Source organism: Aptenodytes patagonicus, chromosome 4, assembly GCF_965638725.1.
Source record: "Aptenodytes patagonicus chromosome 4, bAptPat1.pri.cur, whole genome shotgun sequence".
NCBI lineage: Eukaryota > Metazoa > Chordata > Aves > Sphenisciformes > Spheniscidae > Aptenodytes > Aptenodytes patagonicus.
Window position 1 is genome coordinate 52,573,306 of NC_134952.1, and position 72,089 is coordinate 52,645,394.

Below are 72,089 nucleotides of genomic sequence, written 5' to 3' on the forward strand. Positions count from 1 at the left end.
CTAAAATCCCAGCCTTTGGTCAGCTTACTCAGGCTTCAGTAAAGTACTTGCCTTATCTGGAAAGCCACAGCTGTGACCCTGAAAATAAATACTGTTCTTTCTTCCACAGTACCAAACAGGGGTAACTCTTTTGTGAGCAGGAGGGTACTGTTCTTTTATGTAATGTAGCCGGGTGATTTAAATGCCCCCCAGGAGTGCAGTTGCACCTTCAGACTCCATTTCCACCTCCCAGGAAACCGCTTCTTTTACCATCCTGTGCTCTCATGGGAGATGAGAGACTCTCCATCCCTCCTGCTGAATGTGCCAATATATATAAAAGTTAAGACTCATTGGGTGAAAGAATATGTGTACAACAGCAAGCATGAGTGTCGACTCCGGGATGGGCACTTAATATAGACTGGGAACTTGAGATCCAGCTGCTGCTCCAAGGTCAACTTTTAAATTTTACAATAAAAGCCCATGAGGCCAGCCCAACATGCAGGGATTTCAGTAACACTGATACACAACTAATACAAAAAATGCGGCACCTATAGATTTATGCATAAGGGAGCAAGCAGCATGTTGAGTGGGAGTTTTCAGGATAATTTTGAACCTATTTCTACCTAAGTTTCACCAAATGCATCCAAGTGTTTATCTTTTCCTAGGTTCAATTTGCACTGAGATGAGCGGCACTTGGATTTGAACTAATGCTGAAATACGATCTATAATGAGCCTGGGATTCAGATCCAGCATGCAGCAATCTGAAAATGGATGTCCTGAGTTTCTTACAGTCCCGAGATTGTTTTGCTAAATAAAAACAGCTTCAAACAATTTTATCTTTTAATCAACAGCCCAGACATGTACTAATAAAATCATAGTAACAATAAATTTTCATTTTGGAGTATTCCGACAGGGAAATAAACACTGTTGTAATGAAATCTACCAACCACCAAAAGCCAGACTCTTCTACACTGTTATTCTCTGCACTGGTGGAAATCTGCAGTTGCTTCCCTGACTTTAGAGGCAGAATTAACACTTGCAGTGGAGTAACTCAAAGCAGAATCCAAGCTTTGTTTGTTATTAGGCACTCTGACTGTATAAATAAACACAGTATGCAGCTGCTGTGATTTTTCTTTTTTAAAGCCAGCTTGCATTCAATTTGCAAATATGGTCAATACTAATTTACCCCTCATTTTGTCTTGGGATTTCTAAAAATATGGGATGACAAATGCTAATTCAGGTAATGGTATTATTTCAAAATCTCAAATATAGAGCTCAAAAAGAGAAGCGCTCACATGAAATAGCTTATGTTAGCCTTTAAATGAGATTGTTCATCAGACTGTCTCCTGTGCCCTACAATCAAAGGGCATTTGCAGATTTTTGCTATGAATAAGAAAAAGAGAGGGGAAATAAAGCCTCCAAAGGGGAGCACAACTGCATTTCTTTTCTAACATGTTGTATCACAAAATTGCATCTGTTTTACTTGCACAGTAGAAGCCTACACTTCACCGAGACAATAAAACAGAAAAATAAAATCATAGCAAATGGAAAACCCAACCCTTTAGCACACCTAAAAGGCCAGACTGTCACATGGAAACTGAAAGCAAGGCACTGTTATCCAAATCTTTCAAAGCAGGAACAGCCATCACAGAGGTTTATTTGACTGCAATAAGAGCTAGTGGTTTATCCTCCATGGTGTTTTGGTTTTTTTTAAAGTATCTTCTGAAAGGAACTGGAAGTCATTTACCAGCTTTTCCATGGTGTCACTGTTAATCATCAAGCTTCCACGGAATGGGGATTTTGCTTCTGTTTTTGAGAAAAGGTGATCCTCAAATAATATGAAGCATGCCCAGGAGATGCTGTTCTGTTTCCAGGTTTTAAGGTTGCTTTCATAGATGCATTGTCCATAGTCCTTAGTGCAGCAGTTGTGTTGGTGGCTAGGGGGTTTTTGAACAGGTTGACAATAGCCTCTCAGATCTATTTGGTTTCTGAAAGGTCTATTCTGTTACTGCTTTGTCCCTAATTTAAAATTTCGTGTTACATTCCTCTATGCAATTTCTTCAGCAATTACCTTTTCCCTTTCTTTTCCTTCAACAAGAAACTAACTCTCCTTAGTCTCAGAGAGCTGGAGAATGGCAGTAGAGGAGGAAAGATTCCTTCTCCTCTTCCCTGACTGCAATATTCAACCTTGCAGCCACTAAGCATAATTTCATAGAGTAATATAGATTGGAAAGGACATCCAAAGGTCATCTCGTCCAAAACCCAACTCAAAGCAGGGCTTAGATCACGTTGCTCAGGTTCTTGTCTCATTGAGTTTTGAATATCTCTAGGCACGGAGATCCCACAACCTCTCTGGGTAACCTGCTCCAGTATTCATCCACCCTTCTGGTGTAAAAAATTATCTTTACTCTTTATACTGAATATCCATCTCCCCAGATCTTTTCTGCATGTAAAGTTACCAATATTATGTTTAGGCTGCAATTAATATTGTTTTAGATTAATATTAATTGTAATTAATTAATTGTAAAAGTATGCATAAAAGGGAAGGAATGGACTCAGTGATTCAGGATATCCCTTTCAGTCTTGTCTACGGGTGGAATTCAGCTAGTAGATTTAGAGATATGCATTTAGAGGTTCATAAATATGGATCTGCATGTGAACTAGGTGTCTAAACTCCAGTTACAGTCAATGGGGATCTAGGATGGGATTCAGTTGCCCCTATGTAAGCTTTTAACACCATTTGAAATGCCCTCAAGTATCCTGCCCCAGAAGGGCACGTCTCCCATAGATAATATGCCACCTCTGCCAGGCCCACGTAGGTATTTCTCATGCCCTAGCGAATCTGAAGTTACACCAGACACCTGTGGGCAATGCTGCAGAAATAGTTCATAGACATCGTTGTATGAACTATAGAAATAGGATGCGGCATAAATGGCCAATGACCTACAGGTAAATGATTACATTCGAAGGCTTGTGGTACAATGATGAATACAGTGTGAACCTCTTCCTTATCATCTCCCCACTTTTGGCAGCAGTGTGCTTAACCATTCAAACAAAAAGAGAAGACACAGCAAACTTTCAGCTTTACGTAGCACACCAGTTTGGCCAACTCTTTTTTCAATAACAAGGTCACAAGTACGAACCATCCAAAGGGCACGTGACAAGTCATTTCTGTTCTCTGTACACGTACATGTGAAAGGAAAATTACCTAATAATTTCATTTTTTATCTCTTAGGATTACTTCACAGTACATATTTTTCCACATTTCTATTGTGCCATTAATCTTTATCCTGTGCCTTCTGCAGAAACTTCTTTTTTCCTCCCACAAAGGCTGCCAGGCTCCCGCTCTCCAAGGGGTCACAGGTTGCAGAGGAATCCACAGAAACAGGAAACCAGGCTTCCTCAGTCAGTTTTGAAACACCAAAACCTGTTTCCTTTCTACAAAAATAAAGCCTGTCAGGGCATCCTCTGGGTAGGCTCACTGTATGACCAGCAGCTCAGAAGGAAGGAGAAGCTACAGGATTTCTTGCTTGGGAAATAAATGTGAGATAACTTGTAGCATTTACAAACCAGCAGAATGAAGGAGATAATCTTCTTGCTGCTCCTATTGCATTTACAGAGTGGCAGCATTGGATTTAATACTCCAGGAAAGCTCTGGACCACAGGCCAGGGTGGTGAAACCCGGACAAGTCACTCAGACTTGACTCCATCTCCGACCACAGTTGTGGGGTCACCCCATTCTGAGATCCAAGCCGACGAAGTGAGTGCCTCGCAGGGACCTCCTTTTGCATCTTCAGGCAAGACTCTGGGAATGAAAGCAGTGAAGAAAACCTCCAATCCTACAACCTCTACCCCTGCAAGCCAGTCAAATGGACACAGTGGTGGTGACTCTGACAAAGATAAGATGGGAAGCTCATCTAGCAGCAAAGGGACATCTCTACAGAGCAATGCTGGAGAGGTCCCTCTCCAGCAAGAGGTCACTACAAGCCGGGACACAGCTACAGGGAACAGATCTCTCAAGCAGTCATCCCACAGCACTGGTATCACCAGCACCCAGCAGGATGCCAACTCCAAAGCATCCGGCTTTGAAACTACCAGGGGAAAGTAAGGAAAGTTACCTATTTTTTTCTTGTCTCCTATGTACTGCTTAGGAATGGTTATTTTCCTGTTCCCAGTGAAATAATTGGCAAAAGTTCTAGTAATTTCAGTAAAATTGTTTTCTGAGCTTAAAGAAGACCATCTAAAACAAGCAAGGGACCAAACCTGCAGTATTTACTCAGTCAAAACCATACATTTGTAACAGAGTAAATGCTGCAATATTTTATTCCTCAGAGTAGTTACCTCAAAACCGACAGGAAAGTGATTACCACATATGGGTAGGAAAGGACTGCAATAGATGCCTCCCTGTTTTATACACAGTAAACTTTTGTTGGTTTTTTTCTTTCTTTTCTTAGGGGTAAAAGAAATCACAAATGCACCTTTTCATTTGGAATCTATTAAAAACGATTGTATTTGTAAACTTCTCCCCTAAATTGAAAATACAAGCAATTAAGTGTACAAAATGCATCAATGTCTGACAATTCAAAACACCTTATTCTGTGATAAAAACTTATGGAAAGTGGCATTGCAGGTGAATGTGCATTCAGAACTGCGTAACTTCATACATAATAGCTATGCATAACAGAGTGTATCAAATTGTACTGTCTAGTTTTATAGCTCTGGAACACTCAATTATTTTCTTTGTACCCCAAAGTCTTCAATTCTCAATGGGGATGTTAATACCGACTTTGGAGATGTTGCAAGGTTCACTTAATTGCTGATATAAATTCAGATACTGGTAGAAAATGGAAGACAGAAAGGATTGGATGTTTTCCATAGTATTTATGGAGAGTGGGCTTTCAGAATATAGATTTCTTCTTTTGATAGTACTTGCCCAAATGTTAGCATCCAAAAGGAGGAAAAACTCTTGTTCCTTCAACTCAAAAGCTAATGTTCCTTCAACTCAAAAAGATTCCCATTGACCTGAGCATGTTTTGGATCATGCATAAGTGAAACAATGCACAAAGACCCAAAGGAAAGGAGTCCTTCGCCTCCACTTGGAAGAGGTACCCCAGGAGCTGTGCTTCCCAGATAGCTTTCCTAGCATACTCCTTCAGCTGTGAATGTCATCCGTTACACCACCTTACTGTGCTGTTTGGCAGAGTGTCTGAGTTAACCTGAGTTAAATGGGTTCTCTTTACACGTGAGAGCTGATAACTGCGCCTCCATTAAAATAGGTCTTGATATATGCTAACCTTAGAGTCTTTAGCTTTCTCAGCTTTTTTCAAGAATAGTATTCCAGTGAAATTAATCTTAGAAAAACTCTGTGAATCGGCAGGTATTGTTTCTACCTTTTACATAAGATATAAATATCGAAAGCAAAAAATCAGTCTCCGGTGAACAAGGTCTCATATTTCATTTATCATAATGGGATGTGATTGCAACTGCAGAGAGGCAAAATAAGCAAATCTTGTATTGGCTAGCACTTTATTTCAGGAGTGGTCAAGGAGCAACCTGCTGTGCAACATGCATAAAGGTCTTTTTTTTTTTTCTTGAGTCCATTGAGCAGGTTAGCGATAAAGCTAGGATTGCCTATCAAAGTCACAGGAATGTGTAGCAGCATGAAACCCCAATATAAAACAGAATGCTGAATCCCCACTCTCTTTCTCAAACTGCTGGGCTACATAGCCTCTCCCTAGCAAATGTCTACAGTTCTAGGTGTGGCTCAATCCTTTTTACATTAAGATTCTTGTGTTAGAAGCCTTGTCCTCCTACCACGTACAAGTGTTTTTACAATCAGCTAAGGTGTTTTGAGCTTTTCTTCCGGTTTTGCCACTGACCTGGACTGTGACTTAAGTAAGTCACTTCACTATTCTGTCTCCCTTTCCCTATGAATTCGACCTGGATGAGTAATAAAGTCACTAGTGACTCATTTTTTTTCAGTAAAGTCATGAAAATATGCCAAGTCTAGTGTGCTCAATGTTACTGATCACTGCTGTGAAACACCTGGAAGCTGCTGCTGAGAAACTATGCATAAGAACGCAAGCATTTTTATTTATTATGTGCAGGTGTTATCCATTTCTAGCATATGTTTTCTTTTTAAAAAAAATTTTGCATCTTTATTGCAAATAAAATGAAAGAGATGTTGTAAATCTTCCAATAAAGACATACAGCTTTCTTCGAGCTTTACTCATTTAACGCCTGAGCACAGCATGAATGAGTCAATAGCAGATTTCATAGTTGTAAAGTGTACTACCTCTGAGGAAATTTGGAAGCACAGTTTGCTTTTTGGTTTTACTTTGAATTAAAGCAACTCTTCGGTTATAGTCTGTATTCCAACCGGAATTTTTGAGTGACCTTGTAGGAACTGCATGACTCTCTAATTCTTTATGGCAACCCATTGTGCTAACATATGTGCAGAGATACTGATGTTAAGAGGCTCCACAGAGGAGGAACAATAGAGAGAGGTCAGTGAGAGACAAGAGGAAGGAAAACAAAACAAGAATGAGCATTTGTTTTTTAATATATTTATAATTAAAAAAATAGCGATACATATACTTTGTTGAGGAGTCTCCAGGGATGTCAGATTACCCACAAGGTACAATATGCGCCCCTTGTACAAGCTTAATTACCCAAATACCCCTTTCTGAAGGAGGTCATGTGACTTACTGGCTTAATTACAAACATAATTCCCTCGCTATCTCTACCCTAGGTTATCTGAAGACAGTATTATGTACACATACCACATGCATACTAGAATTAGATTAGAAAAAAGTTCTTTTCGTTCATTCTGTTTTTGCAAAATTCCCATTAAAATGTCAGAGGAGCATGATTTGGAAATATTTCATGGATTTTCAAAGTCTGTACCTGAAGAATATGTCTGACAACCACCAAGTGTGGCAGGCAGGACACAGCCAGATATAGAAGCTAGCATCACCGCAGAGCTCAAATTGTCAGGCGCAGCTGTGGTGCTGCTGCAGTGCTAAGATCAAGCTGGGAAGGCAAATCAGTGAGTCAGGATCAGGCCTGGTGATGGTGACCAGGGTAAGACACAGCCCAGTGATCACTGGGCAAGTCCACAGTGATGGGGCAAGGTCAAAGTTAGGCCAGGATGTCAGCTTGCAGGTCAGGACTGCCACAGGCGCAATCTAGCCCTGGGCTGAACTTTACTGCGGCTCCTGAGCCCGTGGGCAGTGGAGACCCCAGGTCAAGCTGGTCAGAGTGAATAAGACCCACAAGTGCCATCAGGGTTCTGACAAGTTTCCATTTCATTTTATTGAAGGAAACGTGCTATTAGAACTGTCAGAATAAATTTATATTTTTTTTTCCTACTGAAACAGAACCATATTTGCCATAGACCATGACTTTATTTTACAAACTCATCTCAGGTTGACTTTTCAGGTTCCGGCAGAACTTCTGAGGGCAGAGACGTATGGCAACAGGCAGTCACTTGATGAGGAGTACAGTCAGTAGGGCTAAAGGTTCCAGATTCAAGATTCTGCTGTTAATAAGGCAAAGCTTGGCTTTGAGCCCCTCTATATCACACCCCGATGTGGTATTTTAAGTGCTAAATATTGGGCATATCCTTATCTCTACAACGACTAAACTCTTCCTTATTCTTCACTGGAATGAAAATGCAATGACATCCTGTTCTTTTGCAGTGAAGTGGAACAATTTTATAGTTAACCTTAGAATAGGTACAGGAGGACGTAATTTATAGATTCTGTAGCTACCTGCTCTCACACCATTTCAGAAGAGTGGTTTCTCTGGTGAGGTATCCCCCATTCTGGGAGGACCTGCATCCAAGCTTTCAGAAGGATAAGGAAACTTCACAGGAAGCACATCTGGAATAGCCTGAGCTGAAGGAAAATTCCTTTCTTCACTCCTCATATGAATTTGACTTAAGCGCTGAAATGTGAGGCTTATGTCTCTACGAAAAAATATGCATCTTTTTATTATTTCTACCTATCCTCAAATTTTCATGCTATCCATATCAATGAATAAAGACATGCTGGAAAACTAGAGCTGTGCTTCAGCAGCAGAGAAAGAGTTTTTCCAAAGTTCAGTGACATTAAATGTGAGCACCAATTTGGTGTCAAAAAAGAAAATTGATGATACATTCTTTTCGATTGAGTTCATGTGAGATACATCTTTTTTAGCCCATGGAGAGAATTGCAGTATTTCACTGTATAAAGCCGCTTAAATAACAGTGGTGCTATGGAGCAAGTCTGAGGCTGAGTCCTGAGACTAGCACACTCATCCTTCCATTCTGAACCCAATTTTGTTAATTACTGTTCAAGGCAGCTCCTGAATACATGAGACATTCATTCAGGCTGTAAATTAACCACACTATCTCCACATTGTTGGATGGCTCTACATTACTGTTTTCTCTTAGTATGTGTATATTACACATTTTCCAATTATCATGAATCCACTGAGGGTCTTCGTAGACTTCCCCTGCCATTACCTTGGGTAGTGGTGAGGTGACAGTATTTTATTACTAAGCACAGAAGTGTTTAATAAAGTCAGTACCAGGGACAGATTTGCTTAGCTGTCACATGTGGTAGGAGTGCTGAAATATTTCATTCTCATGACCAGACCTCTGCATTTCTCCCCGGAAATTGCTTTTGCCTGTATCAGCTTGGTAGAATTTCTAGTGTACTGACAAATTAAAATGAATGGTTAAGCTCAGCAGATGGTTCAAATACACAAGACGTAGAAACCTGATTTAACTGCCTAGTTAGTGCAAGGTTCACAGTCTCTTTTGATCATGTCACTTTTTAATGGAGCAGAGAGAACAATTCTTGAATCGATTTCTTAAGATTTTGCATCAGTGTGCATTTACAATAAATAAAGTCACGCATGGCTTAGGTTTCTGCCTCACTAGGTATATTCACTATGACCTAGAAGGAGGAACCTCTTACACTGGTACTTAGGTTGCCTTGGTGGCTAAGTGTCAGAGGATGTTTGACATGCAGTGCTTGCTTTGCCCTCACGATGTTGTATTCCAGCCATGCAGAAGACCTTTGCAATGAGCCCCTCTTCTGCAGCAGCATCTTGAATGTACTTCTGACGCTTGGCTGTAAGCCCACAGTCTAATTTTCCTACACATGCCGAACGCAGTGTTACTCCCATTGCAGTCCTAAAGACCAAAGCAAATCGTTCACCCAAGTGCTGGAATCCACTACTTTATTGCTATTTCAGCCACAGAATAAATGGGGCAAAGGACATAATTATGCAGTTCCATAATGAAGCCTGTGGCATAGTACCAAGAAAATGTAACTGTCCAAAGAGAATTTTAACGCAAGTATTTAGAGATTAGTGCTGCCGTCTGCTGAGCACAGAAGTAAAACAAATGACTGAGACTGCTGGTGTGAAGTAGCAAAACACCTTACCGCATCGTGCAGATGAGGTACTACTGCACACTGTACAGCAGTACTGGTATAGGGCAAGAGCTGCACAAAGGCCATGTGCTTCATAGACTTTTTGTTTCTATCAGTGCTATTGTACCCCATGCATTGAGGAAATCTTTTCCACTGCTGATGTCCCATGCACGGAATGAATTACAGGGTCTGTTTGCTCCATTGTGGTGGTCACCTTTCAAGTGGTTCCAGTACCTGGGTGGGAAGGAGCCATTGTGGGACATGGTTTACCCAGCTTGCACTACCTCCCAGAGACCCTGTAGGATGTTTTGTCTTTCAGGGAGAGAAGAAATGGTAAACACGTGTCCATACCATTCTGAACTGTAGGTGATGAAATAGTTTCGGAAAACTAGACAAAAATTCAGGAAATAACAAAATCCAAAGTTCTGGTTTTCTGAGACAGCCTTTCAGCAATGATGGCAAGGCAGAGACATGACAGACTGTTTTCAGTAGCACAGGAAACATAGCACTGGGGAAAAAAAATCACATCTCCACCATCTCCAACACTCAAAAGTGTTGCTTTTGAGACACTCACAAGGTACTTATAAAAGACAAAAAGCCCCAGCAACTTTTTCTCTTAGCCTCCTCAGAGTCTGGTTATTTAGTTTTTCTGCGATCAGAATCAGATAAGGTGCTACTATACAGATGACTTCCGAAATTTTTTAATGAATATAATAAAGGTTTCCGCTCATCTCATTACACTAACTACTGCATTAATGCTCATGCTTATCTTTGCTCTTGCTCTTTGTTTCATCTGCCATGGGAACAGCGAGGATTAGGAACAGACTGTTTTCCATCCCTACTAACGTCTCTTCACCCCACTGCATAGATTAGGAGCACTGTAACAAACTGGACACAGTGTTGGGATTTACCTCCCAGCCACAGCAAACATTCGACTCTGCAGCATTTCATTTAAGGTACACCAGAAGCATCTGCTCAAGTCTGCACAGAAAATATGCATTCTTACAAATCTGAATATAATTAACATTTTAGAAAACTGACACTAATTCCTAGAATAGATGGGGCAAGGAAAAGAACAGCAGCAAGGTGTTCCCATATGTTTTCCAAAGGCATTATCTGTGTTGCCAGTTAGAGAATGCAAGTGTTTCAAAACACAATTTTTCTGCCACATCCATAAGCATCTATTCTGTATTACACTCCTGGTAAGTAACACCATAGGTCATGTGGAAAAGCCCGGGAAAAAAATGACCTTGAATTTCATGGACTTTGGCTCAGATTCTTTTTGTTCAAGAGCCCCCTAAGAAATCAGTCAGTGACAGATAAAGATACAGCTCTGCATGAGTAAGTGGCAAATCAGGTACAAAGCAACTGGCAAGGCATTTAACCATTTAATGAAGCTAAATAAGAAAAGAGAAGCTGTCCAAAACAACATTATAAACGGATTAAAGAACAACATTCACCCCCGAAATTGGGATGGATCTTCTTTTTTAACATTTTCATTTTGTCACCTATAAAGGGGTTGGGGTTTTTTTTGGTCAGTATTTCTCAAAGTGGAGAAGCCATTACTGACATACGGCAATCTCCTTTTCTGTAGATTAGAAAAGGACTAACAAACCAGTTAAAACCAGTACCACTAAAGGTCATCTGAGAAGCAGTGACAGTAAACTAGACCAGAACTAGCTTAATGAATTTTGTACTCTGGGTCAATTAGATGATGGAAAATAAATTTATATTCCAGAGGGAAAAATGCAGAATTAAGACCCTTCTAAAGAGCAGTTTGGGGTTTTGAATGTGTTTTACTGGATGATTCTCAAAGCAGATTAATGGATATCTTCTCAAAAGTCTAAATTCTATCTTTAGGAAAGTTTGATTATTTTGAAGGGCTCTGAACACAGAGAGGGAGATAAGGTCTAAAAGAGCTGATCTGGTTCACAACAAGACAACTTTTTAAATGCTAAAATAGATCAGTGAAGCACTAGATAAGTGGAAATTGCAAATTAATTTTTGCAGCACAAGGTAGGACACACAATTGGTCACAACAGTAAATAAAAACTTAGATGAGACAGAGGCTATTCACAGTCCAAGGCTTCAGCACTGTACATACAAAAAAAGGAAATGAATGATGAGAGTAGAATTTGTGTTTTGTAATAGGCAGGACAAAATGTCAGGACCCTGAATCCTGAAAAAAAACCATTAAATAAATGGTATGACTCCCCCCACCTGATACTTCGGTGTCAACAAGTCAGCTGTTTCTCAGGCTTAAAAACCTATCCTATGACATATTTTACCATCACATATTATATCATATTGCATATCAAATGCACTTTTCAGAGGCTGTCCAGGTTTTCCATTCCAATCAGCATGTAAAAAAGATTTCCGAATTTGATTTGTTTGTGGTTAGTCCCTAGTGAGTACTGAAATTTTGTGGCAGCTGCGATTAGTAGATTCATACATTTCAGAACAAAGAAAACTGAGCAGTGAACCTAAAAATATTAAACAATTTTTATTCAGGTTTATAATTTCTGTTTGAACTAGATCTTATAATTTCAAAAGATGTCTGATGTTCATATAAAGGTACAGAATTTATCACTAGTATCAAAAAGGTGAGAGGTCTCTGTAGTCCCCTAGTGGAGTTCAAAGGAAGTTGCCAAAACCAAAACTTGGTCTCCCATGCAATAGCAAAAAAACCCTGTCAGGGTTCTTTCTATCCCTATAATCTGAGTGTTTTCATTATGTCAGCCAACATTATCTCTCCTCAACCAAACTTGGCAGGATGTTTAAAGCAAACTGAAAATATATCGCAGCAACATACTTTTATACAACCTAAATTTAGGGTCTGTACTCTGATCCTTGTATAAAAGTCTTTTAGACTGGGAAAGATCCTAGCTTAAAAAAGAAATAGAAAAAATGGTTTTCTTCCACACCGTGTCATTATATGTTTTTATATATGAATGCACTTAACCTACTGTATTCAGAAGAACAATCAGATCACCCAAAGGAGATAGGTATATAAGCAAAGATCAGAGGTTCACAGAATCATTCACAGATCATTCAGGTTGGAAGGGACCTCGGGAGGTCTCTAGTCTGACCTCCTGCTCACAGCAGGGCCAGGTGTGAGATCAGACCAGGTTGCTCAGGGCTTGATGCAGTCAGGTACTGAGCTCCATGCTCTGGGCTGGTGACTGCACAACCTCTCTGGGCCCGCTCCAGTGCCTTGGTGTCCTCATGAGGAACAAGTTTCTCATACCCAGTCTGACCCTCTCGTTTCAATTTGGACATGTTGTCTCTTGTCCTCCTGCCATGTACTGCTGGGAAGAGCCTAGATCCAGCTTCTAAACGCCCTCCCTGTAGGGGCTGGGGGGGGCTGCTGTTAGGTGCCCTCAAAGGCCTCCCTTCCCCAGCCTGAACAAGGGAAGGGCTTCCACCGCCTCAGCCTCTCCTCACAAAGCATCTAGCGGCTACAGATGCTTGCAGCATCTTTCTACATCCCCTTTGCTGAGGTGTAAAGGACAATATAAAGTGAAAACAGGTGTAGAATTGAGATTAGTATTTCATAAACTATTCTGTGAAATACCAATAAACTGCATACAATCTGAATTGTATGGTGCACAGCCACCAAGCTGTGCACGGACTTTAACAACGGCTCCAGCTCTGGGTCCTTTTGTATTCCTTCAGCAACACAATAATCTCATTTTCATGATTCAGTGATGTTCAGCTGTGCTGATTCAATAGCATTTCTATTAAAAGCCAGGTAATCTAATTTACTCACAGATAAAAATAACTCATTTTCAGATATAATATGAAAGGGGCAAAACAAAATCTACACCCTTTTTGGCACGGCTGCCACCCGTGTTCCTGTTGTGTGGCTTTAGGATCACTTACAAGGACCTGTGCTTACAAGCAAATGGAAGTGATCGCGTACAGATATACCTGATACCCTGTAGCTGGCAGTTTTTGTGAAGGTTTGTTTGGATTTTTGTCTTGGCAGTGTACCCAAAGAACAGTTTACAGTGGAAATGTGCTGTGGAAGGGCAGTCTCATAAACTTCCACTCACCCTCACACCCTAAGGAAATTATAATTTTTCGATGTTAGTGTAAATTGCACTTCGCTTTTCAGCAACATGGGGTATCACAGCATCAAGGGGACTTGTTCGAAGCCTGCTGAAGTGAAATGGAAACATTTCCATTGACTGCGAATTTATTCAGAACAATCCTGTCATAGAGCAGATAATTTTACAAGCAAGCAGTCACAGCACTCCTTCTCTGGAGATAAATTTATTTTCTTCTTTTGCTGCCCTCCTTCCTGCAGGCCCTCTGCTTTCCCTAATCATCCCTGGGGAGCTCAGCAGAAGGCGGCCGGGCTCTCCCTCGCCGTTGGTGCCGGTGAGCCGTACGAAGCCATGAAGCTCCGCTCTGGGCTGTTTACAGGGCCACAACACCCACCCGGCCCGGGCCCCTCAGCAGGCGTGAGCGGGGTGGCGGCGGCGGACAGACGCGCCCGCAGGGCCCCACGCGTCCCCAGCGCCGCGGAGCGACAGGCGCCTTAGCCGTCACCGGCAGCTTCCCGCCTCTGCGGGCAACGGCCGCCACCTGCCGGCCCTGCCCGGCAGCGCCTCACACCGCCCCGCCTCACACCGCCCCGCCTCGCCTCACAGCGCCTCACGCCCACCGCCCCCCCCTCTCCCCGCCGTCTCCTCAGGGCGCCTGGCGCTGCCCCACGGCAGAGCCGGTAGCCGGCTGCGCTTTAGGGCGTGGGGAGCTCTCAGCCAGGCGCCAGCTTGCTGGGCAGCAGCAGGCAGACGGCGGTGGCTCCCGCACGGTGGTGGCAGCCCGCGGGGGGCGACGGGGTGAGCCTCCCGCCCCTTCTCCGGGTGGGGGCGGGCAGCTCAGACGGGGCACCCAGGCTGCCACCAAAGAGGTGGTAAAGCAGAGCATAAGCTCTGCTAATTGCGAATGAGACGAGCCTTTTAAGAGTGCTGGCAACACGCCAGCGAAGCAATGATGAGTTTAAGGGCTCTCGAGTGTTCTCAGGCACGTGTCCCCTGAATCAGGAGCCAGGGATATACGTAAGAGCACGTGCTTATACAGCTACTTCAAACCAAGTGGGGTATTTTTCATCATATAAAGTCAAGTCCAGCTTCAGGAATCTGCACAGTAAATTAAGAAACCATATTTGCTGCTTATGAAAGCTTAAACAAGAATAGCTAAATAACTACTGCTGAGACATTACCTACTGTTCATCTCCTAGCTGTGCATCTCAGGGCAGGTTTCCCTAGGCCACATGGTTTCATTATGCAGACAGGGAAGTTGCTTTTTGCTGGGCATCACATCCCTTTGAAGTTGCAAGATGTTGCCCAGTAATTCACACCATATGTATACCTTCATAGCATGAGGTTGATGTAAAAGGCTGAGTCAGCTGAACACAGGGAAACACTGTGGTAATCTGTCTTACACGCTCAGAAATAAGCTTTTTTTCCAGCTGAGGAAAATACCTGCATTATTGGTACATACTCATGTAGACTGGGCTCTGGGCTTCTTGCCATGGACACAGTGTGGGCAGCCCTTGCTTACAGTTGCCCTGAAACTACTTCTGTTTCACAGTTATCTCCAGGCTGCATCCTTTCTCTTTTTGGGCCAATTGTGGAAATGAAGAAATGCTTCACGGGAATGTTTTCTCTGTGGAAAAAGAAACAGGACTGGTATAAGCAGAAGAGAAGAAAACTTTTCTGAGAGGGTATGAAACGCAAGATCTGAATAAGCTGTATGGGATGGTAGGATCCCAAAAGCTAAAGACAGGCTTAAAGGCACCATCTGGGTCCCACTGATGCCCTGCCGGTTGTAGGTGCTTTGCTCCAGCGGCACAGGCAGGCTCCACGGCGCGTTAGCTATTCAGGACTTGGAATTCGCAATGGCCATAAAACCCAGAGGACTGAGGCCTGCCAAGGCTGCAGTGTAGACATGCTTATTGGTTGCAAAAGAAACAAATGCTGCTCTTTGTATTATGCCCTACTTCTCAGATACGGTCAAACCGCACTTGATGCAGGGTTGGGGTAGTAGTATTTTGATTTGAGCTGGAAATACTGCTGCAAATGTCACAAGCAAAGAGGCTATTTCAAAGGCCTGAGGACTCAGAGGTACTCTCCCACACCTTGCTACCAGTGAGTTTTCCTGGCCAATACGTGCAAGAGGAGGATGAAATCTGTCACATGGGCCTTACGCCAGTTGGGGCTTGCACTGCTGTCTCCAGGCTGGAGTTCTGTTGTACATTGCGAGGATTTTGTTTTGTTTTTAAATACAGCTTTCCTGATTGAAATCAGGCTCACTGCAAAAGAAACGCCAGGCTCCTGCAGCTCCCAACAAAATCTGCATGTTAGAAGCCTGTGTTGCTGATCTGGAATATATTATTCCATGGAGGGTAAAGAGGATTTTCAGGTTTAAAGTCCTGTTATGCAAATCAGTTGTCTTCTGTTCTGCCTTTGCATTAACACAGCCTGTCATAGTTCTTCCGCCACGCTTCATCTTCTATTTCCAAATCTACATTTTTTCAGACAATTTGATTTCAAAATTATATTTACATTCTTAACATCTCTTAATGAGCTTATTTCATTGGTAGCGTAAACCTAATTATGAGTCACACCAGGGGCTCTTTTGCTGTGAATATTTCCTCCAATTTAGCCTGATCAAAGATTGCTGGGCCATGTGAGAACCAAAGCTTTCGCATTGCACTCATGTAGCTTAAGAATGAGTTAAATATTTTAAATAGAAACAATCTGCTCAAGTTGAGTTAAATTTTTGGTAGAGACCAGAGACTGAGTTCAGACTATCTTTAAAAACCAAGAGCAGTCCTTAACTGATACATTTGTGATGTATTGTACCGTGTTTTCCTTTGGAGGGCATCTCCAAATGGGCAAGTTTGAATAGCTGTTACCTTGAAGCTAGCCACCCTCAATAATAATGATAATTAGTGGATTTACATTATGAATTTTAAAAAGTAGATTTTTTTTTTTTTTAAACTGAACTCTCTGTATGCCAGGGCTTTCATGTATTTTACAACTGCTTTTTATGCCTGTTTTCATTGTTTTATCTTTTCATTGATCACACTTGCTCAGATGTAAAATGGAATCCAATTACCAAAAATTATACCCCAACAGTATGCACTGCAGAAAATGTCAGCACTGAGAACACCGCTATATGTCTTCTGCTTAATCCCTTTCTCTGGTGAGCCATCGGGTCTGCATGCAAGGGTAGAGCACAGGCTGGGGAGCCACAAGCTCAAGGCCTATCCTCACCGCTGGCTCATTGTAGCTCAGATGTTAAAATCTGACCCCTATATTTGGGTTCTTGATTTGCAGAGGTGGCAAGCTTAGCACCCAGCTGCCCAAGGTGTTAGCTCTTAGTTCCTCACTTTCCAGACAGCTAACTTGCAAGGGTAACAGAGGTCTGGTACTGCATAGCTGCTTGAGGTAGTGTTGCCACTTCAGAGGTCTTCTGATCAGACGATATGTCACCAGTTAATTGCTGAGAGTTATTCACGAATTTAGATGTTTACATTCTCCATACCAAGTTTAAATCATAAGCAAACCACCATGCTTAGTCAGAGCTCCTCCTGAATAGACCACTGTCAGTCTGGCCCAGTATCACTTTCTGCATCTGTTAAGAAATGTTTAGTATCCCATTCATATGCTGAGATTTTTTTTTTTTTTCATCTCTGTGCTGCGCTTCAAAGAAAAACACAGTTTTTAATCTCAGGTATGAATACGCAGAACCCTCACTACAGCTGTGAAATAGAAGAGACCTCATGCCTGTAATGAGAAAGGAGCTCAGCGGTAGTGCCCTGGACAAACTAACAGACCCCAATGGCGCTGGGCAGCCTCACCTGAAACCTCTGGCCACTCATGGGCCAGGGGCTCCATTTAAGCCTAGACTTGAGCCTGTTCTCCTCATAAAGGTGCTTGTCCCTAGCAGTCCTCTTGGACTTGTTACCTAGTCTCTGCTTGATACTTGCTGGGCTGCTAATTGACCTGTTTCTGTCACCCTAGTGCTGCTTGCCTGTCTCTGGTGCTGTTGTACTGCATGCTGCCAGTGAGGTCAGTGCCTAGCTTCTCCGGTTGCCCCTCCCCTCCTGGCTCACCTTCTGTCAGGGAGAAACCCTGCTCTTGCTGCTCCCCGATGCTCAGCAAGGAAGCCCCATGGAAGAGCTGTCTTCCTCGTCGTGCCCTGCCATGTCCTGCTCCTACCGAACAATTGGCAAGAGGGGGTGCCTATTCTCCCTTGCTGCTGCAGAGGTGTGCTGGAAGGGATGGAGCTACAAGCTCGCTCTCTGGCTAACTGTTGGCAATGTTTAACTGCAAATATCATTATTATTTAGTTACTACTGCTAGCCTCTGAGTGATACAGGAGACTGTAAAGGACCCATATGCCTCAACCAGAGGGGTGGTGTAAGTAACTTCATGATTCCTCTGCAAAACTCAAAAGACTTAAGTCTTCTTCTGATTCTGCCAATTTTACGTGTCTCACTTGCATAGAGTTGCTCCTGGCTTCCACAGAGGCAGTGAGAAGAGTACCTAATCTTTAAGCTTATGCTTGAGAGCTGCATTTAATTTTTAGTAAATATTTATTCATGGAGTCTCTAATTTATACCCACAGAAAAAAGGCTATAGCTAGAGGAGACAGAACATAAAGGAAGCATCAAACAAAAGCACAGCCTTTTTACACCCAATTAAAAAGAAATATTATCCTAATGAAAACACTCAAGGAAGTAGAGAGTGAGTGAGCAAAATCAGATCAAAGAGACTCAATAGAAACCCATTTTATATGAAACACATTATTCATCAATTAAACAATATGTGTTGTGTGAGGGAGCACCACAATACTGGCAGCAGAAATACTGAGAGGTTCAGTCTGTTGGCCTTACTTAGCATCTTACTTCCTAGCTTATCCTGCTGTTTTCTCAGGAATCATTTTCCAAGGAAAGCACTACTGAATTTAATGCAAGTGCACTGGTAGGATCTCAGTAGACAAAAGCAATCACTTAAGGATAGGTGCTGATACTATTTTGTGTTTTGTGCTGTTGTTCCTGTTTGAAGCAGTGTAAATCTGTACTAATGCCACTTAAGTAAATGGAACTAATCTGGTCTTAATTGTATTTTGATTTCCACTGTAAGGAGCCCATAGCAAGATACTGATTTCAGAGGTAAATACATATTTCCTTACTGGATTATGAAACACTAACAGAACTACTACAACCGGAAGCAAAGGTTAGCTGCAAAACATGACACAGGAAGACAAACTCATACGCAAGTTCTCATACACAAATATTGGTATGGAAATACTTGCAAGTTCACCAGCCCTACAACTGTCTTGTCACTAATTTTAAAGTAAAAAATGAAATATGTTTCAGCATGGACAAGGGAATAATGTATGACCCTGAGAAAGGCTGTACTAAGTTAGAGGGGGCGGGGGGAAATCATTACTAGACCAAACAGACATTTGTTCTACCGGCAAAAATGCAACAATACTTTCTTCAGGATGCCTTCCAATCTGCAGCTGGGGGACTTTCTGAGACAGAGGTTATAGCTACAACTTAATGTTTAAAAAAAAAACCCAAACCAACAACACCCTAATGGCATGTTCTTTCATGAAATCATTTAACTGCTTTTTAAAATCCTTTTTGGCTTCCCAAATTTCCAAATCTGGCACAGTCTATGTTTGTGGAAACACCACCCTGACCCTTTTTTTTTTGAAGTTTAAACCTGTTTTGTTTTGATGCCTCTTTGTCATAACAAGACCAACTGAATAATGAACGCCACGACTTCCCATCCCTCCCGCTCTTCATCTTCTATTTGTATCTTTCTTTTCACCTCTGTTTAGGATGTAGGAACAAACCTGAGTTCTGTATTCAAACTGTGGGCTAACCATAAACTCATATACAGCAACAAGGAGTTGATGTACTGAAACAGTGGTGATTTCTGTTTGTCGTCTAGTACTTCCCTAATAATTTCATGTATTTGATTTGCTAGTTTAGTTAATGCAAAATACTAAATTGGCATATTCAAAGAGCTAATCACAATGACTCCAAGACCTTTTTCCTGATTATAGTTAATTTAGGTAGTCATACTGTCCGTATAAGGCTGTCTGTATTTGTGCTTGACTCTGCATTACAAGACCCTTTTCTGACACTTAATTAGTTGGAAATTCAGTATCATGAGATTTCCGCAATTCTTCAAGATCAGCTTTAGGTTTACTACACAAAATGATTTTGTTTAGCTTTGTATAACTCTGTCATCTCCCTATTCATCTACTTTCCCCCTCATTAATTAATATAATGTCTATTACAGATTCATGTGGGATTCTGCTGATAAACTGTTTCTTGAGAAAGCTAACTAGTCTTTCACCTCTCTGATTTAGTACCTTATTATACCTTATTAATCTATAATAGGATCTATCCTCTTACTATGTGACAGATTCCTTTCCCCCCCCATCTAATAGCTTTTGGTGAGTAATCTTGCCAAAAGCTTCTGAAAATCACCTCTTTATCTACCTGCTTCTGATTAAAAGAATGCCAATAGATTTCTGAGGCATGATTTCCCTGTACAAATCTGTCCCAAGCCATTATACAGTTTATAATTTCTACTTAATTCTGTTCTCTACTGTAGCTTTTACCAAGTCACCTGGTTTCAAAATCTGATTTAACAGTTTGTGGTTTCTTGCAACATCCTTAGAATCCTTTTGTAAAAAACCAAACCTGGCCTTGCACTCAGCAGCTCCTACGTCCTGTACTGCAGTGATCAAGAGTTTGATCATTTTGTATGTGACTTCTTCCTCTGGGTGGGTAGCCAGTGGCACAGGCAAGCGTGGAGCTATGGCACGTTATTGCTGTGTGTGGCTTTGACCTCAAAGTGCACTGCAAAACGCAGTCTATGTGTACTCACAATATTGCTGGGGAAAGGGAGGAAGAGTAGAAATCTCTATCCATGAAGTGAAAGATATGGGTGGTTAAAAACCTTACTAAACAATCCTTTGAATTCTGGATAAACAGTTTCTATAATCTGAAATACAGGTGTATTTTAAGACCTGTGATTACTGCAGTCTAGAAGAGCTTCTTTGTACTTGGTGCTCCACAAACTTTTACAAAGAAAAATTTAGATTTGCAATATAAATATATGTAGAGATGGAGAAATGATTGTCTGTTTTCTTTGTTGTTAATGGGTAGCTGAAGCACAAAGACTAAGTGATTGCCCAAGACTACACTGGCAGTCTGAGAGAAACCAAACTTAATTTTCGTAACTTAGTCCTATCCCTAAATTATGGGTTTAACTTTCCCCTTTAAGTACCATATATCATCATATTGTGGAAAATGTTCTTTGTACTTTTAATTATATTTACCTTCTGTCTCTTACAGGAACTGGTGTGCTTATGTTCATACCAGACTCTTACCTACCGTGGTAATGGACAACCTGGAAACCTTCTCATCAGGCAGAGCGAAGCCTTGCACTTGGCCTGTTGGATCCTGTGCGCAGAGGTGTGTAGAACTAGGAAGAAAGAGTACTTGCAAGTACTTTAATTATCACCAGCTGCATAATTCATACAACCATGACTTTAGAAATGAAAATTAAAACAGGAGGGAGCAGATTAGCATGTTTCCAGGTCTCATCTTAACATGTCTCTATAGCAAGTGTAAAACCTCATGACTTGGCACACCTTCACTCTGGCACCCTCTGATCAGTTCAAAGTCTTCAAGTAAGCCCACTGCCTGCTCCCCTCTTCTGGAGTACTGCAAGGAAAGGTGCACATGTACAAAGCTTTAAAGCACATGTGGGGAAGAAAATCCTTTCCATGCAGTTTTCCAAGCATGTGCTTTGTTGGAGCAAAAAGCTTCCCCTGAGAGGCATCAATATTTTTGTTATTATCTCTCTGCTGGGTGCTTATTTCTGGCACAGCTTTGGTCAGGCAGTGAACATAGAAAAGTAATTGGCCTAGATACAACTTTAAATAAGGACTCTGTTAAACATATTCAGATTGTCCTCTGTGCTTTGGGTCTCTCACTGTATTCTCCAAACATTAGATTTCAGTAGTCAATGAAATTGAGTTTTAATGCATGGGCCTGGAAAATGGCAAACTGAAACAGCACCAACAAAGCAGAGGTTGTAGCATATTTTTCCCTTGAAAAATTTCAAAAGCCTCTTACAAGGCAGTTTGACTGTTCCGAGAATTGTCCTCTAGGTCGTATGGCAGAACATGCCTAAAGCTTTGAGGTGAAACCGGGAATAGAGTATCCTTAGGATTTGGTGACTCTGAAATATAGTCGATTGTGTTGCAAAACTGTGGAATGGACCCTGTGATTGAAATGTTGCCTTTTTTTTCTAATTCAATCTAGAAGATTCACAATAACTCTAATTTATTTTTTTGTAGGAAAATTAGCTCCTTGTGCTGCTCCTGTAAATAAGTCTTTACTATATACATTTCTGAGGCTTGTCTACGTGGAGAGTTATTCTTGAAATAGCTATTCCTGATTAACTCCTGTCATGGAGTGCTTTCAGGAATTGTCGTGGTTTAATCTCAGTCGGCAACTGAGCACCACACAGCCGCTCGCTCACTCCCCCCAGTGGGATGGGGGAGAGAATCGGAAGGGTAAAAGTGAGAAAACTCATGGGTTGAGATAAAGACAGTTTAATAGGTAAAGCAAAAGCCGCGCACGCAAGCAAAGCAAAACAAGGAATTCATTCACTCCTTCCCATCGGCAGGCAGGTGTTCAGCCATCTCCAGGAAAGCAGGGCTCCATCACGCGTAACGGTTACTTGGGAAGACAAACGCCATCACTCCAAACGTCCCCCCCCCCTTCCTTCTTCTTCCCCCAGCTTTATATACTGAGCATGACGTCACATGGTATGGAATATCCCTTTGGCCAGTTTGGGTCAGCTGTCCTGGCTGTGCCCCCTCCCAGCTTCTTGTGCACCTCCAGCCTTCCCAGTTGGTAGAGCATGGGAAGCTGAAAAGTCCTTGGCTAGTGTAAGCACTACCTAGCAACAACTAAAACATCGGTGCCTTATCAACTTTGTTCTCATCCTAAATCCAAAACATTGTACCAGCTACTAGGAAGGAAATTAACTCTATCCCTGCTGAAACCAGGACAGGAATGGATTATGCTAATGCAGAATAAGGTAGCGTTATCATAAAATAAGAGCATCCGTACAGCAAAATAACGAAGAACTCTCTTGATTTGAGTTCACCTTAATCTTTATTGAGTTCTTGCTGCTGAAAAAGCCATTTCTCAGAGGCAAAGCTGGTTGGGGATACATGCAAAGCTCCTGCCAGCTGCTCTAAATTTTAATATATATAATATTACATCCCTTGTGAAGAGGTGACAAGATTAACTACAGTGTAAAACAAGGTGGCATTTTTTAATTCATTGGGATGATATTTTTTGGTCTGACAGACTTTAAATTTGTCCCCCTTTCTGGAATGGTTTAGACAGGGATTATGTGTCCAAAACAGTTCTGTAACCATTTTATCATTGTATTTTCTGAGATTTGAGGTGTTCTTCATGTTCGTGTTTAGCAACTGGCAGAACTGTGCCATATTCTTTTTATTCAAACTTTGTATTTAGCATATTAAAAGAGACAATTAAACTTGCTGTACTTAGTTTCTTCTGTATGCCCTACTGCATCGTGTTCATTCTAAACTGACTTCTCTGAAGTTAAGAAAGCTAAAAGAAGTGATGGGGTAGCCAGGACATGCAGAATGTGTTGGAACACAGAAACAAAATTGCTGCCGCCTCTGCAGTTACATACTGTAACAGTAATAACTGAGGCATCATAATTACATAGCCATACCCTCCTTACATCGACTTCCAGAGTGGAAATTTTCATGCTTTATCAGATTAATGTTTGTATAATCTTGTTTAAAGTAATCAGAACGGGAGGCTTCCAGCGTGCACTAAATGTGAACTGACGTGGCATAAATTCATTGTGAATGCTTTTTTCCACTGATTTCAAAGAAAATGGTATTTCACAATTGTATTTTTGGCTCACTCTGTCCAGTTTAGTAGATATTAATTGTAATATCTTCCATAAAAGTTAGTAGTATTTGACTCCTGAATAAGATATTCAGGGAAGAAGTCTGACAGCACTAAATAGACATCAGTCAGATTCCTTTAAAATCCATGCAGATGATCTGAAGGCTGCAATATTAAAACTGTGATTGTTATTGAAACACCAAACCCTAGTTAGGCTTCACTTTCAGTTTCAAGCAGTTATTGAAAGGATACATTTGACATGTAAGATAACATAATGTAGTTATACAGGTATCCTACAACTCCTGTTTTGTCACCTAAAATAGCTCTAAAATGTTCGTGTTTTGCAGGTCCCAGGCAACAACACACCAAGCCTATAGAATCAAACATAAAATAGCAACATCGCTGGAGTGGAAGTGCTGTCCTGGGTACAGTGGGCAAAACTGCCAACCCAAAGGTGAGTAGAATTGTAAGGATTTGAAACTATTCACTTCAACAAAAGAAAACAATGCAATCTGATTTGCAAGCAAATGGCTCTGCTGAAAATCACTACAGTCCTTCCTGTTAATTTAAAACCAGGAAAAATGCACAGTAAACTAAAATACTTTGGGATGTTGACTCTTCCCTGCACATGAATTGCCAGAGTAGCTAAGCAGAATGTCCTTTCCTCTCTTCCACGCTAAATAAAACTCGTAAAATCTTCAGCTTTATTCCATTTTGCTAAAATAGGAAGTTTGCATTCAGAGCATCTCTACTTTTGACCTTTTGTTAGAGTATTGCAGTGCTGGGGATATTAAATCCAGGTCCTTTACTGAATACTTGCTGTAAAATTCATCTACAGCACTGTGACTCTTTTGGCATTCAGTTTCAGGCTCTAAGAATATATTTTAGACATGATAAAATAATGTATCAACTTTGTTTCCCTCTGAATTGAGTAGGACTTTTGTTGTTCATTTCAACAGTGACTGAATCTTACTAGGTATTACACATGATCCCTATATAATTGTGCCCCTTTTTGACAGAATAGAGTGTTTTACCTCTGCCCTCATGATCAAACATATGGCAACGTACTGTAGTTTAACATCTGTATAATAGCTATTTCTTTGCTGCCGGCCTTAAACAAGCAGCCCTTGAAAAATAAGATATGGCATCAGCATACATATTTTAAATGAATGAATATTACAAGAAAGGCCATTAGATGTGGTAGAGAATTCAATCAGCAGTGGTAAAGTAGAGGCTGTGATTAAAAATTAATGTAGAGGAATGAAGAGAAATCACTGTTATTCACATCCAGGAGGGAAATTTCAATGCCGAAAAGCCAGAATCTCAGCAGGCACAGAATTCTCTTCTTAACATGGGACACAGTCAGCAAGTTCAGTGAGCATGGATCAGATGTTTCAAAGGTCTGCTTTTAAAAAATGCAAGCATTAGCAAAAATAGATTAAAAAATGCTTATTGAAGGGGGAGGCTACAGTTGATAAAATTGAAATGGCATCAAAACAACAGGGAAGCACTGACCAGGAAAAAAGCTGTGTAACTCAATTTGCAGTGGCATCTGTGTAAAAATAAGAATAAAGGAAAATGTTGTCAAGTGTTACAGGAGCGGGTTTGAAATTACATCTCCTGGGTTCTATTTTCAAATCTCTTCTGGCTTGCTGAACAACTTGGGGAAGCCACTTATAATCTGCATACCCAGGTTTACCCATCTAGAAAATTGAGATGACATTTATCTCAGAGGGGCACTGGGATATTTAATTAATTAATGCTTGTAGAAGTGCTTAAAGAGATTGGGATGAAAGGTGTTATGTTAGAAAGGCTCCTCTTCCCTGCTTCTGGAATCCTGCCTCCCATGAGGAGCAGACCACCAGCACAAGCCCTGCCTGTATTATTCAATTCCCATGAAGGGACGTCAGCTAATGAACTCGAACAGTTGGGAGCCCAATAGCCTTGTCTTCAGGCACTCCGTTTCTACAACGGCAGGGGGAGAGACAATGTAAGGTCTGACTGGGGCTCACCAGAGTTGCTGAGCCCTTCGCTTGGCCTCTCTGCACTTGATCTGCTCAACAACAGAACTGTTATTGAAGGGTTTCTGTGCCAAGGGAACGGGGGTATTCTGACAATATGTTTTAGATCCTGGGAAGGCACTCTTAGTGTGATGCGGGTTGCTTGTAGCAAATGCCTTCTGGTTTAGCTTCTCTCTCAAACCAAGTGAAATCATACATAACTATTTCAGTCTGATAGTCTAGGCAGGAAGAAACACTTGTCACCATCTGACAGTTATTACTAGACATCTGTAAACCATATTTGGTAGCCTCATTGTAACTGCTTGGTTACAGATGCTTCTCAAGGTAACATAGTAGTAAGTGAGACAGAAGAGCCTCTGGGAAGAGACGTGTTCAGATCACTATTTCTAACTTTACCTCCTATGTGGCAACACATGACCAAATTGGATAAGACACGGATCCTAGTCGAGCACGGACAATGCAATTTTACAAGAAACTTTTTAAGAAGGGAAAAATGTAGACATAATTTCTTACAAGTCTCATTAAACAGCGCAATGTGGACAATTCAACAAATAAAACATCATTATTTTGATTTGGGAATATCAAATGCTTAACTGGGAGCAAAACTGCTAAAATAAAAGGGCTTGTAAATCCTGACTTGCAAAGTTCATGACATGTCATTTTTACTAAACATAGCTTTATTTTACCTTTTCATCCTTAAGCTGGAGAAAACAATGTGCGTGTAGTAATGTCTGAGGGGAAGAAATCCCAGTTCGCTCATGCACATGTGGTCGCTGAACGCTATATTATGTGTCACAAATGATTTCAAGAACTGGAAGATGCATCTTCAAATGTATATCATGCTGTGTTCGAATTCAGCTTTGCTGTGGAGTGAGGCTGAGGTAACTTAATGTATATGAATTCATTTCCGTCTGCCCTGGCTGTGGTTTAGAGCAAAGAGCTGGTTCTCGGAGTTGCTGACAATGCCATAGCCATTGTTAGCACTGAATTCTCTTGCATGGTAGTGATGTCATCTCTCCAGCAGATGGCTGTAAAATGTTCTGCACAGGAGCGAGTGCTATCCTCTGCGTGGGGTGAGCTGCAGACACAAAAGGTAGCAATTCACCTTGAAACACAGGGAATGGAAGCAAACTACCAAACTCCCCACAGGGATTCCCCTTCAGCCACTCCTGCTTCATCAAAAATATATTGAGAGAAAAAGATCCAATTTCCATATTTTTAATATTCCCTGAAATCATTTTGCACGCCATGTTTAAAAATACATGGGACAATAAATTATACATCTAGGCCAATATATTCCATGATAGGAGCCTAATGTTGGATTCTTATGTGCGTTACCTGATATTCAGAAGTGCTGAGGACCTGGAAGTGCTCTTCATTGCTCAGCATTTTGAAATGCTGCGCTTTTTTTTGGTTGGTGTTGCTTTCTTATTTTAAATGGCACCTATAAGGTGGGTCTAGAAGTCTATTTTTTATTTTATATTTTATCTTCTTAGCTTAAACTGAGCATAGCATCTCCAATTTTTAAAAAGTCTCAAATGCGAGTCACTTGATGGCTATTTCTAACCTAAGGACTATATGTAGTAGAGTTTCAGTCTGGTGCTCCCATCACATCTGCTGCTGTTCAGCATCTAGGGTGGGGCATCTCATCTGTGGGACCAAGGAGCACAGAAGACTTAATCACCATATGATGTGTCAGAGTGCTTCCTTTGGAAAAGGACTGAACCACACGGGAAGAATGATGTAGGAGAAGCTATATTGCCAGTGACTCTTCTGAATTTGTTTCACAAATGAAAACCCTGAATTTCTAGTGCTGCCTGAGAAGTACCTTTCCTATACAGTGATGAAATTTAATAACTGTACAATAAGAGGTATTGTCTCTGGGTGAATTTTTGTGTGTGTGTGCATCGCTGGCTACAGTCCTTGATGCTTTTAGAAGCAGTATAATGCACTATTGCCTTGCTCCATTACTGGTTTGCTCCAACAGGGTGAGGTCTATGTCCTGGGTCTTACAGCGATTAAGTTATCTGAACAGTTTAAAGCATTAGTAAAACAAGCACACAGCGATAAATATATATCCTTGAAACTCTAAAAGTGAATAAAACAGTAAGGGTTTGGGTATTCCACAATGTGAAGCTGTGAGTGGGGCAGTTGATTTAATAGGGAGGATGAAAGAGAAGATGGATAGTATATAAAAAATCTGGTGTCTGTAGCACTAACAGTGGCAGTGAATACATTTAGAGCAACAGAAAGATCAGTAAATGAAAGAATAAAAGGACACCGATCAGCTGGTCTTTATCACAGGCAAGTAAGTGACTCCCTTGTCATAGATTATACCATCACATCACCACCGATAAATCCTGTGTAATGAATTGGGCTGAATGCAAGTATTTAACTCCTGTCAATAACCATGCCACAGAAAGATAAGAGAAGCTATTGAAATTATAACTATTTGAAAATTTTGTATTTCTTATCAGCCAATTTCAATAAATTCTATGAGACTTTCAGTCCATATGATAATTTCCTTTGAGTTCCTGTCCTAATTGTTACTTCCCCCCACCTTAATTTACAACCTCAAACACGTTATATCATCCTTAAACGTAATCTATTGATCCTCATATACTGCCAAGAGGCTGATGAAACATAGGGAATTTCTTGATTCAGCATTTTATTCTGTTTCCTAGGAAACTCACATTATGGCTAGACTAGTTTTTAATATTTGAACTGGAAAATAATGTCACCATACCCAAGTTATTCTGCTTGTACTGTACTAAAGACTGGAAATCACATCAGTGCCACATAAGTGGCATTCCTTAGATGTGCTCCAACTGGGACAACATCCACATCAAAATGCTTCATCAACTGAGCAAGCATACAAAAATTGGTATGAATTTACACTAGCAAATTTACAACCTACTTTGTACATATTTCATTTTTTGTAAACAATAATTAAATTAAAATGACACCATTAAGCCTAATGGCTAGAGAAGTCAGGAAGGTGGAAATCTCAGTTCAGTTCCCAGCCATCCTATCAGCTGTTCCCTACTTTTTGTGAGTGAAGGTACTTTAACTTTTCTGGACCTCAGTTTCCTCAACTGTAATATTGAAATAATAATAATGTTAGTCTAGCTTTTTGCAAATTGCTTTGGGATCTTTGGGCTGAGATGTAAAATAAGCACAGAAAATCTCATCTGCCACGACCAGAGAAAATATTTACAAACTTGTCACCTTTGTGAAGTTTTTTAATGTATGTAGCAGTTGCAAATCTCAGATGATATTTGTTGTAATTTGGAATTTGATTATGTTTTGAAACAGTTTTTGTTTTTAGGTGCTGCAATAATGTAATATCACCATTGCCTTTAGTGGGAAGATATCCATGGTTGAAGATTTATGTAATCTGTAAAAAAAAAAAAAAATCAGTTTCAACAAATGTGACTAATTTTGTATTTATAAAAAAACCTAATTAATTTTACAGCTGACAATCTCTGTATTGTCTTTGTACTGCTGTTTTATATTGATCTAAAATATTCCTCTAGAATTTTTAGCCCTGGAGATTTCAAAATTCTGTTCATTATAGGGCAAATTTTGACATTTTAGTATTAACACCAACCCCTGCCAATCTCAGGAAGCCATTTATAAAGCCATTCACTGTCTTCATCAATGTGGTTCCACACCGTGTTATAGATGGACTAAGCAGATAACAAGAATCACTTCAGATGATTAGGCTTTGGTAAAGTTGGTATAGAACAGAGAGAAAAAGCAATTGTTGTGGAATCCTGATTGTCATGTTCCGTGTTTCACCCACATCCTTTCCTTTTTCTCCCTCTTTTAGCTCAAGAACAACAATCACTTATAAACAGCAACCAGGCTGAAAGCAGCAGAGCTGTCGGTGAGAGGACACCAGGAGCTCCTCAGGACCCCAGTGGGCCAGGTCAGCTGTTTTAATGACTATCACCTCTAGCCCAACCACTGACCATGTGACTCACTAAGATCACTGCAAAAACAATTTGAGAAAAATCCCTGTCCACTGGAGGGACCTGAATGTGCCGTTAGAGTTTCCAACAGTCATGGTTCAGCGGTACGCTTCTCTGATAAAGATAGGCAGAAGAAACTGAATTTAAAGGTACCAGTAGCTTAGCATTTATAGAGTGTCTTGTGACTAAACTAAAAGCAGGAAAGTCATTCTGCATAGAGATATTTAAACTATTATATTACTGAGTAAAATAGATGAATTAACAGAAAAAAAGAAAAAAAAAACCAAACACCACAGCCAAAAAAACCCAAAACCAAATCTAGGAGTAGTATAGACCAGCATTGGTCATAAAATAGAATGTAGTGATGTTAATTGTATTATCTGAATACATGATTATTGTCATATATTTTCTTATAAAAATTGGTGCTTTATTCAAAATTGGTACAATGACACTTCAAACTTTATCAAGGGTAGCTTAGGTGTGTTTTAAGCTACTCCATCTAGGATGATCAAATAGCTAAGCAACACAGGGACAGTTTACAGCTTTATACCACGGATGTTTGAGACTGTTTCTTATTACACTATTCATTTGCTCACTACTGTGTTTACTTCAACCTATCTAGACCATAAGGTTTCGGAACATAATGTCGGTGTTTTCTTGCAAGGGTACAGACATCAGCATTGTAAGAGCTAGTTAGTAACAATAATGCTTTTATTCAAATAGTGATCTACATTGAGAAGTTACCTTAGGTGATTGCTGCATGAAAAGCTTCTCCATCTCTTAGTCTCTAGAATTGTTGGGTGTGCTCACTTCCCTTTATATTTATTTTCCATTACCATCTGTATGATTTAAAGTTTACCACCAGAAATGTTCCAGAAAATTAATTTCATAGTTGTCTGCATAAGTATTCATGGGAATGGAATTTTATTCATCCCAGGCGTGTTTGCACACTCACTAAACTGGGAGCAGAAACAATCATGGTTTATTAGATCATTCCAATTAACCATGAATTCAAATATTTAGTGTTCACTATAGAGAAACATGAAAAGGTAACCATGATTTAGAGGTATTTAAGTAGTTGACAGACTATACTATATTCCAGTCTGTACCACCTGAAGGTGTATATGCCTTTGAGGGTATAGAGATGTTGGTAATGCAGAATTATTTATAAAGTCTGTGTATTCAGTGAACTGTCAACAATCAGCGTACCGTGTTTAAATAACAACAAAAGAAATATGTGAAACATGCTTGAATAAGGAAGTTGTTTGAAAAAATTTTTCTCTGCTTGTGATATACTCCCCAGCAAGTGAGTGAGACTGCAGTTGTCAAGTAAATTTTTGGTGGCAAATTATATGCAAGTTATTTGGCAGCGTTCTCTACATACTGTCAAATGAGCTTGTAGTTTACATGGTGAGGAGCCAGAAGATGGACAAGATGTGAAAGATAGCGTAAAGGAGGCATGTTCCTTGAACTTTCTTACTACCTTCCTTTTCTTTTGAATCTGTTGATGTTTCAATTATGGATGTCTACACTGGCTTTTTGTAAAATCATCAGCTGTTACACACTACAATGTTATTGTCACTCACGCAGTTGGCCTAGATCCGAAAAAAATTTATGGAACTAAATAATAAGGCAAGTTATGTTCTCAGGTCTGTATATTGCAGTTGTCAATATAATATATTGAACAATATAATTGTTCTGTTGCTGGGATATTCATGCATGCTGGGAGAACAGGATGTCAGCATCCAGACTGCCACAGGGTTTTATGGAGACAGTACACCTGTATGTGCTTATGTCCATATATGTGTTTTACTTGAAATCACAACAGACGAATAGAAAAATTAGAAAGCATAGGCAGTAGAGGGAAAGACTGAATCTGGCACGGAGATAGAGAAAGGTATTTTCAAATGGGATTTAGAAAGGAGAAGGCTGTTGCTCCCTGGTGATATCGTGTGAACAACCAAGTTTCCCAGTGCTGGAGGGAGGAGGGTGTCGTCCAGTAAAGCAGACAGGACCCATATGAAAAAGTGAGCTTGATCAATAGAGCATTAAAACATGCCACTTCTCTTAGTAGGAATTCTGCTCTGAAACATAACTCTGAAATTGGAATCTCTGAGCTCCATTTAATTAAAGCATGTTAATTGCTTTTCAGTTATTTTTAAATCAAATGGGGTCAGTTTAGAAGGAGAGCGATACCTGTTCTGGCTGCCAACCCTGCAAACATGACCTGGGGCCGGGGCTGACTGCCCTGGTCTGTCGTTCCATCAACAGCTGCCAGGACTCTACAAACCAGATTCTGTTTCCAGCTCCCACTATGCAGCCATGCACTTATAAACCTCACTTTCAGGTTCATCTATGCAGCTTGTCTTCCCCTTTCAGTAGGAACTGACAGAAACTGAACTGAAGAAAGCATTGCACCCTGCAGGTTAGTTATCAGTTTGGGTGACTACGCATGAGCCAGTAATGAATTCAAATCACTTTCTCATAGTAACAATTCAACCAGGAGCAGAAGTATCCAGACCTGTCTGTCTGTCACAGAGTAGTATTATGATGAAGAGTTTTCAGACAAAGCAGATCCATCAATGGCTTGTCTCCAGTGCCGTTGGGGAGAATTGCCAGACTCTAAACTAGGTGGTTGAGTTACAGACACAAAATTCTGTTTATGTAAGTAGACACCATGGGCAAAGTAAACAGCTGGAGATGCTAACATCCTAACCAAAAACAGCCAGCCTTATTCACCAGGCTCTACCAACTACGCATTTTACAGCCTCTACAGGAAAGCATTCTTGTGGGTGTTGGCACACTTCATCTGCACTGACTGGGTGCATTTAGTGAATTTTCTGGATTTTCCCAAATGCTATCGAGTTAGGTATGATACATTTATTTTTTACATGCTAGAATTTTGAAGAATAAAAGTCTAGTCAGAAGAATATGTCCTTTTACATATAAATTGGGGTTTTTTTGTTGTAGTCTTTAGGGCCCTGTGCTTCTACATGTTTTCTGATTATAACTGTTTACTGCCATGGGTATAGACACTGATGCCGTAATGAAAAGTGACATAAGATCAATAGCAATACTGTAAATTTACACTAATAAATATTTGTATGTACTGCTAAAGAATCTCTTGCATAGCAGTTTATTAAGTCATAGTATGGCCTGGATCACGTAGGGTAGTATATATCATGTGTCAAGGGTTGTCGCGGATGGAGTGAGACTGCACTCATGAGAGGGAAGCGACAACGCACTTTATTGATAGAAAACAGTGAGTTAAAGTTCAGTGGTAAATGTGACAGTGGTTTAACAAGATTCAATGGCAACGTACACTTGATTATTTACTGCATAGAGGACAGGGTCAGACAAAACTGTCAGGGAGACCCTCCCGTTGAGTCATGAGGTTCAGAAAGGACCCCCTTGCTTTCTAAGCTCCTTCTCAGAGAGGAGTCTAGGTGCGGCTGAATCCAATCCTAGCCCCAGACTTGGTCAACAGTTTATGTCTAAAGGATTATATATATGTGCAATTAATCCTTTATATCACTTAGCTAAGATTTCAAAGTTTAGCACGCTATTAGTCTCTTACCGAGGATCTGTTGCAGCAAGGAATCTCTCAACCTCAAGGAGTAACCTTGAGAGGCGTCCCCACTCAAGGGGAGATCCCTCCATGCAGCCCGCTGCTGTGCAGGAGAGCTCAATAGGCCCTGGGCTGTCCACTATTTGTAGAGTAAGATGATTAACTTATAGTCATATTTGCATACTAGCAAGATGTTTGGGTCACTGCTCCAGACAGCCCTTGGCTACTACGTTGTCATCCATCCCCAAAGTCCAACATAAGCTGGATGCAGCCATCACGACCCGCACTGGTGGTCATTGCTTACGTCTTAATTTGCAAGACAAAGGCCTTCTTCACCACTACCTATCTTAAAAGTGTCCAGCTAGGCCTCTTTATACCTGAAGAGACTACAAGTGTCAGACACAATTTGGGCAGGTTTTAAAATAAAATTGACTTCACAGGTTGGGCATCTTTTCTTAATGACAGACTAATGATTATTCCAAAGTCATTTATCTGTTAGCTGTTTTTCTGCCTTGCTGCTGTGTTGAACAAGTCTTTATTTTGACCCCAACACTGAAAATATGATGTATTCCTTCAGACACAAGCCTTGCAAATTCATGAAGTTATGTTATAAATGGTAAGCAAAATCAATGCTTTTGTGATTGTGTTAAAGGAGGTAGACTAAATGAGAGTTGACTGAATACTCTGTAGGGTGCTAGGTGGAGGAAGAATGGCATTATGCTGATTAAAATATGCTAACCATTCAAAATACTCTTGTAGAATTATAAATACTTTATAATGGATACAGATGCTTCAGTAATTAGTTACTGCTGTGCTGCTGAATGTCACTAATACATGATACATGACAAAAATCAAGATGATTCACTCAAGACAAAAAATTCAGAAACTTTTCACCTCACTTCCAGCTAGTATCTCTCAAGTAAATTACACTTTCTTTTTCCCCTCCCCACAATGTTTTAACACTACTTTTTCTTTTTCTTCCCGTTTTGTTCTCTGACCAAGCACTTACACAAAAAATGAACAAGAAGATTAGCAGCCAGGAGATGAAACTGACTTTTCTACAGAAGAGGGTTGACAGCATTGCTGCTGCAATGAATGATGTGAGCAAGATGCTTTCTTCTCTGGAAGGCAAAATCAATGAAGATAAGGGCAGAGACTTCCAGTCTTTTCTAAAAGGTAAGAAAAATAAATTAATATAATCACTCACCCAGTTAAAGGTGCCAGAAAAAAATAAATGCTAAAAACATTCGTAGACTGTCCTATTCTATTGCTCAACATTTATAGGGAGAACTCTTTTTAGTTTAATTTCATAATAGAGGGATTTGTTTATTTTGACATTTGTTATGGTGTCTTTTATAGTGACAAAAAATTTACGTTCTTGGGTACTACATCATCTACATGGTAACTTAAGCCACTATCAAGGCATTTTCATTTACTTAGAGCTTCTGCAAATATTCTTATGTCTGTTTTTTGTTTATCTGACAGCTGCTAAAGGACATAGTATTTACTTTGCTACCAAGTCTAAGTAATATTCTTTAATACATAATTCACATATGCAGGGGAAACGTATAAGGAATTCTGTAGTTGTTGTATTTATAACATGGCAAACATTCTGCTGAATAATTTGCCTCTGATCATATTAGGCTACCTTTGATAAACATCTGTACTCATGTTCGGTAGATGAGAAAGACACAGACAGGGATCAGGAGGTTGGGCAGACCCTCGCCAGCAGAATTAGGCATCCATTCTTTGTGAATCCTGCAGCAAGATCTGTTTGTTACCCAACTACAAATGGTGCTTAACAAACAGATTGGGACTGAAGCTTTCATTTCCTTGATGTGCAATATTTTTCTTGTTTTTCAGGAATTTTCCCCAAACTGTTTGTATTATACACTTTAGAATCCAGAGAATTTTTCTATTGTCTAAAAATAGAACGAGGGAATTGGAGCTCCTTACGTTGAGATAAAACTAAATGAAACAATAAGTGCTTTCGTATCTCCCTCAAATTTACCAAGTGTGGTCCCATTTCTTGTATTTTCAGTCCTCCTCTGTCTCCTGAGTTGCTCCTGCCACATGCTAGATGGCTCTTGTACCCTGGATCAAGTTTATCCCATCTCTCACTCAGTGACCTGCTTTCACCTCTCCACATATTGCTAGATGGCATTCTTGACCCTTGGGCGTACATTTAATTTGTCTTTGAATATTTCCCATTTCCCTTTTGCTTTCTTTTAATTCTTTTTTATATTTCACTCATTCTAGCTGTCATTTTCATGGTATTCCAAGAGGTCTTTTGCTGCATCCTGTGCTCCTGCTTCTCCATTCCCTATCTATATTTAAGGGTCCAAGTCCTAATTAAAATGTACAGTACAAAAAACCCCATTATTTCACACTTCTCTGCAAACGTGTTTCAAGCCTTTATTGTTTTTGTCTGCTGTGCTCTATGTTATACCTGCTTAGATGAAATCTCCAGTTGCTGGCCCTTTTTTGATTTATGTTCTCAATCTGTCTCCTAATCAAGTAGCTCTAATGAAAATGCTGCTATCAACTGCTTTCATTGACTCTAATTATGGGCACTCCAATACAGGTTATTCTTGGCTTGTACATAGGTAAACAGCAGGAATGAGGGGAGGAGGGGAGAGAGAACAAGATTAGTGTTTCTGTTGGCTTGTATATGTAATGTCAAAGGGCAAGTGCAGTTTCTGTCCAGGGAATATCAGTCAGTCATACTCCAAGTGGGCAAAGAGCATCCTAAAGTAGCAGGAGCTGGAAGGAGTTTCCATGCTGTCCTCTAACTTGGTACAGATGTGCAGTATAGGTACATCAGACTTGCTAAAAATTACTCTTAGAAGCTCACGTGAAGCAAAACACAACTTTCCCCACTACCACTGCCATCCTGAAGCAACATGCTTTCAAAGCACAGTTAAGTCTGTAGTTGCCTCATGCTATTCAGACTTCTTCCTTCTTCCCCTACTTTTCAATTTTCTTCCCATGGTGCCCAGGTCCTTTGCTCATATCCATTAATCACCTTTTTTCTTATTGCAGAAATTCTAATGGCTGCCCAGCTTTGTATCAGAGTTTGTTAGGAGTGAGGTCTGTTTCTGTGAACAAACGATTCAATACAGTTTACAAAGTCTTTATTTCATGGTTCCATCTGTAAATAGACTTTGGTCCCACAAACCTGTCATCTGTTGATACAGGGCAACACTCACTGGAGTAACAGATATGCTCCTCTAATTTTATTAGTCAAAACTGTTGTGCATTTTTTAAATTGTTTTCAGTACTCAGGAGACTGTTCCTACTTTTTACTTATAGAAAATAATTTGGTGTTCTCCCTTTAATTTAATAAACTCTGCTTACTTCTTGCTATTCTTTCTTCCTCCTTTCACTCCACATCATCTTTTTATAGACTCCTTTCCTTTTCGTTATTAAAATGTACACTCCTTTAAAAATGAACTCAACAATGGAGTGTTAATCACTTCCAAGTCAAAAAGGTCATTTACAGCTGGATATATAACTTTAACTCAGTCTCTTCTGTACATACCTTTATTTTGTGCATTTTTCTTCAAATAATTGAAACTGCAAAGGGAGTATATGTTGACACAAAGTAATTACACACTTTGGATTTCAGCCAGGGAGTTAAAATTAAAACATACAATCTCATTAAAAGTGCAAGAGATCTTTAATGTTCACAGGTAGTTTGGACCTTTATATTTCAAAATGAGCAACAGAGAAATTGAGTTATATCCATGAATGTATTCATGTGTCTTCTCAGCTCAAGCTTAAGAATATACCCAATTGTCACCTACAACAAAAGTTTGGGTCAGGTCTTTCTGTGCAGAAGCGTGCTCCCACAGCCCCTGGTGAACTTTGGAATAACACTTGCTTACCAGGTACCTAGTTGTCCTAGCCAGCAAGTAAGGGAGAGAAACCCAAAGCAGTCTGTTTTACCAGGTTCCACCCTCTTGATAAAAAGAACACCTGAAAACCAGAGCTGAGCTCCATACAGCACCCGCTATCCAACTAAGTAGAGTAGGAATGGGAGAGGGCGAGGCTGGCAGTTTCTTGACCGTCACAGAAAGAAAAGGCCAGTGTAGATCCTGTGGAAGACCTCTTGCAGCAGGATGGTCTGTTATCAAGATTTGTTGCCGAGATGAAGAAATTTAATTAGTTCCTCACAGGAGGTATAGAGTAACCTTGTTTCTTTCCACAGCCATTAAACTTTTCTTCACAGCTCATTGTGTCTCTTAAAGCACAGAACATTTTTCAGCATCATAAAGTAAACTGACCAAATCATCAGTTACAATGGCTTCTCTACATGTCAGTTATTTTACTCTGCATTCATATCTTGGTTCTTCCTCTCAGCTGCCAGGACATCCTCATTCTCGGGTATCTTATCTTACTGTTTTTCCTTCACTGAAGTTCACTGACAAAGCTCTGTGTGTAAGTGTGCACATTCATGTGTATACATCTGTCTAGTCATTTACTTGCTTTTCAGGTAGTAAAAAGTAAAATAATAAAGGCAATCTCAGTATTATCACTTTGTTGTTTTTTATACTTTGTGTAAAAATTGCTGTAACATCTGTGACCACAGTTGACAGTAATTGAGTTTATTGCTTAGGAAACTTCATACGCTATTTCTGAAGTGGCTCTTTTCCAGGCTAGCAAACTTATTGCACCTGCCTATTATATCCTGCCTTGAAAAAAACCACTATCTGAACAAGTGACAGATTTCTCCCCTAAGCATCAGAGGTGTTTACTGTCCATTTTACCAGACATAATGAAGACTGAGACTCATTTATAGTTCATAAAAAGCAAATATTATCACTACTTTATGTTTCCAGCTGGAAACACACACACAATTCAGATGAATCTCCTGAATAGAAAAAGCATTGTGCTTCTCTCTAGCTTGCTGAACAAAACCGTTTTTATTTGGAATCCTTTTGCACCCCTGGAGCCCAAAGTTGCATTGGGTTTCACGGGTCTGATTTCCTGCCATTTTGCTGCTCTTGCTGAGAATGTACTTTCAAATAAGGTTTCAGAACATGTCTTGCTGTTTTAGAGTTGAAGCAATAAAATCCAGGCTATAGAAGTAATTGAAAGGAAGATAGAGGAGGGCAACAGAAGAATTTCTGCCTTTATCAATAGGGTTTTAATCAGAGAACTGATGGTCATCAAGGCATTGTAGAGGTTAAAGGGTTTAACCATTATATCGCAAGCTGGCTGCAAGTGTTCATAGGGTTTAGAAAAAATGTGCAAAGAATGCTTCAGTGCTTTAGCTGGACATAAGGGCTACTTTTGGAGAACAAATTAAAAAAAAATTCTTCTAATCTCACACCAGAGCAGAACTACTGCTCTGATTAATTCAAATATGTTATGCAGAACTCTTGATGAACACTATTTTATGACTGTCTTAACTCATGTAGGGCTATACGGGAGACAAATTTTGATGTTATTCACAGGAGCAGCATTCCTACACGTTCACCTCTGCCTAGTGCTTTTCAGGATCAGTATTCCTAGTAGCTATTTAAAGAGTTGTAGTATGCAAGACTAACTAAAGGTTTGTACCTTTAAAATGTCTGCCTTTTGCAGCAGTGGTCATGTTACTAACTTCAGATATTCAATAAGGCTATTCTTTTTATTTTGCGTCTTTCTCACTATACTGTGTTGTATGATCACTTACCACATACGAATCAATAGCAAGGTAATAATCTCTGCTTTCACTTCTTCTTGACCATAATGTTGATAAAGCAGGTGTATTCTCCTTACTTTCCCAGTGGAGAAAGGACACATCATTTTCTTATGAGCAAGCCACAAAAGCACACAGATGTCCTCATCTCAGTGCTCAGAAACAGCTTAGGTAGGAGATCAAAGTTGATACTGCATATGCAGTGTCTGAGTTTGCCCTTTCAAAATAATAACAAAACTCCCAGTAGAAACAGGGATGAGTCTTCAAACACTATTAGCCATCCTCTACATTCCTCAGCTTTAAAGTTTGCTCTATGGGTGGGTAAATTGGGGCAGGGATGTGTGTGTTTCACTTCTGTACAGCACTGTGTTTGCTCACATTGTGGAAAAAACTTAGATGCTGCTAACACAATTGGTTTGATTGTTTCCATATTTCTCCTTTTTCCCAAAGGTCTCAAGTCCAGAAGTATTAATGAATTAGTCAAAGACATTGTCAGAGAACAGTTTAAAGTATTTCAAGGTGAAATGCAAGAGAGCATGGCTCAAATTTTCAAGACTGTGTCTAGTTTGTCAGATGATCTTGAAAATACAAAAGATTTAGTCAAGCATCTGAATGAAACCCAACAAAAATTTGCTCAGGAGAAAGACAGTGGGCCAACAAAGCTTGACATTCTGGAGCTAAAGAGTCATATGGTGCAGATGAAAGAGGAAATGACCCTCGCTTGTGACAAGCCTATGAAAGCTTTACAGGAAAAGCAGAAATCCTTGGAAGATAACTTGCAGCATCAACAGTCAAGAAGTGTCATTTATTATGAATCTTTAAATAGGACTCTTACTGAAATGAAAGATGCTCATGAACAACTGTTATCAGCTGAACAGTCTTCAAGCCAAAACATCCCTTCAGCAGATAAAGTCACAGAGCACAATGTTACAGAGTACCTGTTCACACTGCATGAGAAAGTAAAGAAACAAGGCATGATGGTGCTGCAAATCTATGATGACTTAAGAGTCCAGAATAGCAAGATCAGTAATCTCAGTGTTGCACTGGAAATTCAGAGAGATTCTGTTCTGGGAGTCTGTGATGACATGTTGTCAGAGAGCAGGAGGGATTTCGGAACACAGCTGGCAGCAACCCAAGAGAATGTGCTTGTCCTAAACAAAAGTGTCTCTGACCTGGTCCTTCCGTTGGACAATAAGATGGACAAAATGAATGAGCAAATTAATGATTTGTGTTATGATATGGAGATCCTGCAACCCTTGATTGAACAAGGGGTACCTTTTAGTCTGACCTCAGAGTATGCACAACAAATCCAAGCTGAAGTAATCAATGAGAAGCTTGAAAACCTCACGACTGTCATTAACAGAATGAGTTCTGCAATTAAGGAGCTTTCCAAAACTCAGGAAGGACTTAAAAATGAATCTCAGGCTTATCAGGAACTGTTTGAGAGACGTGTAAATGAATGCTCCATGGAAATAGAAGATGGATTAAACAAGACCATGATAGTAATAAACAGTGCTATTGATTCTATTCAAGATAACTACGTACTGAAAGATACGCTACGTGCTCTAAGAAATGAGACTGAAGTGTGCTGTGGCAGAGCTGAGAAACTGGACAGCCTCCTGGCTTTCATTCCCCAGTTCCAACAGTTGAATGAATCCCTCCAGACACTGCGCATTGGCAAGAAGTATGAATTCACTTCACAAGTAGCTCCACCCCTTTCTGATCTTCCATACAAGGAGTCTGACAAAAGTATTCTCCACAATTTCAGAAGATTTTTCTATATTTTAAATGAAACCTCATCAAAAGTGGACAATCAACAACAAGATATCAGCCGCCTGGAAGAGAAACTGTTTGACTCAGCGGAGGAATCAAAGGACCATGAGGTTCGCCTTCTGAGTGTGGAGTCAAAAATTTCCAAGTTTTTGGCAAACAACTGTGTCTCACTGAAAAAAAGCAAAGCTGCCTTGACAGAGAAAGAACAAGTGGTCTCACTTCAGCTCCAGACACTGAGTTCCAGGATCAAGGCCCTGGAAGCCAAGTCGATCCGCTTCTCAAACAGCATTCCACTTCTGAACAAGACTGCTCATGAGGCCTGGGGGCTGTGTCAGGATACCAACAGCAGTATCCAAAAGGTGAATGCGAGTATACCTGTGCTAATTAAACTTGCTCAGCCAGATATCCCCCTGCTGCAGAGGGGCCTCAAAGAGCTAATTGAATCTGTGCTTGAAATAAAAGCAGGAACTATCTTAACAAATTTAACCCAGCATGTTGACATATTGGTGACAAGTGCAATGAACAACATCACCAAACTTCAGAAACAGGTGAAACCAGTTATAAAGAAACCAGCTCCAGTGAAAAAAGGGGCAGCAAACGTCACCATGAGCCTGGCAAGCCGAAGTCAGAGAAACACGGATAATACTATAGATTCAGGTAATGCATTTTACTCTACTAAAAATTAGGGTCTTTGTAATAAAGTCTTATGTAACCGTTGTGATGAACAGAAGTGGAAGAACTTGACTGAGGGTGAATAAAAAGTCCAAAGAATGCCTTAAAGAGTGTTTCAGAGGAATCTGAGGTTAGTCTAGTCTCTTGCTTACAAGAGAATTTATTTTTCTTATGGGGAGGCTCTGCACTAAGGCATCTAGAAGCTCCACTTAATTTTCCTTAATAAATTCACATCTGATCAGTTTAAGATATATGTGCATGCACGCACACTCAGCTGAGAACCTGACCTTTCAAACATAAATGACAATTTAGACAAAATCTAAACTACAAGAGTTTTGTGCCTGTATCTCAATTAGCAATTTCAGTAAAAAAAACATGCAAGCTGGGAGAGAAATCTGGGGTTGCATGAGTACTTTGCAGTGTCGGTGGGGATGAAAAGTATGAAAAACCTGAAGCAAGTGAATACAGCAAATAACTGTAATGAGGCTTTTGCCAGCTCCTTCAGGACTTCATTGAGATTATTAGTGCAGTTACAATTACAACAGTGTGTTCTTGCAGAATCAGGAGCCCAGCCAATAAAGTAGGTTTGACTCGAGTCCATCTAGAGAACAGCTCAGCTGAATAGGAGCCGCCATTCTTAAAAAGGACATTTTGAGTGGGATTCGCTTCTGACCTTAAATTCAAACGTCATCATATGAAATGAATTCATATGGATGAATTCACAGAAACAAAAACTCTGAGTTATGACTTTTGGAATCAGACTTGAGTGAAAATCAATAGCACAAGCTAATGTTTTATGGAAATATCATTTCTGGGAAAATACAGAAAATGAAGAGTGATTAAGTGACTAGAAATCTTCACAGGACTCTAATTCACATGAAAATAAGTGAGACAGATTCCTAAATGACAGATAGATGTCCAGATACTTTTGAAGACCCAGACCTAAATCTTTTCTGTAAAGCATTCTTAAACTTATGAACACTTCTGAAACAATATTTGGTCCCTATTGTAAGCAGATGTAGGGGTAGTAAGAGCTACCTTGAGCTACATGAGCTACATCCTGCTCATATGCTAAGACCATGGGCAATCTCCCTTTCCTTTTCCCTCCCCGTGCCTCTTCCCTCCCCTTCCCCTGCTCCCTCCTTTGTCTCCTTCTGTCCTAGGTACAGCACTTTTCAGTAATCAATGGAAAGGATCCTTTTTAAAGCCTCAGCCCCATGAGTATCTTGGCTTCTGCTGAAAGCCATCCCCACCGAAGGATTTCACTCCTTGGTTATCTTTTCAGTTAGAGAGGACACACAGCCATTCCAATGGACAGTCACACTTAAAAATGCACTGAGATTTGCCAAATTCTTACTACAAAGTAATTTGATTATTTTGATATTAGAAATGGCAATTCTTTCTCAGTCATTTCTGTTTTCTGCCTGTTCCTGCCACTGCACAGGATGGAAATTCAAAACCCTTGTTCACAATTAAAACTAAGGGAAAATGAGATGTGATGCCTTTGATCCTTCCTTCTACTTTGTTGGAAAATGTCACTAGCGCTACCTGCCTGGAGCACAGGAAGCTGCCACCTGCTCTGTTTTTTAATTCCACATTAATGAATTAATGTCTTTCCTATTTATTATTTATCTCATGCTGAATTTTAACAAATAGCTTGCTTGATAACATTGGATGTATGCTCGCTTTTACAGAAAGTGCAGGCCTTTGCAGATGTTGAAAAGCTCTATTTTTAAACAAGGCTTCTACATAGCAATGTTTATGCAGACTTTTCCATCGGTAATGAGCTTTTGCACTCAACGATATTTCATGCCTAGCAAAGTCATACATTACATTTGTGAGTTAAAGAAGACCATTATCCTAATTAACAAGTATCCATCTTCTGCCTGGATAGGTTTTACTTCTCCAGGAAAGCATTTTCTCTCTAAGTTCCAGGAGACCATCCAGAGATATGTGCCGGCTCTACTAAAGTTTCCAGAAGAAACCCTAAGGCATAATTGGCCATTATAAAATGTATTTGATCTTAGATCGTCTTTTTCAATTCAAAACGATTAGAATAAAATTCTAGAAAGAGGTGAATGACAATTCTCATTGATTCCAACATGTTCCATATTTGATCCTACTCTAACAGATTGGGATTTTCATTGGCTTTAATGTGTTCAGGATTTGGCCCTGAGGTAATACTTTCCTCAGCAGTAATTTGAAATCAATGGGAAGCAATGTGAGTTTGCATTACGTATGCAGGGACATACAGGTTTGGAGACTTCCCATGTTGTGGAATGAACAAAAGAAAAGGTTTATGTCAGCTAGAGGCTGCAATATGTGTATGAGGGGCAAAAAAATTTAATGCTTTACCTGATATTAACTGTAATGGCAACCTGGGGTGAATAAAAAAGTGATTGTCTTAAGACAACTTCAAGTAGCTATCATAGTGGAGATGACAGCCTTTAAAGAAAAAATACACAGTAAACTCTTCATTAGTCTTGGTTATGGATTATGTCTGGCCCTACCTTCCAATGCACTGTTCTACTGCAGAAATACGTGATGCAGCGCGAGGGCAGCTTAGCTCAGTTCCCATTTTCCCGTTGCCATTTAGTGCTGTGTCTGTTCTCTGGAGAACCTAGAGGCTGCCGTGCCTTTCAAAGGTGAACGCACTCTCTTGTTGCATGTCTTGTATTAGTTGTGGTTTTGCTTTATTCAGATTATGCCACCCTCCCATCAACATGAATAACTGAGAGTGCAGCTGTGCTATTTATGTATTTAAAACAGTGCATCCATGTGTGAGAGAGGTAATTTCTTTTCATTCTTGTTTTCTCTATGTCTTATTTCTGATTTTGTTTTCACATGATTTCTGACTCCTAACAGAAATGCAAACTTCCATTGTTGCTTTATCATTCGAGCCTGCAGTGAAATTAACCTATTTAAATGTTTTGCATCTTGTATTTTAATTGCACAAGTTTGATGGTTATTCTAGCTCAGTTTGATGACATATACTTCAATTTTGCATATTTACTCTTTAGACTAATGGGTAGATGGAACTGTTTTGTTGTTTTTAATTTAGTGGTCCTGAAATCATCACACTGGAAGCATTTGATACCTCTGCTTAACAGAGAAGCGGAGTTGCCAGAGTCCAAGTAGCTCAGATCAGTCTTGACAGTCTGCCCCCACCCAAAACTGGAGAGCACAGCTGAGGCACCTCTCCTCCTTACTTTTTGCCCAAGAGCACTGTGGCTGAATCTTTGTACTTTTTTTCACCACAAACACCCTACACAGCGCTTATACCTGAATTCCCTGTCAGGGCCCCTGAGTGCACTGGTAGCTTTAATTGCCCTGGGCATCCTGACCTAGCCCCCACACTGTACACCCTGCCCAGGGGCCTGGGATCCCTGTTTCAGCTCAAGCTGAAGTGCCAGGCCTTTTCAGTCGTGCTGGGCTGTGGCTAACCCTGGTTGCCATGATCAGCCTGCCATGCTCTGCTTGTCACCTCTCGGGTGAGGCACCAGCCCTGCTGTCACTGTCAGTTCCTGGTTGCCGGTCCCAGTGGGGCTGCCTCTCTCCCTCTGCTCCCTGGCACTCCTCACATCTAGGCTACTGGGGATGCTCATCGCTTTTATCACTGTCAGACTGAGCGCGCTAAGTCAGAGGTGATTAATAATTGTAGGCTGACAACCAGTCTGCCCCTGCGCAAGCAGGGTGGTTTAGTAGATTCCCAGGCTCTTCCAATCTCCCAGGGCTTCCTGAGAGACAGTTACTGATAACTAAATATTGAGAAAATATTGGTAAGTTACTTCCTGTTCAGCCATTTCCAAATTGAACCACTGGAGCCACTTCTTTCCATAAGGAGACCATTAAATTGCTAAATATTTGATTTGCTTCTAAACAACACCCCAGTAGATACTGACAGAGCTTCATTATTTGTTTGAAGATTTGTTTGTACAGCATTGGCAGTCTATTTCCCAAAAGAGCTTCTGGCTGTTTGCTCTCCCAAAGAGCAGCAAAACTTAGCTTTAACTGGCTATCCTCACTCCTACCATACTGAGTGTAAATAGCAATTGCATTCAGTTTATTCTCTGCTTTTAATAGCTGCAATTCAAGCCTTTAATTTAATTTATAAAGTCTTTCTCTTTTACTCATCTACACTACTAAGTTGTGAAAGATTAATTAAAAATAGGATATATACTATAGTAGGAAATCCTTTCCTAATCTGAACCTCTTGGCATCTTTACCCCAAGCAGAGAATACAGACATAGTGTCTCAGGATGCCCTTCAGCAAGGAAAAAGAAAAAGAAAATACTGGGCAGTGGGGCAGCCTCAGCCAGAAATGACAGCAAAAACATGCTATTGTAAGACCACATGGAAGTTACACAGAGATTACCTGCTCAGTGGAGATCTAGGGCGTTCACCTCTTACTCTGAAAATCCTAACTTGACTCAAACCTCTTCACAGCTTCTCCTAGTTTTAGCAAATAGAGCAGACTCCCCAGCTGCTGTTAAGCAATGCTGTACCTGGAGGGTGAATTTATTGTAGGTAAAGCTATGTCTGAATTTGATTTAACTCCAAGGTTAAGTTCAGGCAAAATCACCCTTCAACAGACTTAAAACACTAGTCGCAATCTCATTATCATTTCTTTTGTGATCTTTTTCCTGTTTCTTGGATTTACTTATTGTTTATGATAGGCAGAGGCCAATTAGCAGGGAGGCTGCCATGTATTTTGTATTTTGGGAATATGATACAGTCAACACAATCAGCTGTTTTCCTTCCCTTTCTGCTTTCCTTTCACACTTGGTAAATATGTGGATGCTTGGTAAATGAGAGTGAAAAATAACTTCAATTAAGTGTGCAGCAAAAATATTATCTGAGAAGAAAAAAATTATTTCCTCATGTCCAGTTGCCTGTGCTGTGACCCCGGTCATGGCAGTCCTAAATTGCTTTATTTCAGGCAATGGGATTCAGGCAGTTATGGGATGGATGTTATTTTCTGTGAAAAGAATTACTCTTGTGTTTTTAAGTCCATATGCTCCATCAGTGCAAATTCAAGTGGCACTGTACAATGTGCTTTAGCATGCTGCTCACTGAACTAAAATTCCTCACAGAAATAGTTTGCCTTAATGCAGCAGTCTGTGAAATGGCTGCATGTGAATCTGAAGATAACTATGGGCATTACTGAAATATCTATGCGAAGATCCCGTTCAACATTTCCCTGGCAATAAGTAGACCCTTTTATGAAAGGCTTTTTCAGTTCCCACCCACCAATCTAGATTTACCGTCACAGGACTGTGTGGTGTTCTTTTTTCAGAGCTCTGCTGGTAGATCCTGGCAAAGAAAAGGTTAATTTTCTAAAACATCTGACTTTTATTTGACCAAAGCAAGAGAAAGGAAAAATGTATGGCTTGGGAATGCTTTGTGTTCGGAATTTTTCATAGCAATATTTAATTTTTAATGTGGCCTGAATGTTCTTCCCCCCAAACTGCTATGACAACACATTATACAATTACAGTCAGTAGTTACTGTCTCAGAGCTCAGCAGCACTGGACTGACAGATTTCTCCGCATCGGATGGGCATGATCTGGCCAGCTCATACATAGTCGGTAAGAGAGGCAAGAACATCCTCAGTGAGGGTGCTCCGCAAAACCACCTGTTTGGTATAATTTGTGTTGCTTGCAATACAAAACTTTTACGACAATCTTGGTAGATATCCTGGAACTGAGTTATTTATGGGCAAGGACAAGTGCTGGAAGTGGTTTGGATATCGTTCATCACCAGTAGCCAGACTCCTCTGCGATGGTTGTGACACATCTGGGTGAGTAATGTCACAGACAGTTCAGTCCAACCTGTACACCAGCAGTACAAATTCTGTGTTTTGATACGACCAAGGATAAGCTGGCTCTGTCCAAAAAGAGCAGCCTTCTGTGCCTGTATTAGTGAAACCAAACCAAAGCACAGATTTGCCTGAACCAGCAGGAAAATAACTATTTATTTTGTCTCACCAAAAGAAGGAAATAAAATTGGGAATGTCAGTATTGTCTCTTCCAAGTTTTGCTGTTTCTGAAGGGCTCCTGCAGTATGGTCAGCTCCAAGCGCCTCGGCACATTTCCATTCTGAGTAAAGATTAATTAGCTGATCCAACATATTTCTTTAATCACATGATGCAGACCGCCTGATTTTCACTGGTGTCTTGGCTTGCTATAGTGTCTGAGGGCAACCATACAAGAAGGGAAGAAGGAGGCGGAGCCACCTGCATGGGGCTCAGCACAAAAAGTCCACTGCCACTGTGACCAGCTGGAAGAGGGAAGTGAGCAGCTGGTGCTGGGTGGACTGCAGGTCTCTGTGTCAGGCTGTGACAAGGAGGGGTGGATTCTCAGCCCCCCCTTCTCCCTATGGGAATGAGTGTCCTCCAGACTCAATCTGTCCTGAGGACCACCTGCAGAGCCACCCTGCCTTAGATTGTTATGGAAGGACTTGTGTAGGGAACAGCAGAAGGAGAATTTCCTAATGCTTGGCTGTAGCCAGGCTTTGCTGGCTTTAAACTTACATTGCAGGGAAGGAGGTCATTAAATTAAGGAGGACAGGAGGGAAGAAATGAGCAAGGAAAGGTTAGTGTTTGTTGACAGGAGTCTCTTGGACTGTACAATCACAGCTGTTCAGATACCCCAATCTTTTGATGGTTCTCATAATGTTTGTGGAGTGAGATGCTCCAAAGAAGTTAGAGTTGTAATATCTTTCATCTTATTACATATACTTGACCCTCTGAGACAAGCAGAACTCAGCATTTATAGGTAATTCTGAATATCTTGGAGGCTAGCTGAGGGTATGCTGTGTTCAGGCAAAGAGGGAGTCTGGACTAGCAAAGGGTCTGAACAGCCTGTACAGGATCTGAAGTTGGCCTTCACACAGAACCTCAGCAGAAATTCCACCGGCTTTATATGAATTGACAAAGAGGCTTTCCAAAATACTGAAAACTTGGGAAGTGTCACTGTAATGACATTGCACCTGAGGTGGTTGGTTTTCCTCCCTCTCTATCACAGGGCAGTATTGTGTCAGTTCCCCGTGCCAGAATGGAGGAACCTGTATCAACGACAGACAGAGTTTTATTTGTGCTTGTCGCCACCCCTTTGGAGGAGTCAACTGCAGCACGAAGCTGGTGAACGACAATTCTCTGAGTGTCGGCAAGTAAAGAATTTAGTAGTGCAATATGCTAGCAGTACCGGCCTCTGCCCCAGGGCCTAATTAGAGAGCATTTGCTGGTCAAAGGTCTCACATTTCACTTTAATGAGTGCCAACTCAAGTAGTAGTGTCCTGTGTTTTGGTGCTGAAGACATCAATCCCCGTGGGTGACTCACGATCTCTTTCTTTAATATGACCAGATGATGGTATTAAATTGGGCTGGGACCAGCCTTAATAACTGGAAAGCTCCCTGCTGAATTGTGCAGAGTGGGAGTGTGTACAATAGATGTATTTGAACATGATATCATGGAATTCGAAGGGGGAGGTAAAATCACATCACTGGGGAATACTAGCTTCAGCACAGCCACAAATGCTCTATAAATACCAGTAGCTACCATGATGTGTGGGACTATGGCATCAAGGAGTCATTTTAGGCATGCCTCTGATTTTCATCAGCAAAGGATGCAGCCCTTTCAGACAATTTCAGATATTTCAGAAAAGCTAAGTGGAAACTGTGCTTATTAAGTCCAGAAAACAAACAAATAATTTACATCCAGGCCACATGGAATGTGAATTTTATGCAGCTTTCAGCAGCCATTTGGCTGATTCTCACTCATGACAGCATATGAATAGTGAATAAAATCATTTGTACAGTGGCAGGGAATCATAGTGTGCAGGCTCAGCTTGAAGAGAAAAACATCTACTTTTATTCCCTCATTTAATGTCAGGAGTGCTAAACCTCTTCAGTGTTTGTCTAAGATTTGTGGAGAAAATTCTTGGCTTCAGCGCACACAGATGAACAATGAAAGAGATCCTGGGGTGGGAAAAACTTGGGGGGGGAGAAGGGGGGAAGAAAGAAAAGAAAAATAGCAGCTCCGTTAATGATAACATAGTATAGACAAATATAAAGTTCCCTTGCTGTTTCTAAAATTGTTCTTTTGTGGATACACCTAGCACTAATTGCGAGGAAAATTACTTTTTATACAATACAGAAAAACTCTGTGTTTATGCAGAAATACTATGTTTCAGTTACTCAAGCTCCCCGTTGATGTGACTTCAGAAAAGCTGCTTTTAATCTTCCGGCTGGTCGGAGTTGCCTTTATACAATGTAACGTTACTTGAAATTGTTCTTTATTCCTTTCCAGATTTTTCAAAAGGATCATACAGATATGCGCCTATGGTGGCTTTTTTTGCCTCTCATACGTATGGAATGACGACTCCGGGACCCATCAGATTTAACAATCTGGATGTCAACTACGGAGCTTCCTTTGCCCCAGCAACCGGGAAGTTCCATGTTCCATATCTGGGGGTCTATATTTTTGAATATACCATTGAATCATTTAGTCCACGTGCCTCTGGCTATCTGGTCATTGATGGAATAGACAAACTCACTTTTCAGGCTGAAAATATTAATGGTAACAAGTACACTGACAGAGTAATTACTGGAAATGCTTTATTAGAGTTAAATTATGGTCAAGAAGTCTGGCTTAGACTGGCAACTGGCTCTATACCAGCCAAGTATCCACCAGTAACTACGTTCAGTGGTTACTTGCTGTATCGTACCTAAGTCAGTTATAAATGTAAAGAGTTACCATCAAATGAAGCAACCTGCATGTGTATTTATCTTTGCCTTTAAATACTTTGTTTCTTTAACAGCAGTAAGTTTCTCAATGTAATCAATGCGGTGGCCTTTGAAGTGCCGATTCTCAGGGAAGTTGCTTCGTAGTAGCCATGTGCACATCTACAAAGAGAGTCCACAGGTTGGAGATGAGGGAAAAATAAGCATCTTCCTTATATGAGCATGACTGGGAAGCACAAATCTAATTATGTTCTACATTTACATTGCATAAACATACTTGCACAAGGTTGCTGAGAATCAGTTCTTAAGACGAATCAAAGCTGGGTTTGATTATTCCTTTACAACCTGAGTGCATACCAAAGGTGGTGGCTAGATTTTCATGACTCAGATGCTGGGTTACTACTTAGCTCACTGTATCAAGTGATAATCATGTGTATATATTCTGTTTGGAAAACGTATATTTCTTTTTCATTTTGCCTGACATTATTCACCACATACCTTGATATGTCAGTGTTCAATTGATTCATGATTTTTTATGTAACCAGTATGATAACAAACTGGTTTTTTATCTAGCAGAAAAAAAAAAAAGAGGGAATACTTAAAAAGCTGCATGTTGATACGTTCAGGTTAGAAATAAGGTGCTCATTTTTAGCAGTGAATATAATTAGTCATGGGAAAAACATTATAATGGATTTGGTGGAGTCTCTCTGTTGCTTGAAGCATTTAAACTGCAGCTGGATTTTCCTTAGGTGATATGTTTTTGGGCAAACATCATTATATTGGCTTCACACAGATTTTAGCACATAAACTTTGGCCTGTAAAGTACACAAGGTTAAATGAGATAATCATAGTACTTTCTAAGTTTGAATTTTATAAATCTATGATTTTGTTTGTTTCTGCATTATATTCACTAACGACTGAGGCAAGATGAAATGAACTTCAGTCTGCATAAACCAGAATGTGATTTCCAAGCACCAATCCAATAAAAAATATTTTTAGTTCATGCTATGACTGCCTGGAAAAATAAACCCTCAGGTTCTCATCCTTATCAGTTGCAAAGTCCTGGGTTGCTGCAGTTTCTTGATATCCCATCGACTGGTGTGACTGACCAGGTTTGTTTCTGGTTATTGCCTTTGTTAACGCTAATTGATCAGGTTTTACATCTCTGTGTGTTTGTCTCCCTCCCTTTCCTTATCCTCCCAGCTGAAAAAATAAACTTTCTCACACTCCTCATGTCCTTAACAATTAGTGCCACCGACCAGGATTGTTCTCATCACTACCTCCCTTACTATGTCAGGCAGGTTTGTCTCTGCATGTTCTTGTTTATGACTCCTTTGACCAGCTGCTCTTAAAGGAGCAGATGCTCTCCTTCCATGGCCCTTACATTCAGTTATTGTTAATCAGCGTGCTCCAGTGATGATGCCAATTTATTGAAGCCCAGAATCATAGAATCATAGAATCATTGAGGTTGGAAAAGACCTCTAAGATCATCGAGTCCAACCATCAACCCAACACCACCATGTCCTAAACCATGTCCCCAAGTGCCTCATCTACTCGTCTTTTAAATACCTCCAGGGATGGGGACTCAACCACTTCCCTGGGCAGCCTGTTCCAATGTTTCACCACTCTTTCAGTAAAGAAATTTTTCCTTACATCCAATCTAAACCTCCCCCGGCGCAACTTGAGGCCATTTCCTCTCGTCCTATCGCTATTTACTTGGGAGAAGAGACCGACACCCACCTCGCTACAACCTCCTTTCAGGTAGTTGTAGAGAGCGATGAGGTCTCCCCTCAGCCTCCTTTTCTGCAGGCTAAACAACCCCAGTTCCCTCAGCCGCTCCTCATAAGACTTGTTCTCCAGACCCCTCACCAGCCTCGTTGCCCTTCTCTGGACACGCTCCAGCACCTCAATGTCCTTCTTGTAGTGAGGGGCCCAAAACTGAACACAGTATTCGAGGTGCGGCCTCACCAGTGCCGAGTACAGGGGCACGATCACTTCCCTACTCCTGCTGGCCACACTATTTCTGATACAGGCCAGGATGCCATTGGCCTTCTTGGCCACCTGGGCACACTGCCGGCTCATGTTCAGCCGGCTGTCGACCAGCACCCCCAGGTCCTTCTCCGCTGGGCAGCTTTCCAGCCACTCTTCCCCAAGCCTGTAGCGCTGCATGGGGTTGTTGTGGCCGAAGTGCAGGACCCGGCACTTGGCCTTGTTGAACCTCATACAATTGGTCTGGGCCCATCGGTCCAGCCTGTCCAGGTCCCTCTGCAGAGCCTTCCTACCCTTGAGCAGATCAACGCTCCCGCCCAACTTGGTGTCGTCTGCAAACTTACTGAGGGTGCACTCAATCTTTGCCTCAGTCTTTAACAGACAGACCAGTTATCCTCAGGGTACTCGGCCCCCCGAGCTGGAAGACAGGGACGGCGAGCAGGATGAAGCCCCCATAATCCAAGAGGAAGCAGTCAATGACCTGCTACGCCACCTGGATGCTCACAAGTCTATGGGGCCGGATGGGATCCACCCGAGAGTGCTGAGGGAGCTGGCGGAGGTGCTCGCCAAGCCACTCTCCATCATTTATCAGCAGTCCTGGTTAACGGGGGAGGTCCCGGACGACTGGAGGCTTGCCAATGTGACACCCATCTACAAGAAGGGCCGGAAGGAGGATCCGGGGAACTACAGGCCTGTCAGCCTGACCTCGGTGCCGGGGAAGATTATGGAGCGGTTCATCTTGAGGGTGCTCACAAGGCAGGAGCGGGACAACCAGGGGATCTGGCCTAGCCAGCACGGATTCATGAGAGGCAGGTCCTGCTTGACCAACCTGATCGCCTTCTATGACGAGGTGACCCGCCTAGTGGATGAGGGAAAGGCTGTGGATGTGGTCTACCTCGACTTCAGCAAGGCCTTTGACACCGTCTCCCACAGCATTCTCCTAGAGAAGCTGGCGGCTCACGGCTTAGACAGGTGTACTCTGCACTGGGTCAAAAACTGGCTGGACGGCCGGGCCCAGAGAGTTGTGGTGAATGGAGTTACATCCAGTTGGCGGCCGGTCACGAGCGGTGTTCCCCAGGGCTCAGTACTGGGGCCGGTCTTGTTCAATATCTTTATCGATGATCTGGATGAGGGGATGTTTTGAAGCTCCCTGAATTATTCTGTTTTCCACTGTCAGGAACTTTTCTTGAAAACACGTGAGAATCTTCAGCTCTCTTCTTAATGTGCCTTACCAGATCTTAAGATGAATGTGCATGAAATGACTGAATTCTCCCATGCTGTATGTGGATAAGAGAATTCACAGCATCTTTCCTCAGGTGTATAAAACTACACTTTGTTGTTCAAAACTGAAATGCGCATTCTCCACCAGGAGCATTGGTAGTGAAGCGTGCCTGTGGGCGTGTGCCTGTGTGCACTGGCTACCTGAACTACAGAAGTGTGCAGCACTGAACGGCATTCTCCCAGCTTCAGGGGGGCATCCTACCATGGCTTGTGCTTAAGGACAGCGTCTGAGAATTGATGAAAACTTCCAATCCAAGCCCATTTTCTGAGGCTCTAAATCCACTAACTAACCGTTAAGGGATCTTGCAGCACATAAATAGTAATTAAAATATCCTATGTTTCCTTGAAGGATCTGAAAACCCCAGAGCCACTACTCTAAGGGTCAACTGCAAATCTTGTTAACAGGTTGGGATGTTTTGCTGTTGTTTGTATTTTTGTTTTGGCTTTTTTGAGGCCAGAAATCCTTCTTTCTTTGTACCTGATGGATACTTAATGTACTGTGAACCCTGAATGAGTGTGCTACACACCTTTCTCCTGTTGCATATCATATTTTTCTGTAAACACTCAAAATCTTTGATACGACACTAACTCAGCCTACCGTATCATTGAATTTTATCAAATATAATGACCACAAGCCCCAATCGCTCCTTGTATGATTTTGTCATTTTAATGTGTTTAGTCCTCTTTATTCCTGCTGTGGCTATGGCTAAATGGCATGAAAATTACACTGCAGATGAAATTCAAATGACCCACCAGAGACTGCATCTCTGTTTTAATGTGACTTTCTTCACCCTTGCTGCCCTTGCCACTAAATTCTTCAGGCTGGGTCCTCATCTTCACAGGCACTGTTTTCCCCTGGCAGCCAGCTATTTTCTATGTCATTGTACCGGTTTTCTTTCCTGTTTTCTTTTCTCCTTTTTTCTCACAAAACTCCAAATTCATTGGGGTAGAGTAAGAATTCTGATTGAAACCACATCTGTAGGAGTAACACACAGAGAAATAATTTCCCTAATAGAAAATAGTACTGAAGCTAATTCTCATTGTACTATTTAAAATATGGAAGAAATAATATTTTAAAAATATAATAAATGTACACTCCCCTTTTTATACTGTGCAATAATCCTTTCAAATCTTTCCTTGGCTGTATTAAAACTAAGTATACTTGGCTTTGTCTATTGTTAAAAACTAAAATGCAGATTCTTCACCGTGAGGATAGGTTTGCATTGGCCACTGAGGCTTATTTACAGGCCTGTGATGATGTACCTGGGCTGCCTGGACTAATGAAGCAAAAAATATTGAAAAATAACTGAGGATCAATAAAACCAGTTGGCCTACCCTTTATGCAGAATAGACAGCAATCAGTCTGAACTCCCAGGAGAACTTCTTAGGCATCAACCAGGAAAGCTGGTTCCTGAGACACCTTGTCACCCCTCCGCTTTCATTTTCATGCTCTGATTTGCATTCCTTAATGATAGCAGGCAGCAAATCTGAACGTTCACCTCTACCCACAGCCCTTGTGAGGGACCACAGAGCCATCCTGAGCCTTTGTACTTCAGAGTGAGCGGTGTTCTCTTTATTTGGGTGACTCAATAACCATGGCAACATTTTGTCTGGTTTGGCTTTGACAAGCCCATCCAATTTGCTCTGGAGCTTGCATTATCATTTCCTCACCTATATCAACCAAGTTAACGCTGAACGCATTCCCTAGCCCCTCATATACTCAGCATTCATACTGAGATCAGCAGTTTATTTTCCTCGCATACCTTTTCTAGCTGAATAGCCAGCCCAACCCTCCTTCGCTCCAGCTCATGCCAAACTTCCCTGCTAACGCATGCCTGCCTGAGGCTGACTGATGGGTATTGCCATCTGTCCATACATCTGGGATATTTTTGTTCAATTGTTTTTTTCCTCTGATATAAGAACATCTACATTGGCAGCAAGCGGGAAGAAAGCCATCATTTCTGAATTCAGGCATTGACCTGAAAGCAACTCTTAGAAGCAACACTGCAGCTAAACCCCACCAAAATTAGTGGGTATCTGTTGATTAAGTACTTTTGACAGTGGGATAACAAATGCATTGAGACAGTTGCAAAACTGAATCTTCCTAGCAGCTAAATTCAGGCAGGTGAGCAGAAGAGTGTAAAACAATGCAAAACAAAATAAGAAAAAAACCACTTCTGGCATTTCCAAGAAACAAAAATGTATACCATGCCTCTACACATCTTTCACTGGTGGCTGCTACTTGGGTGCAGGAACTATTGCCTAGCAGCTCCGTGGATTTCATTAACCCCTTCAGGCCATCAGATGTATCACAGAGTTAGCAAGGTCTACATTTTTTTCATCCAGCTTTAATTTGCTTAATTCATACTTCTTTCTATGCTCAGCTGACTGCTAGAAAGCCCGAGCCCCATACTCCTGTTCCCATGCTAGAGTGTATCAAAAGCAGAAGACGGGAATCTTTAGTTATTGAGGAGGAAGTTTTTGTACTTACTAAATCTTCCTGGTGTAATCACATTTTCAGCATACTTCTATAAGAAGTACAAGTATTTATCACCACTTTGTATTTAAAATATACAGTAGAAGTCCCATTATAGTAATTTTCTCTTTGCAAAGCTGCCATTCTCCCTTTTTGTATGATAGCAGTGATGGCAGGGGAGCTGTCAAGAGTGAGATGCGACGAAGCACTGTCTTTAGATGGGACTCCAGTCAAGAGCGCTTGGTAAGAAAACTTTATCAGCAACCTGCTTCCGAGCTGAAGTTGCTGTAGATACATTACCGCCAACACACTGGCTCGTAATGAACTTCCTTGCCCTGCTTCCCCACGCTCAGAAATCTGTGGTGGCTGCTAGCTGAAAACAGTCTTCTGCATTCACATATTACATGTAAACAAACTGAAGTGTTTCTGAAAATATTTATTGCGGTGGTTGCTGTTGAAGATTCTTATCTTAGAAAATGCAAGTTGCAAACAAAACCGACCATGGCTGTTTACAAACAACATAGAAGTACTTCCAGAAAGCTCGCTATTGGGATCAGCAGGAGTTGGGAGATACCATACAAATGATGTGAAGCGCCCAGAAGTTCTTTATAAATACCAAAAGCCTTTTGAAAGCTCTTTGAACCCATTATTGGAAACCAGTATATCTCACATCCACACCGATTTAGCGTGATGAAGGCTTGTACGTCTCAAATGAAATCACACATTTGACACTAAGCATCTGCTAAAGCATCCTTCCTTCTTATCTAATGGCAAAGTCAAGAACTGTGGCAATTAAAAAAACAATTACTAGAATGATGGACATGTTTAGACAGAGAATTATCCTCAGCTCTGTGTGACTGCTCTGACTCCTCTGCAAATTGCCTTGGAAGGGAACAAAAAAAAAGTTCAGCCATCCATTGCTAGGCTACTTATTGCTACTTACTGAAGTGAAAAAATACACGTGAGAAAATTGTTTACAATTACTTCCTGACAAAGAAAGGGCCATTACCAGCTTATGCAAGCAAGAGACAATTTTCAGGCTCAGCGTTTAGACACATTCTAGAAAAACATAGTAGACCTCAAGTATGGTTTTCGTCAATAATTTCTAGGGTCTAAGCTGATCACTCTGTTACCTTGGCCCCAACACCTGGGCATTACTACAGCTTGTTAATAGGTACACACTATCATAATACATTTAATTCTGGAAAAACAGGAACTATGCTTACAGGAAAAGGAGAGAGATCTCACTAAAAGTTAAAAGGCAGCAAAGGAAACCGTGGAACGCCATCAGCAATGCATTAAATACAGCCTATCTTGGCCAAAAAGTGCTAAAGGTCATCCCTTCACATGTTGAATAATTTGTGTAAGCTAAACAGAAATACGGTGAGAGCTATGAGGAACTCCTAGCGTCTAGAGCAGAAGATACAGATCTAGGTCCACCCTTCAGTTTGTCTGTGGGCTTGTCTTGTTTGCATAGGTTTGGACTTTGACTTAACTAGTACGTATGGCCACTTTCCCCAAAGGAAGTTCAGATGTTTAAATAGTTGTGAAGGAAAGCCACAGATGCATAAGCCAGGGAAATAACACAGGCCCTGTTTGTACCTAGTAAAGCATAAAATAAATTTTTACCCTTTTGCTTGTTTGATCTACCTTACAAACATCTACATATTAAACAGTCCGCAAGTTGTTTTTTTACTCAGAAAACATTTGCAAAATTAAACAATTGAAAGCTTTAAAGAAAATGCATAAATAACAATACATATGCCGCCTTAAATAAGGATGAAGAGAAAAATAAATTAAAATGAAGATATTTTAGTATACTCGACCAATAAGGGAGAGTGTTCATCACAAATAAGATGCCCAGCTGAGAGGGACTGTATAAAAGGTGAGCTTTTTTAGCGGTCTCCCCTACGGCGTAGAAAGGCTTAATTCTGAATTATTTCAGAATAGAAACTAACTTTCCTCGTGGAGTTGTTGTCTAGGAAACCAATTTCCATGTTTCACTGTGTGAGGTAGATTTTCTTGTGGGACTTCACCTCTGTGGTGTGATACGAAGCTTATTTGTGTGATGTTACCACACAAGCACAAAGCCTCACTACAAATTTCAGTGGAGGCTGAGGGCTTGAACCCCTGCTCCTGTGAAGCCCCGTGCCAGGTGCACCCAGTACATGTTCTTCAGGCTCTGGCAGCACCCGTGTGCGTTCACTGTGATGCTGAGCTGAACAACAGCCCTGCCTTTTCTCAGCTTTTTCTGTCCTACGGGCACCCCAATTACTGTCATTTTATTTCTGTTATAGTACACCACAAAACTCCCAAAAGCTCGTGTGGAAGAAGGGGTGGAGTATTCTTCCAATCTATTTATACACAAACACAGTATTTCATTGTTGTTGTTTGCATGTGGATCCTTTTTTTTTCAGGCAATAACAGGAAAAGCTGGTGGGGAGAAATTGCTTTTCAACCAGGTGATATACGCTTTTGTTAGAGGAGAAAGTGCACGTGGCTGCGAAGCTGTCTAGTGGTCCCCTGTTTTAAACTTCATACCACTTCATGCCATGCTTTTCATTTTTACAGCTGTATATACAATCTGACCACTCATTTGGTAGCTTGTTTCATCCCTCTGTCTGCAGATTATACTCTCTGAGGTTATTTTCCCAGTGACTGTTAATGAGACAACCTGTGTACGTCAAAGGCTCTGTACTGGCAGAGAAAAATAGTCGACCTGTTCTAAAAATACTTGGAGATCCTTTCAGGTTAAGATATACTGCTGGTCAGCCAGCAATGCTGCCCAGCAGAAGGCTGTAGCCAGCAGGTAGGCCTTGATCTATTTTTTGAAACAGAAGCAGGTTCAAAGATACAAAGGTGGAAGAGGACGGTTAAAACCAGAGAATAATTAAAAACATCGCAGGAAGAGTTAGTCAAGAGCTGGTATGTGAATTTGTTGCCCAGGGTATAGGATAGACTTGTAGAGCTTTTTACCACTGCTGAGAGTCAGGTGAAAAATTCTCTTCTGTGCTGATCAGAAAAACTTCCTATTTACTGAAGACAGAGAATGAATGGCAAGACATATAGATCTGTAAAATTAGACTGAATTAAAGCATTTAAACACAGGTAAAGTCTTGATGCCCACCTGAAAGCAGAAGGCAGGTACAGAACGAAGAATAATGCGACTTCTGAAACTTGCCAGGAAAGCTATCCACGGGAACAGCAAAACTGAATCTGAGTGGATCTGAATAGCATGCTCGCTTTGTTACTGGGAAGAACGTGGATAAGCTGGGGGCATCCAGTGCGTCTTGGGCAATCCCAGCTCTTACTGTGCCGTCTCCAAGTATTAGATGAAAACTGGGGTATAACTTACAAACAGGTACGTAACAAGCCTAACTCCAGCTTGTGCATTGATGTGCATGTACAGCGCTTCCCTTGGCTTATGAGCACTGATAAAAATAAACTCATTGAGTGAAGTGCCTATCTCATGTCAAATTACCTGATGTCAGCTGCATGAATACACTTTTGCAATAACTTACCGTGGAAAAAATTAAATCCTTATCTAAATGAGAACCACTCAGTTGAAGTTAAGCCAAATAGTATCTATTACAAAAATATCTGTTTAAGAAAATAATGAGATTACATTTTGCAGTTAAAAATCCCAAAGTAGACTTAAAAAATTGTAGCAAATGATGTCCAACGATTTTTCAGCATGTATTGAGGGAAGCTAAAAATGGGGAGTTGGTTTTGTAGCCCTTTAGTTCTGCTAACTGTATTGAACTTGTAGAAGGGAGGAAGGCTATTCTTCCTGCACACAGAGAGCAGTGCTGGTGGCAGTATTAGTGTGGCAAAGTTTTTAAAATCTCAGGCTTAGGTGGTTATAGCGATGAATAAATATCGAACTGTATGTGCGTCGCTCTCCCTGTCTAATGGGATAGAGCTATGTGGAGCAACACGTGCACCGCAGGTAATTTGCTGCAATGATGTTGAAAAGAGCAGTATGTTTGACAGAAGTAAATTAACATTTACAGCAGGCATATAAAAAGTTGAAGTACCGGAGAAGTAGAAGTGCCTGACAGCATTGACAGGTTAAGAGGCAGGTTCCTGCTCAAGTCAAGTATTCTTGCTAGTTTCCTGTTGTGTTTGTACCTTTTCACCTTCAGGCTGCTCTAAGATATGATCATGAGCCTCACAGCCTGCAACCAGTGCGATTATTATGAACAGCAGCGTCTGTTTGCCATCTATGACGAGTGTGACCAAAACTAGTGAATGCTGGTAACTTGCTCCTAAGCCACCAAGCGTTAGGGTGGGTCACTCATCTCAGGACGAAGTGTTGCCTATAACCAGTTACGCTGCTGTCTTTGTAAACTGGATAGCTCTTGCTTCTCAACTGTTGACTAAAATAATGATGTCTGGTGGTAAAAGGACTGTCTTGGGGTAATCTTTCATCGCCGTCCAATTCGCTACTCTTCTTCCCACATTTATTTTCAAAAATGCTGGCAATGACAGCTTGGTTATGAAGCCACTTCCCAGCTAACACCTTTAACGAGAAATTTTTGTTTGGGTTTTGATCTTTCCCCAGCATGATGACTATCCTCTGCAGAGTCACAGCACCAGCCATGTGCTCATGTGTGCTGAGAACAGCATGCTGCAAGTGCTGATGTTGTTGGACCTGTCTCTTGAGCCTGACAGAATTGATCACAGCAGTTCACGTCTGAAGTGGTCAATACTTCTTCGGTATTTCAGTCTTTCTGTAGTGAATCCCATACAGTTTCATGCTTTTAACTTCCTTTTATTTCCTGCCAGTTCTCTTCAGACACACTGTGAAACCTCACGAGGGCTCAATTTTCACATCCATGCTGCTCTGAGCTTCTACGTTTCTTTGGAGCAGGCGGCACACAACATAATTCCCACCGTCGTTGTTATGCTGATGATTCACTGGTTTATTTATCGAATGCTTGGGAATTTGCTTTCAAAGCCTATTCCTTCCATAATCCAGGAGTGTAAAAGGAATCGCCTTGGGAACGGCATCTTTCTCTACCACCTCAGTGCACCTTTGTGTTTGTTTTTAAGGGTGTGCGTTGTGTGATCTTTGATCCATTTTGTCCTATGAACTTTACAAACACAACTGGGTTCCCATGCACCTGTTTAGAGTCTGGTCTGTGAACACACCGCTTCAGTCATCCCCAGAAAGCTGATTCATGTGGGCCTTAAAAAATCATACTCTCCTTTCGGGGTAGCTTCCCTTCAAGGCTGCTCCCGAATAGCTTTCCCTTCCCCACTTCTCTGGCAGACGTGTCTCTTTCTGTCACACCGGGATTGCAATAGCAATTTCCACCTCACCAGCCTGGGCTTTCCTGCCCGGCTCAGGGACACCCGGCTTGAGAGCGGTGTGAACAGGAACAATTTCTAGATGGTGGGTTTCACATGGAACCAGAAACTGCCACAACCACCCAGAGCCAAAGATAAATGAGAGAATTCTATGTCTCTCAGCACAAAAACTGACTTCAGTAAAGCTACGCTTACTGGTAACTGCAGAGACCCTAGCTCCTAATCTGGTGTCATACGTGGCTTTATACACTTTGATTGTGAAAAGTAATTTAAAATACATTGAATAATTCTGTTTTCCTCTCCTCCTGGGATCGCTTTGATGTCCGATACTTTCTTGTTGGAGTGGGACTATTTGTCACAGCATTTCAAACAGTTAGCTTGAAACTATGTATTCCTCTGGAGTCCCCGAAACATTTGAAGCTAAACACTTTAAAATTCAAAGAGGGTTTGCTCAAATACATAGATACAAAAAATGCTTTCACAGAAACAGTTGCAACCCTTTTAAAAAAATCCCCTCATTTTCACACCCTGTTGCATTGCAAGACTAATTCTCCTTGCAGCTGGCAGATGCAAACTGCACATTTTGAAGTCACAAAACTTCCCTCTATTCTCCTAGGAGCTGTGAACCCAATTCTGCTGCAAAGCTATCCAGATTGTTGAACCGCTATAATCTTTCAGAAAATAGTGACATTTTGCTTTGGAAACTCGCTCTGATTTACTTGTATGTTGCCAGTTTTACACGAATTGCCAGATACTCCTGCAAATCTAAAATCCTCCAAATTAAATGTCTTTACCGCGCATGTGTCCTCACGATTCTTTTATCCGACCATATGGGATGAGTTTGGCATTTACGGCAGCTAATTTGATAATTATTGTATTGTGCAGATGTACAGAAGGTTAACAATTCAAGATTTAAAGACAAACCCGATGAAAACAAAAGGAAAGCATCTTGCTTTGTCTGACCTCTCCTTCCTTTGTACCAATACCATCTAAAACAGTTTTTCCCATTAAGATTAAAACAAGCAGCTTGATTCTTAATGATAGCAATTATTTTTTAGTGCTCTGGTGAGTATAATTACACTGTCAAGAGTTCACTTATGTTCCTCTGGTAGCCATGTGGCTCTGTTTCAGATTTCCAATTTCTCTCTCCTACAGGATCTGCGCCCCTTAAACGGCTGTAACGTTGCTACCAGTCTAATACATTTGTGCTCGTGCCGTGGTGAGTTGCACGCCATCTGCCCACAACTGTAACCTAGCGCTGAGCAGATAAATATGATGGTCCGTTCCCCAGATGCTCCTGCTCTCTGCTTCCTAACAGGTGGCTGCACGGCAGGACCCGAGCCTGGGAATGTCACCAGAAAATGAAGGTGGGAGAGGGAGAAAAGGAGAAGCTATGTTGAGAATGTACAACAAAAAACCCTTAAAAGCCCAGGTGTGAGATGCATCCTGATAATGATGAAAGAAAGCATGCTACTGGAGTGAGAGAAGTCAGACTTAAGGGAAATGCCTCACAGGGAAAGGAAAGAAGATGTGAGCTGAAGGCTGCCGTGCTGCTGGAGGAGAGCATCCAAACCTGGAAAGCAGCAAGCAACAAAGAAAAAGCAATAATTGACAAGAGATACTGAAACAGAGGAGAAAAGTATAGGAAAAAAACAGGATTAAGAAAAAAAGGAAATACAAGGAAAAAATGATTGTGGGCGGTGTAGCATTCATGGGATCTGTGTGATTTCCAGAAGGCTAAAGCTCGGCTCAAGGTATGCTTCAAAATAGATTCAGGTCTCCTCAAGGAAGGGGGGATGAGTCCAGCTGGTGAGCAAGATAGAACAAAGAGCAGGAAAGACACTGAGAAAGTATTTTGGTCCTACCGCTGATTTTCTTTCTGTGTGACTCGAGCCGTTCTTCAGCTAGGCAGTGCCATTTTACCCAGTCAGCACACCCCTTTGACAAAATTAAGCATCAATTATATCAGGTTTGCTGGTTTAATGCCATGAGGGGAAGAACTGAAAGATTTTTATGATGAGCAGAGCATGTTTTCATACATTCCTGAATTTTTTAAGCCCGATCAAATTGTCTTTGTGCTATTCTGTAGAAACCTATTACAAATCGCTACTGCTTGGTTCCTTTCCCACCAGTATATGCTATTACAGCTTGTGTTATGTGAAGCAGGAGAGGGAGAGACCAGGTAAGTCTTGGGGGAGGCGGAGTGGAAAAAGTTGGTCTTCCTTACAGGCAAAGCTTGAGAAAAGATGAAACACCACAGGCCCCACAAAGGCTCTTCCGAAAAAGTGTCTCAACTCAAATGGCAAAACTCGGTGAAAGGATCAGCCCGCCTGCTCTGCTTTGTCCCCTCCCATTTGCCCCTTCCAGGGAAAGAACATCCCTCTGCTTGGGACATGTGGGGGAGACCTGTTCTTCATCAGGAAGCAAGAGCACTTCTTCGCGGTGGTTTGAAGGGGAGAGATGACATCCCTTTGGGAGCTCAGAGTTGTCCGATCGCCTCTTCCCACCCGCCCTGTAAAATGGAAATCTGTCTGAGAAACCCTGAAACCAGCAAAGGAAACAGGAAGACCCAGTGAGAGTGTGTCCTGCTCCCTGATCCAAGGGGACAGGAGAGTCCCTGCACAGCAGGTTTGGGAGTGTGTGGCCTGGGAGAGAGCCGATGGCTGACATGCCTGGGGAAAGCTTGGATGCACCTTCTGTTTGGGTGGTTTGAGAGACCCCTGGAGCCACAATCACGGGGCTATGGGCATGTTGGCTCTAATTGTTAAAGATATGGAAGTACTAGACAGGGAACAGAAATGAACACAAAGAATGTGTTTTGGACTGTTCTTTTCATTTTGCTTTTTATCCCTTTTATCGGTTGTTGCTGTTGTAATGCAACTTGCAATTTGTGGGCTCATCTTTCCCTGCGTGCCATTCTCTCTTCATGCTCTGATTTCATTTTGTAACTTGTGTTTTTGGCCGTGCTATGATTGTCAACTGTATAATGATTTTTTTCTGCTGTTCTTTCCAAAAGCTCAAGAAAGCATCAGATGGTCTGAGTCAGCACTGTTCAACTGATTTCAAAACAGGTGAAGCAAAGCTAGCTTGAGGAGCTGGTACGGCAGGGGGGTGGAGGGAAGCGGAACTTTCTCCTAACATTACAACACAAAATTAATAGTGATAGATATGATTCTGTTTCTCATTTTTCGACCAATGCTGTTGAATCAGAATAGATATTAGGAAAGCTTTCCATTTTGCAGTCTCCTGTGAGATGACACTTTGTTGACAGAAAGATGATTTATTTGCTTTTCCAGCATCTCTGCGCAGTTCATGCTTGTCACATGGTGAAGCCTTCCTGATTCACTGGGTCTCTGTAGAAAAATGCATCTCCTTTTCTTGGTTTTTCATAAGATCAATACACGGGTCCCTTCCAACTCGAGATATTCTATGATTCTATCCCTTCCCGCAATTCCATTGCAAGTGATACGGGATAAGCATGGGATTAAAGATTAAAACAAAGAAGTGAAAACTCGTGTTTATTGATTGCCGGGTTGTGGTCACAAAAGTCTACTCAGACTCACTGTAAAGTGCAGAGGTTGCAGGAAGGTGCATCCTGCGTAGATTTGGCTCATCACGGGCAGCACAAGAGTGGAGTGAGTATTGACTGATTCTGTCAGATTAAGCAAGAGACAGAGGAAGAAGCAAAAAGCAGTGTGAAATTAAGGTGAGCGTACGAATGCTTTTCCTTGAAAACAGTCTATTTAAAGCTGACAAACCAGTCCCTCCCAGTGATTTGACTTGTTTCAGGAAATTGCTTTCTCATTTAGGGCGAGAATTCTCAGGGCTCAAAAAATGCACTGTACTTGCATAAAAATCATGAACTTGGTTTTTTTGTTGGGAATTCATTTGCCTGATTTTCTAACTCTCAGATCTTTGCCTGAAAAATCAGGGGTAGAAATGTATGTGGGGTGGGCAGGTGGGAAGTGTCAGTCTCGAGTAAATGTTAAGGTTTTCCTGTAAACCTTGGCTTTGTGATCTGGACCTTCAAGGAAGAGTCATGTGAGACTCTCGGAAACTTGACATTATGTTTGCTTGTACTGGAGGTCAGGTTTGTGTACCATAGCTGGTAAGTTGTGGTCTACATAAAACATGTCTTGAACAGGCTTGCCCATCCTTTTTTTTTTTCTGACACAGCATTCACGACTGTCCTGTTGCTGTTCAATATGAGTGCAACAATTATCTGTTTTGAAATTCAGGGATATGGCAATAATAAAACGTCAGAAGAATCGGTAAGTGTGCACGTGCAAATAATCACGTGATGCTTTTGTTACTGGATCTTAAGTATTCAAAGCCCAGTGCTGTATCCTGCCCAGCTAACACTTTGCATTTAAATATTACTCACAGTTAGTGACAGATGCTGAAATAAATATATGAATAGGGGGGTGAAGGTATTAGTTTATATACAGTCATTTATCTTGTGATAGCATGAGCAAAGCTTAAGTCAGATACAGTTAAATGGACTGAAGCTTTAACAGTGCCTTTTGAACTGCTTGAATTAACAAAATCAATCCTCATAAATTAAACTATCATTGATCTATGATACAATTAAGTTCTATAATCAAAATACACTATCGGTGCGTGCAGCGTAACCGTACTTGTTCCAACGCTGAATTTTAACCACTGCTGGCTAGCTGCTCCTGCCATGTTGTGTAAGGCTCCCATCTGGCATGGGAGACACTAACATTATGATACAGTATTTCTTTTCCATTTTTCAATTTAGGCTGACATCTGCTGGTCTCCGCAAATGGCAGGCAACCCTGCTGAATGCAAACCAATTTGAGGCGGCGGCTCTTTCGTTTTTTCCCTTTGTCATTTTCCCAGAGCTGGGAACGGCAACCAAGCCACTTAATTACAAAGGAAATTCACACAGAATAATAACTCTCTGGAAGAAGAAAGGCAGGAACAATACCGTGTAAAAGAAAATGAGTTTGACATGATAAATTACATGCGTGCACGCCCAGTGTGCTGTGCGAGTACTCAAAGGAGCCAATAGCAGCTACTATATATTGGCCAATTAGACCTACACAAAAAAGGTGTTATTTAAGGGCACCACACTGTGGGTCGTAATGAGGAGGCTGTGGATGGGGGTTCTCTCTTTTACGCTCTCAGTAAGGTTAAAGAGAGGGGGAGTGGCACCACGTTGGGCAATCAGCACTAGACGTTTGAGCAGGCATATGGCAATGGTCGCAAAGGGCTTGGCGTTGGAGGGGGTGAGAGGTTCCCACAGGAGCTACCAGCATTCCAGGGGGAGAAGTGCTACACGTATCTGCCCAGAAGCAGCAACAGAAATGAGAGGCTGCTCTCCACTGCCGTGATTAAATAAAACAAGAGACACCTCCACGTTCCCAGCTTGCTGTAGGTTTCTCGCCTCTGACTGTGATTTTAGAAAAACGAGTCGATTGGCATCTTACGTTGACTGCCCAGTCAGCTAGCTTCACTCCTGGCCCAGTCAGCTAGCTTCAAGGCCATTCGAGTGTATCTCCAGTGGTCCAGCCTCCACCTGTGTGGACTTTGAGTTGTAATGTTTCCTGGTTGTTATTTTGGATAGGAATCCGTTCACAACCAGCTGTACACCTACTGCTTTCCCACTGTGATTTGGAAATCCTGAGTAAAACCAGTCATCTCCAAATGAACTGTGAATCTGTGGAGGTACTGATGCTTGAGTTACAGTGCAGATACTGGATAGGCAGCGCTTACTGATTCCCCGGAGGTAGTTTGTCGCGCACTTTTAAGTCCGAACTGTTCGCAACATTTTTGCTCTTGCCACCTTTAATTTCCATTTGTTCCAGCTCTTTGTTTGAGACCGCTGGTGTCCCCGCTTACCTCAGCAGCTGTATTTCCCACTCCAGTTGCATCATTTTATCTTTCCCAAGATAATTCCTGAGCGGACAGAAGAGAGAAGGGAAGCTTTAATTATGCAATGACAGCTACTCCTGTAATGCCAGGGTGTTTCAAGTGTAGGTTACTGACACTGTTGTCCATGACACCTACAGGCTGCCTGGCCTTCAGTAGGAGACGCATGAGAGATGGAGTATTACCCTGTTCTTCCTGTGGTGGCTAGCCCTGCTTTTCAGCAGGGTGATTACCCTGTGTTGGCTGTCTGAGCTAACGCCCTGAGGCATTTCGACACATAAGTCATTGCATGGGGCAGATGCACTTTAAATCCTGCACTGCGGCTCCCCTGAGCTGGTTTTGGCTTTGTAGGGTGTAGAAAATACTCGGTGCTAGTTGTGATAACTCATGGCACTGGCATTTCTCCTTTGGAAACTGGGTTGAAGTCTCTGCTTCCTTACAGCTGTAGCTTGGAAGAGCCAAGAGAGCCTGAGCCAGTGATGCCGCAGAGCCCTTCCAAAGCTGCCTGCTCCACCTCAGTGAGCTGCCATTGCTGGCAAGGTGCTGAGGTGCGGCCGCATAGCACACACGGCAAGAGAGAAAGGGCAGATGAAATCTACATCCTTTTATTGTCCTCCTCTGTTCTTCTAACAGCACATTACATCTCACAAGCACTAAGGATCCTCCAGCTGATCCTGCCCAGAAAAGCAGAAAGCCTCCCTGGTTTTGGGAGGAATGAGCAGAGAAATGTGTGCAGTTTATACATGTCGCTAGTATTGCAGCCAGAAATCTGAAGTCAAGTTGGTTTTTGGCACAGGTTTAGTGATGGTTACTAATTACAATTAACCGTTATTGTCTGTTAAGTGCTGACAGACATGAAAGGAGACAGTGCCACCCCCAGGCATGATAACAATCAAATAAATCAGCAGTTGTTGCCAATAATCTTGATCCCAGGTGCTAAGGTGCTACTGAGGTACAGACTTGGGCTCAGTGAAGATCCTGCAGATAGTGCTAGGTTAGCACTGCTGCGATGTGGGAGCCAGGAGAGTCCCTCACATTTCTCTTGCTAAGATAATTCTGCAGGACTTACAAGAATAAAATGCAATTTCAAAAAGTGTCAATCCTTTGGATCCTGACTCTGAGAATGTATTCAGGGAGATGGACAAGCTAGCTAACAAGGTGAGTTTTTTCTCTTAGTAGTTCAAATCACGCCAGTTACATGAACTAGAAAACTACGGGACTGAAGCTGGCACAAAAATTTGTCTTGATTTTTCTAAGATATATAACGTGGGGGGTTTTTTTGCATTTAGGTTACGGCTTAGAGCTTTAAATCCTCTTTATAAAAATGATGTAAAAAATAGTAGCGAACTATAAAGCAGATGCCATGGCAATATCAGTGTAAGCATCAAGAAAATCCTTAAACTACCTTGAGCCTTTAAATGACTTCTTACATAGCAGTTTGGAGTGCTATGTAAGTAACTGTAGTGACATTTGGTGCTTCTTCAGGTTAAAGCCCTCTGAATGCTCCTAACATCTCTGAATTACAGTTCAGATTGCTCTGTGTAGTTGCTTCCAAATAAAGATGAATGCATTTACCGCTGAATTGCTGTCCTGCTGCTGGTGTTCATTTCTCTCACTCTCAGATTCTGCAGACGCCCTGTTTCTATCAGATGTTTAATAGTGACATTAATATACTGACAGATATACCCAAGTATGATGCAATTTACTATAGCTGATGGGGAAACGTTCTCAGACCTACACTTGCAAAATGTAGCTGTTTTATAACTTTCATGATTGCTGTTCTTGAGGACTTCACCTCTCTGAGAGGGCTGATAGACAATTTTCCCTTCCATTCATTCCTCTGCTTATCGTAATAGATACTTTCAGCACAGATCAGTGAACTGTAAATCTGAACAGGCTCCTCAGCACTTCGTACAGTAGAAGGGAAGCATCGGAGAATTCAAATTTGTAACAAAGCTAAAATAAATTATAGCACAGATATCTTGCTAAGGTGGATTTCGAGTTCCAGATCTTCAATGTCAGAGCCAAAAAAACTCCTCAGGCCAAGGTTTTATGTCTGCCTACTGCTATGCTTTGGGTAGTAGACTTTAAATGGAGCGGTACACTGGGTGGCTGGATGGATGCCTGAAATTCTCATTTAAACGGATTCCTGTAAATGCAGAGTGAGGTTTAGCGAGTTGGGCATCCTGGATTCAGTTACTGCGGAGTGTAGAATCGCCGTGTATGTACACAACAGAACTTCTCTGTATGTACAAGGTACAGCAGACTAACGGTGTGCCCAAAAGTTTGTTAAGAGTTTAGCCAAAAGTCAAACCAGCTATTCCCAGCTGTCTTGCATCTTAGATCATTAATGGAAAACTTTATTGTGGATTTGGCTTTGTTACAGTTTCAAGCCACAGAGCACAATACACTTAAGATAGGACTACGGTGCATGGTCTTTTGCTATTAGCTTGCTGCTTTTTAGTACTAACAGCTTTTGCCATTTGATTATATGACAGCTACAGCTTTTCTTGTAAAAGTTGAGGTAGGTAATTTCACATTTATGAAAACTGTATAGTACTGCCTAAGCATTTAGGATATGCTGTGGTAACATTTAATTTTGTGTCATCGTAGGTGTTCAGCTTGCATAAATGCTGCCCCACTTATACAACCTCTTTAATAGTGGCGTTGCTGCTAATGAACAAGGCCTATAGATATTAATTTTCCTGGACTTGGATTGTAATTAGGTCTAGGGGATTCCAGTTGATCAGGATCTCATTTGAGCTGCCAATGCAGTTTTATACTCTGGACTCCTACAGAAATGAGCATAGACAGGAGCCAGAACTGCAGCAGTTCAGCTGTGTAGGGTTTTTTTTTTTTCAAATATTCAATTGACAACAAGAATCACCTTTATGTCCTTTTAGTATTTCCTTATGAAGCAACCAATTTGTTTCTGTTGGAGCTCATTAGGTAAAAAACTCACTGGTCCGAATTGAAGATAATAATCTCTGAAGGCTTTTCAAAGAGCTGAGATGAGTATAGAGTTGGTAACCCCTGAACTTAAAAAAAGAGACACAGATGGAAATTGCTGGACCCAACCATCTAGATGACCTTTCAGTAAAGTCAAGTCATAGAAAACTCCCCCAACAGTTTGGAGAGAGGAAGGAAAAGCTCATATTTCACAGCAATGTCATGAATAACAGAGGTTCTGAAGCGGTAATGTGATTTCTTGTCTGAGTCCTCTTTTTACAGACGACATAACCCTCTGGATCAGCTTCTAGCCACTTTAAAACTTCTGGTCTAATTTCCCAGGGCCTTCTGCTTTGTCCCATTTATGCCGGTAGGAGAAGTTGTGAACCATTCTAGAAGAGCTCAGATGGTAACACTTCATGCCCAGTTTGCCTCTGGTGACCAAGTTTAAGATGCTGGTGGAATTTAATGTACAGGCAATAGGGTGCAAACAGTCAGAGATTCAAATGGTGACCTGATAGAGGCAATCCCAGGGCAGCTCTAACAAAGACAGAGAGCAAGATGAGGACCTCTTTGCACAGCAGAGCTCAGGGCAGCACAGGCCGAGTGAAGCTGGGCGATCTGTCAGCTGCTCCTGTCGTACCCAGCTGTGAGACAAGAGCGGGATGTAAATTGGTGGGGCTGCTCAAAGTCATGCTGAAATAGCTGATCACAGCCTGACTAGCTCTGAGGATTTGGGGGCTACATGGTGGGTGCAAATCCTCCGTAAGCCTCAGCAGTGAAGAGCTCAGGCCAAAAAACTTCAGTGCTGCTGTAGCGTGTCTGCCTCTGCACCCGTTCAGCTCCCTCAAGAATGCATAAGCAGCAAAGCTTAAGCTTAATCAAGTTATGTGAGCCAGTAAACTTTGCTGCATTTCTTGTTGCCCTATCGCAGTGGTATGCTTCTAAAATATTTTGCTTAAAATCAAGGCAAGGATTTATAATTCTTCTAGCATAGTCTGTCCTCTTCACCTCCTGAACTTGCTGCTCCACAGCTCAGGTGGACTCGGGACTGCTTGGCGTGTACATCTGTGAGGAATATTATGATCTGCGCAGCTTTCACTTGACCTCAGGCTTCAGGAGGAATGTCAGGATCAGATCCTGAATATCTGAATTAAAGGCTTAACCTTGAAAAGCGTACCATCGAAGTGGTCAGAAGGTCTGTGGGGCACACAAAGCGGGCTATTGTGCACTTAGACCCCTGTGTTAGCTTTCCATCTGCTGCCAGCAACCAAGGCCGAAAGAAAGTGCTTGTGTTGCAGGTAACGGCATGAAAAATAATCTGGGATGAGGAGTAAAGAAGCAAAACTCCTTGTTAAAAGCTCAGTTTTGCAGAAGCTGGCCTTTCTACCTCATCCCTACAGCTTCACAATAATAAGAGAAACAGGGAGTTTTCCCTCTCGTGGTAACTGAGCTCACCCAGTTCCCTCACTGTTGCAGTGTTTGCAATCCTTGCTGTCTTTTATAAGCGGCACCTGTAACAATTATAAAGCCTTAAGAGAGGTAGGGCTTCAATTCTATAGATACCAATGACGCTCTCGGGGGGCAAATCTCTCTTGATCCAGGCCCTCACCAGCCCATGCCTCCCATCTCATCGTGAGCGCAGGAGGAACAGCTCGCAGCTCCCAGGCATCTTTCTTCATGATTCACACAGAAACATTTAATTTATAGAACTGACATATTAACTCCAGTGGCCTAAAAGAATAAATGAGTAATACTGTAGGGTTGTTCGCTCAACAACAGGAATGTTTTCCCAAAGATCTCTTTTTAATTGAAGCCATTTGTCATTTTGAATGTAGAATGTATTCATTCGAAAGCAGCACCTCAGAGGGGACTGGAAAGCTCGGGAGATTAGTAACGGGGTACAAAGCCTTTTGCCTCCAGGTTACCAGTTTCAAATCTGGCCATGTCATTATTGATCAGAAGAAGTCATTACAGGCTGACAGATGTTTGGCTGCTTATAAGAAGTGATCTTGTCAGATTAGTCAAATTCTTTGTTAAGAGATACGTCCCTACTCGCGCACACACACAAAAATCCTCATTAGCACCTTGTTGGTAGTCCTTGCAGCATCAGTAAGGACAGGGCAAGCTTGTTTATGCAAAATCAGAACAGAGGGAATTTTGGACCATGTGAAGGTTGATTGAAATGTTTTCAAAGCATCTCATGATGAGCTTTGAAATTTCCAAGTTGATTCTACGCTGCATCATCTAAAATGAACCCTTCTTACAATATTTGCCACACTTTGATCAATATGAGATTTATTTTCTTTTAAGAATCTGAGAACAGATTTTTTT

General features: G+C 41.3%; 1 protein-coding gene across 1 annotated transcript; it reads left to right on the forward strand.

The window, feature by feature from the left end:
• The first annotated feature begins 3,482 nt into the window (after nucleotides 1–3,482).
• On the forward strand, nucleotides 3,483–50,911 carry MMRN1 (multimerin 1). The gene is made up of 8 exons (XM_076336757.1): nucleotides 3,483–4,083; nucleotides 20,803–20,922; nucleotides 23,763–23,869; nucleotides 29,269–29,367; nucleotides 33,981–34,154; nucleotides 39,115–41,094; nucleotides 48,135–48,275; nucleotides 49,419–50,911. Exons 1-8 carry the CDS (start codon nucleotides 3,557–3,559, stop codon nucleotides 49,838–49,840), a joined length of 3,570 nt encoding a protein of 1,189 aa, XP_076192872.1. The 5' UTR covers nucleotides 3,483–3,556; the 3' UTR covers nucleotides 49,841–50,911.
• The last annotated feature ends 21,178 nt before the right edge of the window (nucleotides 50,912–72,089 follow it).

What these genes read in the sequence shown, in the direction of transcription:
- MMRN1 (XM_076336757.1), top strand. Translation starts at nt 3,557, where the DNA reads ATGAAGGAGATAATCTTCTTGCTGCTCCTATTGCATTTACAGAGTGGC. An exon ending in GTTGGATCCTGTGCGCAGAG is followed by an intron (nt 20,923 to 23,762) that starts GTGTGTAGAACT and finishes CGTGTTTTGCAG; the next exon opens with GTCCCAGGCAACAACACACC. An exon ending in TCAGGACCCCAGTGGGCCAG is followed by an intron (nt 29,368 to 33,980) that starts GTCAGCTGTTTT and finishes TCTCTGACCAAG; the next exon opens with CACTTACACAAAAAATGAAC.